The sequence below is a fragment of the Mercurialis annua genome, linkage group LG6 (genome assembly GCF_937616625.2).
Source record: "Mercurialis annua linkage group LG6, ddMerAnnu1.2, whole genome shotgun sequence".
NCBI classification, from domain to species: Eukaryota; Viridiplantae; Streptophyta; class Magnoliopsida; order Malpighiales; family Euphorbiaceae; genus Mercurialis; species Mercurialis annua.
Window position 1 is genome coordinate 10,521,233 of NC_065575.1, and position 72,089 is coordinate 10,593,321.

General features: G+C 33.7%; 3 protein-coding genes, 1 long non-coding RNA gene and 1 pseudogene across 4 annotated transcripts; 4 read left to right on the top strand and 1 right to left on the bottom strand.

Moving 5' to 3' along the window:
* Positions 1-4,661: 4,661 nt before the first annotated feature.
* Positions 4,662-11,750, top strand: LOC126687562 (protein STRICTOSIDINE SYNTHASE-LIKE 12-like). Its single transcript, XM_056106325.1, has 4 exons — positions 4,662-5,268; positions 10,299-10,696; positions 10,790-10,853; positions 11,020-11,750. The coding sequence occupies exons 1-4, from the start codon at positions 4,982-4,984 to the stop codon at positions 11,531-11,533; spliced, it is 1,263 nt and encodes a 420-aa protein (XP_055962300.1). The 5' UTR covers positions 4,662-4,981; the 3' UTR covers positions 11,534-11,750.
* A 5,219-nt stretch (positions 11,751-16,969) lies between these two features.
* On the top strand, positions 16,970-20,658 carry LOC126687564 (uncharacterized; annotated as a pseudogene).
* A 9,895-nt stretch (positions 20,659-30,553) lies between these two features.
* LOC126688228 (uncharacterized) lies at positions 30,554-32,238 on the top strand. The gene is made up of 3 exons (XR_007644208.2): positions 30,554-30,736; positions 30,820-30,896; positions 32,164-32,238. It is a non-coding gene; the product is annotated as an uncharacterized LOC126688228 (long non-coding RNA).
* Positions 32,239-36,488: 4,250 nt separating this feature from the next.
* On the bottom strand, positions 36,489-37,013 carry LOC126687565 (uncharacterized). Its single transcript, XM_050382123.1, has one exon. It carries the CDS (start codon positions 37,011-37,013, stop codon positions 36,489-36,491), a length of 525 nt encoding a protein of 174 aa, XP_050238080.1.
* A 19,783-nt stretch (positions 37,014-56,796) lies between these two features.
* LOC130014667 (protein STRICTOSIDINE SYNTHASE-LIKE 11-like) lies at positions 56,797-59,595 on the top strand. The gene is made up of 3 exons (XM_050382854.2): positions 56,797-57,071; positions 58,117-58,386; positions 58,947-59,595. Exons 1-3 carry the CDS (start codon positions 56,839-56,841, stop codon positions 59,428-59,430), a joined length of 987 nt encoding a protein of 328 aa, XP_050238811.2. The 5' UTR covers positions 56,797-56,838; the 3' UTR covers positions 59,431-59,595.
* Positions 59,596-72,089: the final 12,494 nt, after the last annotated feature.

A 72,089-nucleotide genomic window follows, 5' to 3' on the forward strand; every position in this document is an offset into this window, starting at 1 on the left:
AGCAATTTAATAACAATTATTACATTTAAAATAATTCAATTTGATAGATGAATTTTTTTATTTGTTGCATAATATTAATTTATTGATAATTATAATAAAAGATCTAATTATTTAAATATATTTATTTTTTATTTTTATTCAATTTTTAATTATTTATTAAAATATTTAAAATATACGAGATTTAATTTATGATGTAGGTAATCATGAGCAATTGAAAAAAAGACATATATATTATTATGAAAGAAATAAAGTGATAAAAGGACATAAGAGCAATACACTTACTTATGAGACAGATAATATAACTCAGCTATAAATATAGTGGAGTGCATATACTAATGTTGGAGTGTGAAAATCCTTGTTCATGTGTTTCTTCTTTCTCTTTTTGATCAATTACACTTCCACGTGGTGCCTAAGGAAGAAAGCGTATGATATGTAATAAATTAGTCAACTTAGCTATTAGTTGTAATTGTAAAATTAGCATTGGTGTAAAGATTAGGTAAGGTTAGCATTATTGAAAAGATCACCCGTGTTTAGATTTTTTTTGTAATTTTCTCTTTAATATTAGATATATTCATCTAAAAATAAGAAACATTTGTGATTTGTGTTAGTTATAGTTAAACTTTTTTAACACATCAGATTTAGCCATTTTGGACAATAACTGTTTTCTATGGATTTATGAACCGAACCGAATTTATTATGGGGAGTGGATCAACTCAAGTCCAAAATTTCTTCCATCTCAAATCCACTTAGATTTTTGACACCTGAGCAAAATGATAAAAATGGAGGGAATTAAATATCATTTTTTTTAGGTGTCAAAAATCTAAGTGAACTCGAGGAAAATGGAGAGATTTGAATTTAAGAGGAGTCATTCCCTTTGTTATGTTGTCCATTTCTAACTTAACAAATTAGCTGATATGTAAACATCCCTTTACTAACTTAATCAAATCAAATGATCCACATATGATAATCTAAGCAAAACAAAATCCATCTAAATCAAATCAAATCAAAAAAATATAATTAATTGATTATATTACTAAACTCATACATATCCAAAAAAAGTAATATTTCTAAATAATTCTAATTAACAATATATTAAAACTAATTTAAATCTTAACTAATTTAATCAAATCATATTTAATCGAAACTTAATAAATTTATTTCATTTAATAATTTGATAGATATATAATTAATTTTAATTTTTTACAAAATAAATTTAATAAATCAACGCGAAAAAAGCCGTTTATAAAAAACGACATCGGTTTCACGAAACAAATACAAAAATATATCACCGGGGTTGACGAACTCAGCTGGTTGGGTTTTGATATTTCCAACCATCTTCGACGAACACAGTTCGTCTTCTCAGGTGAGAAGACGAACTGTGTTACAGAGATGTTGACATGTCAGTTAATTTGCGGAGTTGAAAGTGACATGGACGATACGGTGACAATAAATCCGGTTTGATTAAAAAATAGCTATAGAAAAAACGGAATATGCCTAAAACTGGCTAAATATGGTGATTTAAAAAGTTTGACTACAATTGATACAAGTTGTAAATGTTTGATATATTTTTAGATGAATAGGCCTTATAGCTATATATATATATTTTTTGTTGCTGGAATCTAAAATAAATCGGCACAGAAAATTGAGAGCGTCCTCACTATTAATAAATCACCACCATTATCACATTTTTTAAATGCAAATAAAATGAATTTTCATATAAATAATCTACTTTTGTAATTTCTTTACGATCATCATAAAAAAATATTCAAAATAAACTTAGCTATCCACAATTATAAATTTTTGGCTTAAATCCTTAAAAAAAATTCACCTTGTATTTTTTTTTGTTTATACCCTAACCTTGTAAAAACACCATTTGTACCCAATTTTGAGTTTTTATGTTTCATCTCTACCTAAAAGTATTAAATTATACTCTTTTCATTTGAAAAAGAGTTTAAAACAATCCTTTATTTTTAACTTATATATTAATGTTATTAATAGTACAAAAATACCATCTTCTTCAAAAAATTAAAAATAATAATAAATTTTTTCAATTTTTTTAAAAAATATTTCCGAATTTTTTTTAATTTTTTAATTTTTTTAAACAAAAAAATTATAAATAATAATAATTTTTTTAATTTTTTTATTATTTTATAAAATTAAAAAAAATTAATTAATTATTTGAATTTATTTGATTATTTTTTAAGTTTAAGGATTTATTTGTATTTTTAAAAATAGAAAAAAGTATGTTTTAAACTCATTTTCAAATGAAAAAAGTACAATTTAATGCTTTTGGGTAGGGATGAAACATAAAAACCCAAAATTGGGTACAAATGGTGTTTTTACAAGATCAGGGTATAAACGAAAAAAAAGTGCAAGGTGGGGATTTTATAAGGAATTAAGCCTAATTTTTTTTGTCAAATACATTTTAATTTTTAAATTTTGTCAATTTTCTCTGTCATTTATGCGATCGTGGTCAAATATAACCAGAACTCATTTAGATTTTGCCAATATACCCAAACATACCAAAGTCTTGGGTATATTTGACAAAAATTGAATAAATGTCGGACCAAATTGACAAAATTTAAAAATCATAGTATATTTATCAAAAATATTATATTTGTGGGTACATATGTTCATTTTGTCAATTAAATCCACAACTATAGCGTTTTTTTTTACCAAATATAGCATGATCTTTGAACTTTGCCAGTTTGGTCCATTATTTATGCGTGCGTTGCCAAATATCCAAGGCTCATTTAGTTTTTGCTAAATATATCTAAATATACCAACGCATTTGGTATATTGAGATTGAATAAATGACGGACCAAAAATTGACAAAATTTGAAGATCATGATATATTTGACAAAAGAAATATGGTATTGAATAATAAAGGCAAAATAAATTAACCTACCCAATACTATAGCCTATTTTCCATATATGTCATGATCTTCAAATTTTATCAATTTGACCCAATGTCTTTGCGTTTGTTGCCATATATATATTCATGTCTAATTTGAAGCTAATGTGGCAGAATGTTATATATGCCTAGCATAATTTTTGTATACATTACTATATAATATTATGTCATGTTAGCTTTAAAAGTAGCTATGAGAATATATGATACAGATTAAAAAATGGATTTAGATGACAATGTTTAATATTGTGGTATTTTTGGAAAACGAACTTTAATTATGTGTATATTTAATAAATGTTAAAAAATAATGAATCAACCTGATAAAATTTAACAATTATGGTATGTTCTAGCGAACGAGTTATAGTTATGAGTAGATAAACTCATTATGCCAATAACTAATCAAGATGTTTCAACGAAAAAGATGAATTTTTTTGATTAGATTTGTAGTTAATTTCTCTTTTAGAGTTTTAATTTATATAATGATGCTTTGAGAGTTTCTCTTTCTTCACGTAAGGTACACGTGTCTCCGTATAGTGATCGAATGAAATATTTTTCCGTCCATATGCCAATCACAACAATTTCAATAACATAATTGATAAAACTTAAAGGAGAAATGCTTGAAAATATGATTTATATGTAAATTTTAAACGCGTATGAATTTATTAATTTATCACAAATTGTATCCTAAGGTCATTATTAATAAAAAAACTCTTATATATATATATATATATGTTGACTTTATCATTCGTAAATATTAACTTTAACTTAATTAGCCAGCACTCTATACTAACTCCCCTCATGCAAATTGAGAGTGGCCTCACTAGCAATTAATTAAAGTATTGGTTGGCTGTGTATATATAAACTGGCAGCAAGCAACAACATATACACATCAATTTAGGATTATCTTTTACGTTTTATAAGAATAACTAGCTAAATGGCACTCATGGTTTTTAATATATTTTTCATTTTGTTCTCTCTTCTTCCTTACTTTTCCTTTTCTTACACATTCGGCCGTCTCAATTTGCCATCACCAGCCATGGATCCCGACTCTACTGCTTTTGATGCCCATGGTCAAGGACCCTACACTGGTTTTTAAGACTATGCTTTTGATACGCCTAACAGGTTTATATATATTTGCTTACATAACATTCTATGTACTTGTCCGTAAAGAAAAATTTATTGCACGTAGCCGATATATCTATCATATAGTCACATGTATAAATATGTTGTCTTGTTTTAAACATGTGTTAATTGTTTAATTAAAACAGTGAAAGTTATTAACACATGAGAAATGTGTTGTAAAAGGACGTGACATATAATTAAGTGGGATAATTACTCCTCCTTAATACATCTTGCCTAATATCAGACAAGGAAAAAAAACAATAATGATCCCAAATCTTATTAAGAAATTAGCGAGAGCAAGCAAAGTTTATTTTAGAAAAAATATTCTTATCTACCTACAATTTTTGATTGTTTGTTAATTATTACCATGTTTTTAAAGATCGTGACATATATTTACCATCATCTTTGTGCATTTGCCAAATATATACACAATAGTTTGGATAATGATGTGTCGATGCTATACGTCTATGTGTATAGAATTAATCTTAAATGAAGTATATTATATTGTGCCACATCACCTCCAAATCGATTAAGAATATATTTGGCAAAAGTCATGTTAAAATTGTGGATAAATATGAAAATTTTGTTTTTATTTTATATATTATTAAATTAAGTATATGATTAACTTAGTGTATATCACATACAAATATAATAATTGCAAACTCTTTAATCAAACAATCAATTATTTTTAATAATAGAAGATATTTCTAAAAAAACCTATAATATTCTTATGCAATCAGGGCTTTATTGAAAACAACTCACATGTCTCTTAACGTTGCAAAGCATGAAGCAATTTACATGTAGCTAGAGCATTTATGTATCATTACAAACATTCGAGTCAAATTAAAAAATAAAAATACTTTATACCATATTTTCTAACTTTTTGGTTTCAGTTTTAATTTTTTTTTTCCTTCACCTGTTTCTCGATGATCCATTACTACATATACCATGCAATACCAATACGATAGATTGCTAAAAATTTGTGAAGTTTCTTTAATATTCATGGCATCCATGAGCCTCATTTTTATATTTTTGCTGCATGTTCACATTGCGATGGCTCATCCTAGAGCATCATTTGAAAGGCTCTACTTGCCGACACCCCTTGTCGGACCGGAGTCACTTGCCTTTGACTGGAATGGTGGCGGTCCATACACCGGCGCTTCTGATGGTAGAATTCTCAAATATCAAGGACCCAATCTTAACTTTACAGAGTTTGCTTACACTACACAAAACAGGTAAATTTTTTTAAGCAAGCAAGACGTAAATATATCGAAGAATTTTACTAAAAAAAAACAGTAAAATTATGATGAATATTTGTGAGAAAAAAATTCATCATAAATTTACAACCAAATTTTGAAGAATGTATAACGAGTATTTGAATTTATGAAAAGATTATGATGGTTAATGCGGTCTCTAATTCGTCATATATACTATATTATGACAAAAAATGCTATAAAAAATCTATCATAATTTCATTACAAAACTAAATCCATCACAAATTTATCAAAGGAAATACCGGCATAAGATTTATTAGAAATTTATGATGGAACTAAATATATATATCTATCTATCTATAATCTATCTATAACTATCTTATATGTGGGAGGGGGGGGGGGGCAGACAAAATTACGATAATAGGTTTCATTAAGGGTATACTTGATACTAAAAAATATAAAACTAATAAAAGTTTATTTTAAATACAAAATAAAAATATTATAGGTTAATAAAGATACATATATTTAAGGAAGAGTTTATTTTAAACAGGAGTATCTAATTGTTAGGCGAATTTCAGTAAAGAATATCACCAAGAGTAATCAACTAAGAATTTAACTTTAATAAGGGAATACTTTTAATGAGACGAGAAATAATTAAGTGTAATTCTATTTATTTATAAATTATAGAAGCCTTTTTAATATGTACATGTAATGGTCTCTTAATATCGTGGCCACATAATATTCAGTTCTAACAATTGTGATAAATAAAGGCTTAGAAACATTTTTCTCTTCCCATGCATGCATAACTTAGTAAAACAGAAAAAATTTATAAAAGAAACAAATTCTATAATTTAATATAAAATAAAATAAATAAATTGACTCGGAACCGCCGATAACCAGAAACCGCCGATTCACGGTTCAAAATATTTGGAACCGGCCCGAAACTGGTCTTTCCACTGTTCGGGGCTGGTTTTAGTCCGATTTCGGGCCGGATTTGACCTGGCCAGTGCCGGGCCGATTTACGGGCTGACCCGGCCAATGGCCAGCTCTATACATATGTAATGAGACATACAAATATCACTTGTATGCTATAATTTTAATTTTAATAAAAATATTTATATAATAATTTATTTATAGCTTAAATATTATATTTAATAATTAAACAATAAATTATATAAGTATCACTCACGTGCGCAGCACAAACTAATAAAAAAATAATTCACAACAATTTATTAAAATCACACTTTCATTTAATATTTTAACTATTCTTAAATATATAGAAGTAATTTATTAGGTAAAATGTTTATTAAATAATAAAATGTTATAAGAAATTTACTTTTAATAAGAGTAATCTATAATAATTATGTATTAGTGGTGTAGACATTGGATTATATTTTTTAAGTTTAAATTAGAACTGGTAAGATTTTTACGCCATTGACAACGGGTCATATTAATCAAGTTCTTATTAAAAGTAATAGTTTATATGCGTCTTTTATTTCTAATTTGCAAGTATGTTAATATTATATTTAATAATTTAATTAGTATTTAACTTAAATAACGGGTTATATAATTATCATTTATATGTGGAGTACGTACAAATAAAAAATTACCCATAACAATTAATTAACAACTAAACTATTTTACTTTATATTTTACTTATTATTAAATATATGACGGGTTAAATCAAACAACGAGTCATATAATTATCATTTACATGTGTAGCACATATAAATAAAAAATTATTCATAAAAATTAACAACTAAACTATTTCATTTTATATTTTATTTATTATTAAATATATAACGGGTCATGTAAATGTCGCTCACGTGCGTAGCACGTGGCGAAACGCTAGTACTATATATAAAAGCACGGATGGGGGGGGGACAGGCAAATTTACCGAATAACCCTTTCTAATATATTACTAAATAACGGTTTTATAGTCATTAATTAATTATGTATTTAATTTGTTGCTAAAGGGATAATATAATTATAATTCTAAATATAATAGAATTAGAGTCCTAATTAGAATAGAGTTATATTATATGTAATTGATTTATTTAATTCTTGAGTTTAACTAATTTGTAGAAGCAACACACCAAAGATGGGCATGTTGACTGTTTACGAAACACTCATATTCCATAATGTGGCATGATGTTGGATTATTAGACTGAAGAGTTGAACTGCGTTGCGATCATGAGTCTAATAGTCATAGCTGAACAAATTTTTTATTAGTAATAAGCCACTAATAACAATAGCTGAGTTGAATAAGCCATTAAACTCTAGAGTAATTAATTTATATAATTAATTATTTTTATCTAACTCTTAAAAATACTTTGTAATCCGATGAAAGTTCTAAATAATTTAATATTAACCATATATAAATACATAAGTTGGTACAATTATATATAATAAATTAAATTATATCATAAATTATAAATAAACGTTAATTAATATATCAATAAATATTTGACGAGTCACACTACGAGCCACGTGTGAAACACGTAAAGCGACACTAGTATGTTATAAATGGGAAGATTAGGATAATACTCTATTTTTTAAAATAATTTGATTTCATATTTCAATAAGTAAAAGATAGAGAAAATACCTCATCATTTTAATGCTTTTAATTTTTTTACTCTAAAACATACTTGTATTATAATTATACTTACCTTTCTTTAATTTTTTACTCTAATTATATTTTATTACTCTTATCATATTACAGCTGTCATATTTTTATATGTCTCTCTCTTTCTCTCTCTCTCCTCTTTTTCTTTTTCTTTTTCTTTGTTTCTTTTTTTTTCGTCAATTTTCTTCTTCTTCTTTATTTCTTTATTTCTTCTCCATTTTCTTTCTTTCTTCTTCGTTCCCTCATCGCTCCGCCGAGGTTTCTCCATCGCTCCACCGTCGCAGCATTGTTCTTTCATATTTTATTTTAGCAAACTTTTCTTTAATTCATTTAGATTATTGTGATTTTTATAACATTCAGATCTAAATAAATTACTCTTGAATATTTTTTCAATTTTAGATCTAAAAATCCGCATGAAAAACGATGTTATGATGAAAAAAAAACGATTTTCTGCAAAAAAACAGCATCTGATTATCATATGATTATCATAACACTGTAGAAAAAAATGATTTTTTATAAAAAAAAAACAGTCTCTGATTATCATATGAGTATCACTGTATTATCATGTTGTTATCTTAACAGTGTATAAAGAAAGATTTTCTACAAAAAAATTGATTATCATGTTGTTATCACTGTATTATCATCTCGTTATCATAATATAATCATATGATACCGAGATGATAATGTATTATTGTACCTAAATGATAATGTTATGACAATGACATAATAATAAAATTATGATAACAGTATGACAATATGATACCTATATGAAAAAAATTACATAAAAATTATGATAACGAGATGATAATGTGAAGAAAATTGTATGATAATAAAGTATTATAAGGTCATATTATCATACTATTATCTTCACCTTATCATCTTATTATTATAATTTTTTTGCAATTTTTTTTTCATACATGTATCATATTATCATACTATTATCTTCACATTATCATCTCGTTATCATAATTTTTTTGTAATTATTTTTTTTCATACAGGTACATATTACCTTTATATTATCATCTCATTATCATAATTGTTTTGTAATATTTTTACATATAGGTATCATATTATCATACTATTATCATAATTTTATTATTTTATTATCATCTGATTATCATACTGGTGTCATGAATATTTTTGTAATTCTAATTTACGTACGTTATCATCCAGTTATCATAACCTTATTATAATTCATTATCATCTAATTATCATACTTCAGTGTTATGATAATGACATGATAATCAGACACTATTTTATCATACATTATCATATATATTATCATATATGTACCATAAATATTATCATTTCTTTATCATATGGTAAAACATTATCATATGACACTATTTCTGTAAAAAAATTTCCATATAAGTATCATATTATCATACTGCATAAGTTTATCATTATATTATCATAAAAACACTATCATACTATTATCATTATCGTACATTTGCATAATCATAACCTTATCATAATCATATAATTAATGTTATGATAACGACATGATAATAACATGATAATCAGATGCTGTTTTTTAATAAAAAAAATTGATTTTTTCTGCAGTGTGATGATACTTGCATGATAATACAGTGATGATACTCATATGATAATCAGAAGCAGTTTTTTTTCAGAAAATCATTTTTTGTGTATAAAAACGTTTTTAATACAAATTTTTAGATCTAAAATTGAGAAAATTCAAGAGTAATTTATTTAGATCTGAAAGTTAAACAAATCGTATTAATCACCACGAACCGAGGAAAAAATGTTAAAATTGAATATGAAAAACTGCTGAGCAGCGGCGGAATGATGGCGGAGCGACGGCGGAATGATGAATTAACGATGAAGAAGAATAGAATAAAAATGAAGAAGAAATAAAGAAGAAGAAGAAAATGAAGAAAAAGAATGGCGAAAAAAAAGAACAGAGAAGGAGAAGAAAAGGAATGGAGAAGAAAGAGAAAAGGAGAGAGAAAAAAAGAAAATAAGTGACAGTTGTCACTTAAGAGTAGAAAAATATGGTTAGAGTAAAATAATAATAAAAGGCAGGTATAATTATAATATAAATATGTGTTAGAGTAAAAAAAATAAAAACATTAAAATAGTGAGGTATTTTCTCTATCTTTTCCTTATTGAGATAGAAAATCATATTATTTTCAAAAAGAGAGTATTTTTCCTAATTTTCTCGTTATAAATTTGTGATGGATTAGTAACTTAATTGATTCAGTTTCATCAATTGAAATGCGGGCCTAGCTCTAGTCGGTTAAGGCGTCTCAAAGTACATTTGGAGGTTGTGAGCTCAAACCCTACTTCCATAACTAACATCTAACAAATGAAACTCCATTATTCGGATGTTATCTATTTTTCTAAAAAAAAAGCCTATTTGATTTTTACAATATTACTGCAACTCATCCTATTGATATCGAAACAGGAACAGATCACAGTGCGATGGAGCTACAGACCCAAGCCTTCAATCCGTATGTGGAAGGCCGCTAGGAATAGCATTTTATTACAGGACAGGAGAGCTTTACATTGCGGATGCTAATAATGGACTCTTTGTTGTCGGACCTAACGGAGGCCAAGCTACTCCTCTTCTAAATTCTGTTCAAGGCGTTCCTTTGAAGTTTCTTGCAGGCTTGGACGTCGATCAAACTACCGGAAACTCTGGGTTTGAATATTTTTGTGATTATCTAATTATACTATTTTTACTGAACAATTACGGACATTCAATTTGTTATATTTTGATAGTCCGACATTCATTTTTCAACAAAAAAAAGGAGGTTAATATAGACAAAATTTTACCTATGTGCTCGGCAGATTGCAACATAGGTAAGGTTTCGCCTGAACTGATATGATAACCTTCTGTCGTTTGAAAATTTATGTTTCGTTATCAAAATATAACAGATTGAATGTTTGTAAAAGACATTAAGTTGGTAAATATAAAAATATCTACACATTCAAGTCGCGAAAAGAGTTCTAATTGCAGGTCTCATTTTTCTAATTGAGGTCATAATATTTGGACTATTGGATTGAGCTCGTCGAGTCTAAAAAACGAATTTCAAATTGCTATTTTAGCTAAATTTTGGTTGATTATGTTTGACATGTCTCGGGTGCTATGTTCCTAGTTAGTATCAAATCAATTCTTAATTAAGTTACACTTCTATTCGATCGTGCAGAGACATTGTAGGACTGGTTCAAAGCAGAGACAACACAGGAAGCTTGTTCATGTACGATCCACGTACCAAACAAGCTACAGTATTACTGAGAAACCTATCAGCAGCAGCAGGCACAGCAGTCAGTAGAGACGGATCATTCGTCCTCGTAAACGAGTTCTTAGCCAATAGAATCCAAAAATATTGGCTTAGAGGACCAAGAGCTAATACAGCACAAATTCTACGGTCGTTCCCAGGAAAGCCAGACAACATTAAAAAAAATGCTAACGGGCATTTTTGGGTGGCGGTCAGCGTTCTACGAGACCCGCCGCCGCCAAAACCACGGATGCTACCACTTGGATACAGATTTAATGAGAATGGTTTGGTGCTGCAAGTAGTGAGCTTTAGAGGTCCATATGAAACTGAAGCAATTAGTGAAGTTCAAGAGATGAATGGGACGTTATATGCAGGCTCCTTGCATGTGAATTTTGCTGCTACTATGTTTAGACGTTAAGATACTCAGCTGTTACATTAATAGCTTTATCTATGAAAAATAAAAAGGTATAATAAGCATATAAAAAGTTGTTACATAAAGTAATTGCTTTTTACTATGTAATAGTACTGTTTACTATGTGAATGAAAGGCAAGCTTATCAGCATTCGTTTTATTCAAACAAATTGATCTATGTAAGCCATTATTAACATAAAATCATGTGACCAACGAGCTATAGCTCAAATGGTATAAGCGTTAAGTAGCAAACTACTAGGCCGTGAGTTTGATTCCTCCCACAAGCGCTCCTCTCTCCAATTATTAAAAAAAAAACATAAAATCCTGTGAATATCAAGGAGAAAACATCTTTTTTTTTCTTGAGAATAAAAACTTTGGGGCTATTAGCCAAAATGGTAACAATTTTTGTACTTTATATCAGAATGGTACCCAACCTTTAATTTGTATGGTTTTGGTACCATAACTTCTATTATTTGTTTCAGATCGTTCTTTTTTTATAAAATTCGGCCACTTTGAATGACATGGCAATCAGAGCAAGAGTTTTATTTTACTATCTTACACATCATATAAACTAACAAGTACAAATCAAATAATAGAAGATATGGAATCTGATGTGCCAGTTTGATGTGGAAAAAAATAAAAAAAATATACTCTGGTTGTCACGTCATTAGTGACCGGATTTTATAAAAAAAAAACCTGATGTGAAACAAATAGTAGAAGTCGTCATACTAAAAAAATACAAATTAAAGGTTAGATATCATTTCGATACAAGGTACAAAGGTTGGGTATCATTTTAACTAATAAACCAAACTTTTGCATCATGAAACACAAACTCGATACAAAAGCAACATAACAATGGAAAAAGCAAAATAACTCAAAACTTTGCCTATGCAGCTAACACATGGGCTGACATATTCATTGATCTCTTAAAAAGAGCAACATAACAAGGAAAAAGGGTCATTTATACCCTTAAGGTTCGACTCGAGGATCCAGTGAGCCCTTAACGTCCAAAAAGGTTTAAATATGCCCATAATGTCTTAAAAAGTGAACAATTAGGCCCCCCAATTTTGACAACCAGGCCCCTAACGTCTTATTTATAAGTCAAAAATGGGACATGATTGTTCATTTTTTAAGACGTTAGGCGCATATTGAACTTTTCCGGACTTTAGGGGATCACTTGATCCGATAGGCAAACTTTAGGGGCATAAATAACCTTTTTCCCACATAACATTTGAAAAAATTGAGCAAATAAGTTCCTACAATCCTAAAAAATGCCATCAACATAAGAGTGATCTTTCGGAATGACCATGAAACCTTCAACCAAAAGGAGAGAATCACTTTGAAAGATAATGATATGATCTTTGTGCTTCTTGATCGAGGCAAAAGCTTGTTCGAAGCTTATTGCATCTGCCAATAGAGGTTCCGTGTAAGTCAAATTGCATCTACTCACACAAGCTTTGAGAAAACACTGTTAAAAAAACAGATGGTGGGCTGTTTCTTTTTCTGAGAGGAAAAATTGATATTCTGCAGGTTGATAAGAGTGGCACGACGTCTTAGACAATTTCTAATAAGGCATTATTTGGGAAATTAAACTCTCTGGGTCACTATAGTTATCACAAATTACAAAAAAGTCATTAAACTCGATTTTGTTATAAAAGCGTCATTAAACTTACCATTTTGTTACAATGGGATGCCACCCGTATGAAACTCACTATTTTTAATGACATGTCTTGCCAGATTTGTCCACATCATCCAAGTCTCAATTGCCACGTTAGACGAGATTTATTTAGTACAAACTCAAAAATTATATTAATTCATAAATCAAAATACAGGGACCTAACGTTATCTTTTACAGGGTTCTTAAATATAATTAACCATTAAATCTAATTTACTCTAAATTTATCGCATCTTCTTCATTTTTTCTTCTCCGACGCTTCTTCCTCTCCATTCACCATCATCGCCTGCCATCACCTCCATATGCAGCAGCTCCGTTCTTCTTCATTTATTCACCTATTTGATATTATATACAACTTTTGATGAGGCTCAGTGATAACGGGCTGAGTTTTCTGTAGATCAAAGAACGGCCAATTGCCTGCTGCCTGCAAACCCCCGCTTGCCGCCTTGAGATCAACGAACGACGAGCAAAATTTTGGGTTTAATGGTTGCTGCTAAAAGCGACAATATGTCGCGAACCGCCTTCGTTTTGGCCTCTTTAGCTTAATTAGTACATTAGTGTTCATATTTATTTTGTTGTTGCACTCTCACTACTAGAAAACAGGTGTTTAGCGACGGATTTTTCCGTCGCTAAACACCTGAAATCCGTCGCTAATTACAATTAGCGACGGATTACCGACGGACTCGGTCCGTCGGTAAATTTTGGGTCGCTAATTGTAATAGCGACCCAAAAGACTGTCTGTCGCCAACTTACCGACGGAATATTCCGTCGGTAAGTTGGAGGCAGGAGGTCGGGAAATTGGTCGGCCAACCGACCAATTTCCCGACGGAATTGGCGACGGAATTTCCGTCGCTAACTTAGCGACGGAAATTCCGTCGCCAATTCCGTCGCTGTTTCTTTCAATTGGCGACGGAAAATTCCGTCGCCAACTGCAAGAAACAGTCGTGTCATGTTTAATTAGCGACGGAAAATCCGTCGCTAAAGTTAAACCAGGTAGTCGCTAAATTACCTATTGTTGGCAAAATTTTATTTTTTTACGGCTTATTTTCATATTTTTTCTGTTATTCGTTAGACCTGTTAAATATACCATTCACATACATAAGAAACAATAAATATATATAACCAAATCCGTAATATATATATATATAAACGTCAAAAAGCATACAAAAAACACTAATATTAAAGTATACGAACAAAAAACATAAATATGTCCAAGTGTATCAGAAGCCTACTCTAAACTGGTGGTGTCATCAGCAGGAGGGGGTGGGGGTGGTGGGAACTGCGGGCGTAACTCGGGTGGGAGTGTAGTCATCAGCCGCGCAAGCTCAGTACGGATCCGCTCGTCGAAACCCGCCTCCACAGTACGGATCCGCTGCTCGACCCGCTCTTCGAAACCCGCCTCCACAGTACGAATCCGCTGCTCGAGCCGCTCCTCAACCTCCCTAGCAATACGCTGCTCTATGTCCTCAGTACTAACGTTCCCCTGCTGGGATGATCCGCCGCGGCGCAATCGGCTAGCGCTGCTCTGGCCGATGTAGGATGCTGAAGCCGATCCAATACCGTAGACTCGCTGCTTCTTGACTGCCTCGAGAGACAAAAACAGCTCGTTCTCGTCGATCGGCTCTGGAGTCGACGAACTCCCTTCTCCAGCTGCCTGAGACTGTGTTGCTGCAGCAAGCTCTGCCTGAAAACGGTCCTGAGATTTAAAAAATACAAATTTTTAAATTAGTTAAACCTACATTTCTAACTAAAATTGGGCAGCATTTTGTCTATAATTTGATCATCACCCATTTTTCAGGGACATCCTGCAAAAACTACAGACACTCTGTTCAACTATAAGTAACAGCAATCACAACACCCACAACAAACACGTAAACATCCTATAAACAACGTCTATATAATTAAAGTTATATATAAGTCATATTAAACAGTCACTTAAGGTTAAATAAACTTACATTTTTATCCTTTGATCTCTTGTCAACAAAGACAGTCCGATCTGCTTTGGTCAGGTGCAACCGAACATGCAACTCAGCCAAAGTGGGCTCTCGACCAAGCTCCTCAGTCTATTATATGAAATGAACAAATTAATTAATAGATAAACAAAATATTTAACACGATTATTAATATTAAAAACATACCATAACTGTCTTATGCCTCGTAGCCGATCGCGATCCTGCGGTATGTCGAACATGCCTCGTATACATCCAGCTGCGGTCTGGATTCATTTCTGGAGGACGTACAATTAGGTACTGGTTCATAAGCTCAGTAGCAAAGTCAATGTAATTGACTGCTAAAAGGGTAGGGTCCTATCCCATTCGCAAAACTGGCGCCCCATAATTCGATCACGATATATGCATGAATACGGAAAAAATATTCGGCAGCCTTCCGGCGTCGTTCCCCAGGTGCATTACATAATATAGGGTGTGTAACGCTAATTATATATTCCGTAAGGAATAAGCGTTACACAGCCTATATTAAATAGCCACCCGGAGAACATACGCCAGAAAACTACCGAATATTTTTATACCATATCCATACATATATGTTTTTTCGTGATCAAATTACGCAGACGACAGCAGTTTTACGAACTGTACACACGTACAATCCCGTGTCGTTCAATCTCTTGAACACACGGGACGGGTTTCTACGGCTAGGTAAGATTTTATTCGGTGTGAATAAAATCTTTGTTAATTAAATTGCACAGTTATTCAATTTACTCTAACTAATTAAAATGAAATACAAAAATGCAGTAATACTTACTTGTTGAAGAGCAGAACCGCAATAAATAGGAGATAAGCTATGTAAACAAACAACAATGGCTATGATCAGCGGCTATCAGCAATTGTCAGAAACAAACCTACATTAATAGTTTTGGATCAGATTATCATAACAATACAAATTAATACTTTATCAAGATACGTTTTTTTAAATTTTCTAAGAGATATAATATCTTTAACGAAAATCCGGCAGCATTTCCCCTAAAAATGAGCATCACCCATTTTTCAGGGAAATCCTGCAAGCAAACAATACATATTCGATTCCAACATAAACAACAAATCATTTTATTTTAATTATTTCAAATTAAGTATATTAGCTAATAATAAATTACGCTAATTTTATTTAATTAACATAATTAATTAACCTAAATTAAAATTATAGGTTCCTTAGTTTTATAAACTAACTTAATTTTATAACAAATTAATTAATCTAATAAAATATTTAACCTAAATAATAATTTATTCAACCCACCATTCAACAATTTAATTAGCCTAATAATATATAATCATTTAAAAAAATTAACCTTCTTTACTAAAACTAACCTAATTTTCACAAACCTAACTTAATATTTTTTAAACAAAATTAAATATTAATAATTTCAATTAATCTCTTTTAATTATAATAAACACATAATTTAATCTCTACTTTAATTAACTACTCTAAATAAACTAGTGTAATTTAATTTAAAACAATTAGAATAACCTAATTTAATTATAACACTAATTTCTAATCTAATTAAACTTAATAATAATCAAAATTGAAAATTGAAGTTAAAAAAACTAACCTAGGTGATCGGAGGTTGGCAGCGGACAGCAGAGGTGATCGGAGGTTGGCAGCGGCGGACAAAACCGGTGGCCGGAGGTCAGCAGCGGCGGAGGGCGGCAGGCAGCGGTTTCTATTTAAAAAAAATACAACTTTATTATATAATTAAACAAATAACAAAACAATTAAAATATATAAACTAACTCACCGGAAAGAGGAGGGAGAGAAATGGCGCCGGAATGCTTTCGCCGGAGAGGAGCAGTGGTGGCGGAGAAAAAAGAGAGGGAGGAGAGGAGGCGGTCGGTGAAGAAAAAAGAGAGGGAAGGAGAGGGAGAGGGATTTCGCCGGAAAAGAGAGGGCAGAGGGCGGAGAGGGAGAGTGATTTCGCCGGAAAAGGAGAGAAGGAGAGGGAGAGCGGCGGAAAAAAAAAAGAGAGAGAGAGAGTCTGAGAGTGAGAAAAAAGGAAGTGGGTAAGTTAGGTTAAGGTTTTACCGACGGAACTAGTCCGTCGGTAATTCCGTCGGTAAAAACATAACCCTTAATGAAACGCATCGTTTCATTAAGGGATGATTTACCGACGGAACTCTATATCCGTCGGTAATTTACAAAATTAGCGACGGACGTAAATAATCCGTCGCTAATGTACCAAAGCAAATTGGCGCCTCCGTTCCCGCCATGTTCCCTCCAAAAGTAGCGACCGAATTGAATTAATCGGTCGCTAAACATGGTGGATTTAGCGACGGACATAGTCCGTCGCTAAATCCGTCGCTAAACAGCTGATTAGCGACGGAATTGGCATCCGTCGCCAAATTCCGTCGCTAATCAGCTGTTTTCTAGTAGTGTCTACCTATTTCTGAAAATGATTTTAACAGTTGGTATACAATGTCGAAATGTCTGAAAGACAAAAGCTTTTGGATTAAAGCTTGGTAGGTGGATTGAGATGAGTGGAATTACGTAGGTTTGAAGCCTATGTGAAATTTTGGAGAGCTTTCTGTGCTGAGTTTTGGTCTAAAATAAGATGGGCAATGTGCTCATGAGATGGAACAGAGAGGGATGATGATGAGTATTGTCTGAAATGAAGGATGTCAAGTAATTTATGACAAATTGTTTTGAGTTTTGAAAAAAAAAATGGATTCAGGCATTGATTAAAGCAGCAACTTACTGTCTTTTTTCTTGGTTTGCTTGCTTTTATTTCAAAATTTTCAGTAATTTCCTATTTTAAAGATTGTGATATGGCCTATACAAATTAACTGATGAACTTAGATACGATTGTGATATGGCCTATGCAGATTGATTCGTCTCGGAAGAAACGTATTTTTGGCGGTATGACGAGTAAAGAATAAGGTGAAAGGTATATGGCGTGTTAAGAAGATGGTGAAGGATGCGGCGGGAAAGAAAGTAGAAGTGGCTGCCGACAGCTAGAATTGTTTTTTAGGATTTTGGTCACTTTGTTTAGGTGTAGAGGAAGAAGATGAAAAATGTAAAGGGTCCAAAATGATCCCTAGATTTTTATTAAACTAATATTTATTTAGAGACTTATTTATTGATGTGGAAAATGAAACCTAGATAATTTGGACAAATCCGGCAAGACATGTCATCAAAAACGGTGAGTTTCATGAGGGTGACACCCCGTTGTAACAAAATGGTTAGTTTAATGACACTTTTATAACAAAATTGAGTTTGGTGACCTTTCTGTAATTTGCGATAACCATAGTAATCTAGGGAGTTTAATACCCCATTATTTGTAATAATTAATCAAATATTCATTGCCTTATACCAAAAATAACTTAAAAATCTCCTCCAATCACAAATTGAAAAATTTAATAACCATTTTTATAAGTTAAAGTTCAGTTACCATTTTATAATTTTAGAAAGATTTAGTAATTCCAATAATCAATTACCCAAAAATAATCATAAAAAATATTTAATCTCAAACTAATCCTAAATCAACCCAACCCAAACCCGTCCTAAACTCTAAACTCTAAATTCCGACCATCACTTCCACCACATGCGGCCATCCTCACCACCGAGCACCTTTGGCCAGCCGCCTCTGACTAGTAGCACTTCTGGTTAGCCATCACTGTCGGCCCCCACCGACCAGCGCCAACCCCCTCCCTTTACTGCACAGACCGCATCTTTAATATAGAAAGGCTCAACATATAAAAGAAGAACCTACATAACCAGCATGTTAGCAATCAAAATAAAGAAAAATGGGATCGAAGCGTCCAATGATGTGTAGACACCTATTTTTCGGACATGTAAAAAGTGATAAAGGACTGAAGCGTCCAATGATGATTTTCAGAGAAAATTTTCCGAGTGACGAGCTATCGATTCGGTTTTTTGAATTCAAGCAGGCGTGATCAGTGCATAACTGCAAACTTGAGGTGTTAAAACTTAATTATCCGTAAATAGCCTATTAAAATCCAAATAAATTATAGTCTAAGTTTAATTGCAATATTTTAGAAATTTATGGGCCAATTTGCAAGTTTGATGGACCAAAATTAACCATATCCAAATCCATGGGGTCCTAGAAGCGTTTTTAGTACTTTCGAGAACCAAAAATGACTTTTAACCATATTTTACTTAGCCTTTAAGAAATAATCCAAATTTAATTTAATAAATAGAAGTTTTAACTAATCTTAACACCTAAAAACTTATCACTTAATACTCTTTCACACTCCTAACTCTACCCTTCCACACTCTTTCAAAAACCTGATATAACTAAATCTCTTAGAAACCCTAGGTCACCAGCAACCTCTATAAATCTATATATTATATAATTGAGAGGACCAATGGAGCCCTCTCATTCATTCTCACCAAATAGAGCTTTTTGGTGAGTTCCCACTTTTTTAAAAACATCTATTTAAATTTAATTTTTAAATGACTATTTAACTTATACTAAACTTCTTAATCTATATCAACACCTATCAATTACGATGTTCCTGGCTTTCCGTCATTACGCTGCAACCTTCTACATCTTTCATCAAGATTGGCCAACCTTCCTGGAAAAAAAAGAAGGAACTTGAAGTTCCAAAGAGTAGGTACAATTTTGGATGGAGTCATGGAAACCTGATGTTTTTAAAGGATCTTACTATGCAAATCCAATATTTGATATGCCAGCTACTGATGCTTATTTGATACAACGACATCCTCATTATTGCGGACCTAATATATGGCCTGATAACATTTTGCCAGAACTGTAAGTTGCTTTCAAAAGGCTTGGAAAGCTGATTGTTGATGTTGGATCGATGCTAGCTTATCATTGTGATAAATATGTATCCAAGGGGATGAATACAAATAAAAATGAAGGCCTATAACAGATACTTCTCCGCTCGCGGTGTCACAAGGGCAGGTTGCTTTAATATTTCCCAGCAAAACAGAGTGAGTCTATCCAAGATGGTCCTTCTGTATCATCTTGGTGTGGATGGACCACGGTTCGCTAACAGGTCTGACTTGTGCATTTTTTAAGAGAGACATCATGGTGTAGATATACCTTGCCCTGATAGTGCTGCTGGTCTTTACATTAGAACACGAACTGATCAAATAGTAAAGGTTGTCTATGGAGAAGATGAGATAGCATTCCAAGTTGGTGAAACCACTTAAATACTATCAAACGGTTATCTATGTGCAACACCTCACTGTTTCCGGGCACCTAAAAGAGTGGAGGCTTCTGGTGTTGATCGATCAACATTTGCATTATTCATGCAATCTGATTGGGATGAAAAACTCAACTTTCCCAAGGATATGCATATTCACAAAGAGCTGAAGTTGGCAAACTGTTCTAAAAAGTTTGGAAAATATTCTGAAAAGCTGTTGGACAAGTATTACCACTTGAAAACATAAACTTCAGGTTTTCTATTCTTATAAATATTATGAATAAATTCGATGTTTGATCTTGTGCTCTATGCTAGGAATTGAATAATTTTATACTCATTCATCAAATGTAAGACATTTTCTTTTGTATTATTACAAATTAAATATGAAGGACTTTTATTTGTGAAAAAAAAAATGTCCGCCTTTTATTGTAGTTTCATAAAACAGATCTTTTATTAGTTCTCATAAATGAAGATCAAAGAGTCTAAACTAATTAATACTCCATCACTTTTGTTATATTATTTACAGAGGTAAACTTTTTCTTTCAAGGTTTCATCTTTTTATTTAAATCAAATTTGTATACTATAATTGTATTGAGTTTTTATTAATTTCTTTATTAACACATCATTTATTTTTTTTAACTTCTTCTGTTGTTTCTTTTTTCCATTGTTTTTGTATGAATTTTTCCATTGTTTTTTAATGGGCATTGATTTAAAAATTTGTCTAATTTGTTTCCAATTAAATGAATGTATTAACTATATTTTATATTCTTGAGATTTGAGAATTATTTTATAGGGATAGCCTTATAATTTTGGTACATCGATATTTTTTTATATGTGCATTTTTTGAATTATTTGATGAGTTTCGTTAATCTTCATGTCAAGAAGAAAATGAATTATGAAAAAAATTAGAAGTCTCATTGATTCTCACCATATAAAGCATTCTCAGTTTCTAATTTTTTTAAATATTTTTTTAATTAATTTAATCGTTTAAATGGTTTTTGTGTATTTTTTTAGTAATATATTTGGTATAAGGGAATTGGATCTCAAGTCAATCTCATATATTATAAATTGTATACCATTAGAACTCTTCTTTTCAGATTTTCTATGACATGGGGTAAATAGTTAAAGTTAGACAAAATAAGCTTTTAATTGAAGTTAGACAAAATAATCTTTTAATTAAGATTGTTATCTGCCAATTAATTAATAAAGGGAAAATATAGTTTTTTAGGAATACCATATTGAAATATTTTTATTGGCTTGTAATTTTTCCTTATTGACCACTAATGTCGAAAACGATACTTTGTGTAGCTATCCATTGATTGTGCTGCAAAGTTTCATTATTAGAAATATGAGAGTAAATAGGTATTTTATTCAGATTGGTTAGAGAATAAATTGGTGTTCTATTAATGACAATATTACTCGGTTCAACTTTATTTATAACATTTTTTCATATATGGGACTCTCTAATATCCATTAGTAAAAATATTATAATAAAATAAGTGTTTTATTTAAAATTGTAATATCCCGTAAAATTTTAAATTTATTTTGTTAATTTCCGACGTGGTTCCGGATGTGTTTTGAGGGGTATTTGAAGTTTCGTAGATTTTCGTGGTTCGATTCGTTTTGGTTCGGTTTAAAAAAAAAAGGGATTTCTTCTTGGTTTGTGGTTCAACCGTAGTGGTTGAACCACTTCTGGTTAACTCAGGTCTCAATCGAGACCTGAGAAATTATTTGTGATTCTCGTTCGAGAATCCAAGGATTCTCGAACGAGAATCCATTTGCAGGCCTGGTCTCGTTCGAGACCATGCCCTTTCTCGAACGGGATCAGGCCAAAAATGGCCATTCCCGTTCGAGAACAGTTTGTCCTTTTGGACCCCTTCGCCCAGCCCACTTCCGACCTATTTTCGACCTACTTCATCTCGTTATATCAGCTCGACTTCTAAACAGAAAATCTTCACCACTCATCACTGAAACCCTAGCCGTTTTCCTCTTGTTGTTTCGCTGTTTATCGAAGCTGTTATCACCTTCCAAAGAGCGCTGTTCAGTAAGTATTCTTGATCCTTTGAATTTCAGTTTACTTGTTTTAAACACCTTTCGGTTTTCTGATCCGTGTGTGTTCGTTTCTAGATCGAAACTGAAACCGTTTGATCTCAGACGTTCTAGACTCATGTACCTTCGATTCCCTATCTCAGTTTTGTTAAACGGTACGTAATCGATCTCGTTTCAATCGCCGTACGGTTTACGTTTTAAAGCTTTATAATTTCTGTTTTAGTTTTTTTGTTTCTGCCGTATGCCTTCTTCTTCTTGTGGCTTGATTTTGCTAAGATCATGATTGTGAATCATGGAATGCTAGTTAGTTGTATTTAGCTTTCGGTTGTGGATTGAATCCATAGTTTCGTAACCGTCATGTTCACAATTCTCGGTTTCGTTTATTATAAGTTACTGTGTTGCTTTGTTTAATTCTAAGTTCATAGGATCCATGGCTTTATTGCCATCCTTGGTGATTATAGTGATCCCTTATGATTGCTTATGTATTTTGGGTTGAGTTTGGTGTTGAAACATAGAAGGTTGGTAAGGTTCGGCAATGGCAGCATAGGTTTAGGCAAGGGTGGGAATTCCTTTTCTTTTGAAATGGAGAAGATGGCTTAATAGCCATTTTGATTACTTGAGTTATTTTGACCAAATCAACTAAACCCTTAAAGTTAGAATTTAGCAATTGTCTAATATTAACTTTTGAATTTAGATTTGATTTATAGTTATTAAATTGAAAACGATTGCTATTTATAAATTTAGCTAATATAATTACTCGGGTAATTATAATTAAATTCAAATTTCAAATTGGTTTAAATTGGCTAAATTACAATTTGGTCCCTAAACGTTTTAAAACTTATTTAACTTAAGTTTTTAATTAGTAATTTTATGTTTTGTTTTAATTATAAACAAAAGCAATTAAATTGATTTCGGATATCAAATTGACTAAAGTACAATTTAGTCCCTAATTGGCAAAAGTACGATTTAGTCCGTAAACTTTTATTAACTTAATATGATTGAGTTTTTGGGGTTGTAACTTGGGTTACTTGAAATTGAAGTTATTGAGTTCCGCTTTTAAAATGGATTATTATTTTGTTAATTTATTTTATAAATATAAACTTGGGTTTATATTGATAATTGTTTTGAGTCGGGTTAGACTTGGGTCACCCGACCAGTGAGGTTAGCTTGGTAATTATTGGTAACTCGGCTAACCCACTATTTGGAAATTATTTATTATTTAAAGTTATTAAATAATATCTATGAATTGGATTTTAAGCGGGAACTCAATAGACTTGTTTTAATTGGGCTTTATTACCTATTGGTTATATTTGTGTGTGCTTTGGATTGTTTATTCCGACATGTTATATGTGCTAGTCCTATGTGGTGTCTAGTACTCTTTAGAGTTAGGGTCTGATTTTAATAATTATTTTATTTGTCTAGACTCGTCTACTGTTCGTGCTTCAGAGGCGAACCAGAGTTAGTTGCTTGCCGGTATTTCACGTGGATTAGCAAGCAGTGAGTTTATATTTACTATTTACCGCTTTATTAAGTAAATTGTTATTTTAATATTAAATATATATACTGTACGTATATTTCGAACTGTTTTTATATTATGGCTCTTAGTTGGAACATGCTACCTAATGGGCATCATTAGGACTGCGTGCGCACCGGTATTGATCTGGGTAAGGTATATATGGAAATGTGGTAACTCGGTGTGAGCATAGCTCTCGGGACCAGGTAGAGTAACTCGGTGTTGCTCAGCTCTCGGGACTCTGGTATAAGTGTGGTCAGTGGTAACTCGGTGTAGCTCAGCTCTCGGGACCAGACCTATTGGATTATGATTATTATTTAGAATTGTGGATTAGGGTTCCAACTATTATCTGTAATATCGTTATTAAATGTTTTAAACGTTTTTAAAGGTTTCCACTTAATAAATGTAAATAGTGGTATGAACTCATCTCAGTATATCTGACCCCGTTGTTTTCCAAATCTTTCCCAGGGTTATGATCTGAGAGAGTCTGGTGATCTCCGCATTTACTTTTCTCGGAGGTTCCTTTTATTTTTAATAAACTGTAAAACTGTTTTATTCTTAGACCGCAGTAGTAACTAGACGTCTTTATTATTATTAGACAATTTGTCGGATTGGTTCGACTGGCTATATTGCTTTGGCATGTTATTTTATTTACATTGGTTTATGATAAATCTATTTTAGATTCGGAATTGGATAAGCATGTTATATTAAGTGTTGAATATTATAACTGCTAGATTTAGGCTGAAGTCTCGGTTGCCCCCCGAGCATTGGTTTTCTGCAGGTTTATGTGTTTATTTTGTTAATTGAAAGGCTAGCTACGGGTTTCGGTACTTCTTTACCCATACCCTAGCGCCGGTCGCGATTCATGAAAATGGGTCGTGACAAACTTGGTATCAGAGCTTTGGTTTCAAACCAAGGCCATTGCTTGCTATGTGTTTACTCTGTTAAGTATTGTTGTGTCTTAGGAACTACTGCGGATATAGGATTCTGTCATGTCTTTAAAACCGTCATCTTTTGATTTTAAAACATTCTGCCTACACCAATAGGATTGCGTCGAGTCAGTCATTGTATGTTGATTTGATGTTGTTAAATGTTAATTTTATTTCACTTGGGTGAACATTTTATTGCTGTTGATTTCTTGGGAAATCCTATATGTTGCTTGTTTTGTTCATACTTGGGTATGAAATATTTGTTATTTAAATTGTTGTTGTTCAATCTTAGGATATGGACAACGTTGTTCGTACTCGTGCTCGTGCTGCGGCAGAGCAAAAAGCTGTGGCTGATGATGCGATTTCCATGGAAGTCGATCAGAACGTACCACCTGTTCAGGCTAATGCTGGACGTGGTCGAGGTGGAGGTGCTGGCAGAGGTAGAGGTGCTGGTAGAGGCAGAGGAGCTGGTGCTGGTAGAGGTGGAGCTAGAGTACGCGGTGCAGCAGGTGTTCAGGCACCGAATGTGCAGCAGGCACCAGAGGTGCAACAAGTACCAAATATGCAAGCGTTCGACTTCACTACTTTCTTGGCTGGCGTTGTCGAGATGCAGAACAATCAGGCTCTACTGCAGAATCAGTGTAATATACTGGGTCAGTTAGCGCAGCAACAGCAACCTCAGGTTGGTGCTGTAGCTGGTATTGGTGGACTTGCTGGTGTCGGTCATATTCCAACAGACAGAGAGTTGGTGATGACCTACCTGAAGTTGAATCCGACTTCTTTTGATAGTACTGGGGATGCTCTTGACTTTTTGGAAGAATTTGAGTACAACAGTCAGAGGATTCAAGCTTCTGATCGTCAATCAGTGATGCTTGTGGAGATGTCGCTGAAGGGTCCAGCTAAGGACTGGTATCGTGATAACATCAGGCCAGTTATGGATACTTTGTCTTGGGCTGATTTTGTGATCAGGTTCAGAGGTTACTATCTACCCTTCTCTGTTACTGAGAGTTTCAGAGAAAAGCTGCTAAATTTGAAGAAGGGGGATAGATCAGTGACAGACTACACTACTGAGTTTGTACGTTTGGGGCGGTTTGCTACAGATCTACAGGGTGATCAAGAGCGAGTGAACGACCGTTATATTAGGGGTTTAGGCTCGGAGTTTCTCCCTTTGCTGATAGGGACAAACATGGAGTTTGCCCGGTTAGTGGATAGTGCGCGGCGGATGGAGAATTCGATGGTTCAGTTTGGGACGATCTCTGACCCTTTCCAGAATCAGAAGGGAAAGAGTGACGTTCCTAGTGGGGGGCAGCAGGCCCCAGTGCAGCATAGTAGTGGGAATTACTACAGTGGCTCTTCTCAGGCCAACAGGGGGAGTCGACGGACTCACAACAAAGGAAGGCATAGTGCCAGGAGTGTTCCGTACAGTTCCAGTAGTAGTGGGAGCAACCGTGGTTCAGGACGCGGGTACAGTGGTGGATCGAACATTCCATTCTGCCAGAATTGCAGACGTAGGCATTATGGTCAGTGCCAGTTAGCTCCTGGAGGTTGTTTCACTTGTGGCCAGCCGGGTCATTTTTCTAGGGAGTGTCCGACATCTGGGCAGCAGGTGTCTAACTCCAGTGTGGCGCAGTCATCTTATCAGCAGCAGAGACCTGCGTTTACACAGTCTGTAGGGTACTCTCAACCTGCAGCATCTTTTGGTGGCCAGCGGGGCCGTGGTTCTGGTGGTAGAGGTTTTGGTGGCCGTGGTAACGGAGGTAGAGGTTCCAACGGTTATGGTACTGGACAGAGTTCACAGCAGCAGCCGCAGGGTCAGGCCAGAGTGTTCGCACTCACTCCTCAAGATGCGCGTGCATCAAACGCTGTGGTGCAAGGTACCATCCCGATTTCTTTTACTGATGCTTTGGTATTATTTGATGCGGGTGCGACCCATTCGTTTGTTTCTACTTGTTTTGCTGGGAAATTGGGTAGAGCACCATCTGTTTTGAGTGAACCTCTAGCTGTGTCTACACCTATGTCTGAAGGTGTAGTAGTGGACGTCGTCTATCCTTCTTGTCATGTGGTTATTCAGGGTAGAGAATTATGTGCTGATTTGATTATACTTGACGTTCTTTCTTTTGATGTTATCTTGGGGATGGACTGGTTGTCACGCCATTATGCTTCTATTGACTGTCGAGGGAAGTCAGTCGAGTTCAGGATTCCAGGTGATCTACCTTTTTCCTTTCAGGGAGAAAAGGCAGAGACACCTAAGAATCTGATTTCCGCCATCAAGGCGAAGCGGATGTTAGGCAAGGGTTGCCAGGGTTTTCTTGCTGTGGTGCGTGATTTGGAGGTTGATAGTGGTGATATGCATAGTGTTCCGATAGTGAATGAGTTCACTGATGTGTTTCCAGAGGAATTGCCTGGATTACCACCTGATCGTGACATTGAGTTTTGCATTGATGTTGTTTCTGGTACAGCTCCGATTTCGATACCGCCGTATCGGATGGCTCCTGCAGAGCTGAAGGAGTTGAAGGACCAGTTACAAGAGTTGTTGGATAGCGGGTTCATCAGACCGAGTACTTCTCCGTGGGGTGCTCCAGTTCTGTTTGTAAAGAAGAAAGACGGTTCCTTTCGGCTGTGTATCGACTACAGACAGTTGAATAAGGCTACTGTCAAGAACAGATATCCTCTTCCTCGCATCGATGATCTGTTTGACCAGTTGCAGGGTGCGAAGTGTTTTTCCAAGATTGATTTGAGGTCTGGGTATCATCAGCTACGAATCCGTGATGTAGATGTGCCTAAGACTGCTTTTCGGACTCGTTATGGACACTTTGAGTTTCTGGTTATGTCCTTTGGTCTGACGAACGCACCAGCAGCGTTTATGGATATGATGAACAGAGTGTTCAAGCCGTTTTTGGATCAGTTTGTTATCGTATTCATTGATGACATTTTGATCTATTCTCGGAGTGAGGAGGAGCATGCTTATCATTTGAGGACTATACTACAGACGTTGCGTGAGCATCAGTTGTACGCTAAGTTCTCAAAATGTGAGTTCTGGTTGGATCAGGTTACCTTTCTAGGACACGTGGTGTCGAAAGATGGGATCAAGGTTGATCCGAAGAAGATTGAGGCGGTTATGGATTGGCAGAGGCCAAGGTCAGTTACCGAGATCAGAAGTTTTCTGGGTTTAGCTGGCTACTATCGTCGGTTCGTGCAAGATTTCTCCAGAATATCTGCACCTTTGACTAAACTGACACAGAAGGGTGTCAAGTTTGAGTGGACTGACAAGTGCGAGGCGAGCTTTGAGAAGCTCAAGGAGATTTTGACTACAGCTCCGGTTTTGGCATTGCCTTCTGGCATTGACGGTTTCACAGTGTATTGTGATGCGTCTCGGATTGGTTTGGGTTGCGTTCTGATGCAACATGGACAGGTGATTGCCTATGCTTCCAGACAGTTGAAGAAGCATGAGGTGAATTACCCTACTCATGATTTAGAGTTGGCAGCTGTGGTTTTTGCGCTGAAAATCTGGAGACATTATTTGTATGGTGCTACTTGTGAGATTTTCACTGATCATAAGAGTCTGAAATATATCTTTGATCAGAGAGAGTTGAACTTGAGACAGAGGAGGTGGCTAGAGTTGCTGAAAGACTACGACTGTACTATTCAGTACCATCCTGGTAAGGCTAATGTGGTAGCCGATGCGTTGAGTCGCAAGTCTTCGGGCAGTTTGGCTCATATTTCGGAGATTGGGCGTAGACCCATGGTGAGAGAGTGGCACAGGTTGATAACTTCGGGCTATGGTTTGCAGATTTCTCAGGCTGGATGTTTGTTAGCACAGCTTCAAGTGCAACCTGTTTTGATTGATCGGATCAAAGCTTTACAAGCCGAGGATCCACAGTTGAAACGGATTATTGAGGAGGTTCAGCAGGATGGAAATTCTGAGTTTACTTTTGTGGATGGTGTTCTGAGACATGGTTCGAGATTGTGTGTTCCGGATTCAGATGGTTTGAGGGACCAGATCTTGGAGGAAGCGCACAAGTCTTCTTATAGTGTTCATCCGGGTTCTACTAAGATGTACCATGATCTAAAGGGTACCTACTGGTGGAGCGGGATGAAGAAGGATGTCGCTGAGTATGTTTCTAAGTGTCTGACTTGCCAGCAGGTGAAGCTGGAGCACCAGAGACCATTTGGCTCTTTGCAACCACTACCTATTCCAGAGTGGAAGTGGGAGCGGATTGCTATGGATTTTGTGGTTGGTTTACCACGTACTCGACAGGGATACGATTCCATTTGGGTGATAGTTGACCGTATGACCAAGTCAGCTCATTTCCTTCCGATTAAGGTTTCGTATACTGCTTCGAGGTTGGCTCAGTTGTACATCGACAGGATTGTCAGTTTGCATGGTGTACCGGTTTCTATTGTTTCAGACAGAGGTTCTGTGTTTACTTCGAGGTTTTGGAAGGCGTTACAGGAATCCTTGGGTTCTCGGTTGGATTTCAGCACAGCTTTTCATCCTCAGACTGACGGTCAGTCTGAGAGGACTATTCAGACGTTGGAGGATATGCTCAGGATGTGTGTTCTCGATTTTCAGGGTAGCTGGGATACTCATTTGCCGTTGATTGAGTTTTCTTATAACAACAGTTACCACGCGAGTATCGAGATGGCGCCGTATGAGGCTTTGTACGGGCGCAAGTGTAGATCTCCTATCTGTTGGGAAGAGGTCGGAGAGCGTAAACTCTCGGGAGCGAAGATTATTCAGATTACCTCAGAGAAGGTACCGTTGATTAAGCGGAGGTTAGAGACTGATTTTAGTCGGCATAAGAGTTATGCTGATCCGAAGAGGAAAGACATTGAGTTCCAGGTTGGTGATTTCGTATTTCTTCGGGTTTCGCCTATGAAAGGCGTGGTTCGTTTTGGCGTCAAGGGAAAGTTGGCACCGAGATATATTGGTCCTTATGAGATTTCGGAGAGGATTGGAGCTGTGGCTTATCGTCTGGTTCTACCGCAAGACATGTCGTTAGTACATCCTGTGTTTCACGTTTCTATGTTGAGAAAGTTCATTTCTGATCCTTCGCACGTGATTGTGCCTCAGAGTGTTGAGATTGACCAGGTGCTGTCCTATGAGGAACAGCCAGTTGAGATTGTTGATACGCAGGTGCGTAAATTGCGGAACAAGGAGATTCCGATGGTCAAGGTTCTCTGGCGCAATCATTCTGTAGAGGAGTGTACTTGGGAGACCGAGTTGGATATGCGGAATCGCTATCCTTTTCTATTTCCGTGAGGTACAATATCTTGATTTCTGTGACTTTTATGATTTTACTTGTGTTATGTGTTGTTCTACTGTGAATTGCCTATCGTGTTAAATTCGAGGACGAATTTTTAATTAGTTGGGGAGAATGTAATATCCCGTAAAATTTTAAATTTATTTTGTTAATTTCCGACGTGGTTCCGGATGTGTTTTGAGGGGTATTTGAAGTTTCGTAGATTTTCGTGGTTCGATTCGTTTTGGTTCGGTTTAAAAAAAAAAGGGATTTCTTCTTGGTTTGTGGTTCAACCGTAGTGGTTGAACCACTTCTGGTTAACTCAGGTCTCAATCGAGACCTGAGAAATTATTTGTGATTCTCGTTCGAGAATCCAAGGATTCTCGAACGAGAATCCATTTGCAGGCCTGGTCTCGTTCGAGACCATGCCCTTTCTCGAACGGGATCAGGCCAAAAATGGCCATTCCCGTTCGAGAACAGTTTGTCCTTTTGGACCCCTTCGCCCAGCCCACTTCCGACCTATTTTCGACCTACTTCCTCTCGTTATATCAGCTCGACTTCTAAACAGAAAATCTTCACCACTCATCACTGAAACCCTAGCCGTTTTCCTCTTGTTGTTTCGCTGTTTATCGAAGCTGTTATCACCTTCCAAAGATCGCTGTTCAGTAAGTATTCTTGATCCTTTGAATTTCAGTTTACTTGTTTTAAACACCTTTCGGTTTTCTGATCCGTGTGTGTTCGTTTCTAGATCGAAACTGAAACCGTTTGATCTCAGACGTTCTAGACTCATGTACCTTCGATTCCCTATCTCGGTTTTGTTAAACGGTACGTAATCGATCTCGTTTCAATCGCCGTACGGTTTACGTTTTAAAGCTTTATAATTTCTGTTTTAGTTTTTTTGTTTCTGCCGTATGCCTTCTTCTTCTTGTGGCTTGATTTTGCTAAGATCATGATTGTGAATCATGGAATGCCAGTTAGTTGTATTTAGCTTTCGGTTGTGGATTGAATCCATAGTTTCGTAACCGTCATGTTCACAATTCTCGGTTTCGTTTATTATAAGTTACTGTGTTGCTTTGTTTAATTCTAAGTTCATAGGATCCATGGCTTTATTGCCATCCTTGGTGATTATAGTGATCCCTTATGATTGCTTATGTATTTTGGGTTGAGTTTGGTGTTGAAACATAGAAGGTTGGTAAGGTTCGGCAATGGCAGCATAGGTTTAGGCAAGGGTGGGAATTCCTTTTCTTTTGAAATGGAGAAGATGGCTTAATAGCCATTTTGATTACTTGAGTTATTTTGACCAAATCAACTAAACCCTTAAAGTTAGAATTTAGCAATTGTCTAATATTAACTTTTGAATTTAGATTTGATTTATAGTTATTAAATTGAAAACGATTGCTATTTATAAATTTAGCTAATATAATTACTCGGGTAATTATAATTAAATTCAAATTTCAAATTGGTTTAAATTGGCTAAATTACAATTTGGTCCCTAAACGTTTTAAAACTTATTTAACTTAAGTTTTTAATTAGTAATTTTATGTTTTGTTTTAATTATAAACAAAAGCAATTAAATTGATTTCGGATATCAAATTGACTAAAGTACAATTTAGTCCCTAATTGGCAAAAGTACGATTTAGTCCGTAAACTTTTATTAACTTAATATGATTGAGTTTTTGGGGTTGTAACTTGGGTTACTTGAAATTGAAGTTATTGAGTTCCGCTTTTAAAATGGATTATTATTTTGTTAATTTATTTTATAAATATAAACTTGGGTTTATATTGATAATTGTTTTGAGTCGGGTTAGACTTGGGTCACCCGACCAGTGAGGTTAGCTTGGTAATTATTGGTAACTCGGCTAACCCACTATTTGGAAATTATTTATTATTTAAAGTTATTAAATAATATCTATGAATTGGATTTTAAGCGGGAACTCAATAGACTTGTTTTAATTGGGCTTTATTACCTATTGGTTATATTTGTGTGTGCTTTGGATTGTTTATTCCGACATGTTATATGTGCTAGTCCTATGTGGTGTCTAGTACTCTTTAGAGTTAGGGTCTGATTTTAATAATTATTTTATTTGTCTAGACTCGTCTACTGTTCGTGCTTCAGAGGCGAACCAGAGTTAGTTGCTTGCCGGTATTTCACGTGGATTAGCAAGCAGTGAGTTTATATTTACTATTTACCGCTTTATTAAGTAAATTGTTATTTTAATATTAAATATATATACTGTACGTATATTTCGAACTGTTTTTATATTATGGCTCTTAGTTGGAACATGCTACCTAATGGGCATCATTAGGACTGCGTGCGCACCGGTATTGATCTGGGTAAGGTATATATGGAAATGTGGTAACTCGGTGTGAGCATAGCTCTCGGGACCAGGTAGAGTAACTCGGTGTTGCTCAGCTCTCGGGACTCTGGTATAAGTGTGGTCAGTGGTAACTCGGTGTAGCTCAGCTCTCGGGACCAGACCTATTGGATTATGATTATTATTTAGAATTGTGGATTAGGGTTCCAACTATTATCTGTAATATCGTTATTAAATGTTTTAAACGTTTTTAAAGGTTTTCCACTTAATAAATGTAAATAGTGGTATGAACTCATCTCAGTATATCTGACCCCGTTGTTTTCCAAATCTTTCCCAGGGTTATGATCTGAGAGAGTCTGGTGATCTCCGCATTTACTTTTCTCGGAGGTTCCTTTTATTTTTAATAAACTGTAAAACTGTTTTATTCTTAGACCGCAGTAGTAACTAGACGTCTTTATTATTATTAGACAATTTGTCGGATTGGTTCGACTGGTTATATTGCTTTGGCATGTTATTTTATTTACATTGGTTTATGATAAATCTATTTTAGATTCGGAATTGGATAAGCATGTTATATTAAGTGTTGAATATTATAACTGCTAGATTTAGGCTGAAGTCTCGGTTGCCCCCGAGCATTGGTTTTCTGCAGGTTTATGTGTTTATTTTGTTAATTGAAAGGCTAGCTACGGGTTTCGGTATTTCTTTACCCATACCCTAGCGCCGGTCGCGATTCATGAAAATGGGTCGTGACAAAAATGGATTTTTTAAATTTTTTTTTAAGATAAATTATTCATTCTTACTTCAGCTGCAAACGTCCATATTATAGCAATTAAATCTATTTGACCTAAAATTTATATCAAATAGAGTGTGTAATAATTGGAGTGAATAAACTTTTTTGAACAGATTTTTGCATAATTAGTGCAAGTACTTTATAATCCAAAAAAGTCTTATAAAAGAAAGAATAAATTTGCAACCCTTTATTATTAGGCCTAATCACTCAAAAACCCCTCACCTTTAATTTTTTTTTCAGTTCCACCCCGACGTTGAAAATTTGTCAATTTTACCCACTTTTTAATTTTCCGTTTTCAATTGTACCCCAATATTTTAATTTTTGTTAATTTTTTTACTTAAATGATGAAATCATTCAATTAATTAAGTCTAAACATGAAATTAAATTCTTTTTTATTCAAAAAAGTACAAATAAGTCCTTTATTTTTAAAAACTAACTAAAAACCATAATCAAATTAACACTAATTTAAATTCTTAATTAATTTAACTAAATTTAAATAAATTTTAAAAATATACAATTAATATATGCGAGACATGGAGAATGTTTTAAACAAATTTCCAAACGCAAAAGACGTTAATTTAATTTTTCAGGGTACAATTGAAACACAAAAATGCAAAATAGGGTAAAATTGACAAATTTTCAACGTCAGGGTATGATTGAAAACGGACTAAAAGGTCGGGATTTTTTTAAGACATTAGGCCTTATTACTAAGCACATATTTTGTATTATATTTTATAATATAAAATGAATATAAATTTATAAAGTAGAAAAAATGTATCATATATCTAATAAAAAAAATCATTGCTGGAATATTATAGTATGTATTTATTCATTTATTTATTTTATTAGTTTGCAAATTATAATTTTTCACATATTCTATATATTTTTTAAATAAATTAATATTTAAATTGAATATTAATTTAAATCCGCGCAAATGCGCGGGTTTACGACTAGTAGAATATTAATACAGCCTAGCGCCAGGGGGCAATAGACAATAATTAAACTCTAGAAATACGTAGAAACTCTAGAAAAATACATGTGTGGCCGACTTATGGTGCACACATACACAAAATTAATCGGTTCCAGTCCTGAAAAACAAGTTAGATGCTTTAATTACTCAATAAAAAGCTACTACGCGTTGATATGAAACTAGATATCACATCCGGATCGTCAAAAAATGAGCTAAGGACTCAGAACGGTACTTTTAAGGACCCAATCATATCTTTATCACTTATTATGCCATACTGTTCATAATTGCTATATAATTGTATTTAGGATGCATGTTTACTCTGTTTTAGGCCAAACGCATATTTAGGTCCTTACACTATAACTTTTTTCCAGAATGAGTCTCTATAGTAAAAAAGTGTAAAATCTATCCCTACACTATCAGGAACATATATTTTCTGTCCTTCTCTTAACATCCGTTAGAATGTGAACTACACACCATTATCTACGAGATTGGTCCTTTTTAATATCGATTGAATTGTTAATTGCATGCCACCTCAACATCACTTACTGCTATATTTGAAAATAATTTGAAGGACTTTTTTCTACTTTTTTTCATTTATCTGGTCATTCCATCTTCTTCCTCCCAATTCTACTTTCACTCCTCTCTGTAATTTATTGTCGTACCTTACTTTCTCCACTCTAAGCCACCCGCTTTTCCTTCCATCAACATTATAACTAAAAAACCAACCTTTATTCGACCTCTCTCTCAATTTCTTAGGGGTCAATTTCGATCTAAGAAAATGCAACCAGTTGTCGTCATTGTAGGCAGTAGTACTGCTGCTTTATGGTAGACTTGGTGTTTGGTTTATTCAAGCGTACGCAGGAATAGTTGTGGTGTGATGTGGTGGGATATTTTCATTGGGATTTTTTATGATGGGTCCTAAAAATATGAGGGTTCATCTGAGTTCGTTCGTTTATGTTACCTCATGGGTTGAAGAGTTATGTTGCCACAACGAGCTGCATAACAAGTATAGCTAGACGTCCTCTCTTCCCATAAGTGCGTTTTCAATATACTTGTTTTAATTCCAAGAATTTTCTTTAACAAACTCAGTTAGAATTCTCGCTTTTTAGATTGAAATAAATACTATAAGGCAGCCAATAATGGAAGAAAACGATGCACATCAAGTATTCGATGAAATGCTTGAACAAGGAATACACCCACTTTAGAAATAAATCATTTCATCATGAGTCTGGTTAGTGGGTTCTTAAAGTTTTGACATTTTTTAATGTTGTTTTTTAGTACTTGTGCTGAATTTGTTAATTGACTGCTAGTTACTGTGCGTATTTTTGCTATTTTTAAGTTAATTTTAGGTTATTGATCGTTTGTAGGCATCATCAAAATTATAATTGATGTTATCCAAAGACCATTTCATCTTGGAGCTAGGCCTGTAAGGTAAATTTTTCCAGGGCTTCAATTTAGATGGGGACGTTGAGGGTAATTGATTCTAGGGGTCACTGTACTTTTCAAAAATTGCAAAATGGTGACCGAACTTCAAAACGTAACAAATTGGTTACTAAACTTTCAAATATGTGATTTTGGAAGGTTTTTTAGTGTTTTACGGTCAAATTATACATACGTAGTAATCAAATTTTGATTATTTATAACAAATAATATCTTATATTTCATATATACACACAATCAACAAAAAATCGACTTGAAATAATTTTCTTCGGTAACCAAAAATCCTTCTATCTTAACATAACCAAATAGTATAGTAACTAAAATGTTACGTTTTGAAGTTCGGTCACCATTTTGAAACTTTTTAAAAGTACAGTGACCTCCAAAATCAATTACCCGGAGGTTGAAGATGAAAAAGAAGAAGAAGAGAAGGAGAAAGCTGACCACATGTTCTCTCTTTTTTTAAAGTCAAATTTTGGTCATTAAGGGCATCTCCAACCCAAAACCTATTTTTAAGTTTCATTTTACCCACTTTTAGGTTTGCTACAATGTTTTTACTCCAACCCATTACCCCATTTTTCACACCAAAAGAATATTCTCTATATATTCTCTTTTATATTTAATACTACTACATTTAACCATTTACCATTTCACATCTATATTTATATTTTAAACACATACATCCTCATCTATTCATTTATTTAATAATGTTTAAATAATATTAAATTAAATATTAATTTTTTTAATATTATTTAATGTCCAATTATAAAAAATAAAATAAATAATAATTAAAATTGAAACAATAAAATTATAATTATAATAACACATTATATTAAAATATTAATAATAAAATAACACATTACATTCAAATATTAATAATAAAACTACAATTGAAACAATCTTCTTCATGCCTCCGTATTAGTATATTTTTCCCGTAAATGATCAATCAAGTCATTACGAAGTGCAAGGTGTGCATTTTTGTTCTTGATTTGTCTGTGGCGAGCAAAAAATTCTTCAAATCGAGCATCATCATTTAATACCATTTCAACTTGCGGTATTTCTCCTTCCATTGAATTTGTTATTGTTGCATTTAAATCGCGTTCATCCTCGATTATCATATTGTGCATTATTATGCAAGATGTCATTATATCATGCAATACATCTTTTTTCCAAAAACGGGCCGGTCCTACAATAATTGCAAATCGTGCTTGTAGAACTCCAAATGCTCGCTCAACATCTTTTCTACACGCTTCTTGCTTTATGGCAAAATATTTATTTTTCGGAGTACGTGGTTCATGAATAGTTTGTACAATAGTAGACCATTTTGGGTATATAGAATCAGCTAGGTAATAACCCATATTATATTCTTTTCCACTAATAACATAATTAGCTGGAGGAGAAATACCTTGTGTTAAATCTATATTTTTCATTTTAATGACGTGTGAAATGTATTTCGGTTGATATTTAACGCTGTTTTCATTCCGTTAACTTGCTGTGATTGAGGGACTTACATTAAAGGTTTCTCATAGTGTAGGGAAGGAGTTTACACTTTTTCTAATATAGGGACTCATTTTGAAAAAAAAAGTTATAGTGTAGGGACCTAAATATGCGTTTGGCCATTTGTTTTACCAATAGTTTCCGTAATTAAAATTTTGATATTCTTGCTATAATTGCCATGAAAACTCATTAGGAGCATGTTTATGGCTGTTTTGTTGTATTTTATGCCATAAATTCAAAATCTATTCAATTCTGGTGCCTAGGGAGCATGCTAGAGATAAACAACCATATTATGAGTTCTTGGTGTTTTTATCTTAACTTCAAAATCAGTCTAGAAAAGCATGATTTAGGATGATTAATGCATGTTTGATCAGTATATATAAATCCAATACGTATTAGGATGTGTTTTGTACGTTTTGATGCATTTTCGAGTCATTTTTGCATGTTCCTGAAACCCAAAAAGAAGTCCATACACCTGCCCAGTACTGGCACCGCCGCCGCTACTCACAGTGGCGGTGAGTTCTTCCTCCGCTCTTGCCCCAAAATTGATCCCAGATGTTTCTAGACCCGATCCGACCTTGTTTTCGTGTTTCAGAGCTCGTTTGAGCTCGGAATTGGGTCCTGTTTGAGCCCACATGTACTGTTTTAGTTGTAGATTGATAGTATGTGCTATAAAGGGTCTATCCCGATTTAATTCGGGTCTGGAAGCCCAAATTTGTAACCCGCTAAGCAAATCGGGCCCTGAAGCCCACAATCAACAAAATCAGCAACTTCCACGAGTGATTTCGGATTTTTTTGAACTCGGAATCGACCATGTTTTGAACCATTGGAACTGTATCAACGAGACAAAAAAATTATATCTTCTGCTGAAAACCCAATACTGACAACACCGACGGTCAAACCACATCGAGTTCCAAACACTCCGGTCGATGAGATTAAAAAGTATTCCTAACCTTTCATGTTGACCACCTGCCCATGGGTATGTCGATATTGTTTAAGTCTCTTTCTGAAAACATGTCAAATTCAAATATTAACAAGATAAAGGACTAAGCACGATAATTTATCAATCAAATCACTCAAATCTAGCAAATCACTTACACATCTTAGGACTGTCACGTAAAAATTAATTGATGGTTGTATAGGTTTTCAAGAATGATTTAAAACTAAAATCAATCTCACTTAAGCATCCAATTTTAGGCTTTATGCATGTAAATTAATCCAGACCAGCCATTTATTCGACTTCTTGATAGAAACCGCCAGGTTTAGATGTATGCTTAGAGATAGTTGCTTCAAATGTCAGTCCAGATCGAGTCATATGTGAGTCTACTTGTTTATCGCATTTCCAGACTTGTTTACTTCCAGCATCATATCCTATGGATTGCTATTGTTTGTTGAGATGAGAATAACCAAATATGTCTACTAAATAACTAGTAATTGATAAGCCAAACAAACGAGTCTCGTGGAGGTCCACAAACCCGATCTTTTGATCCGGCGTACGATAATCTTACCCATAAGCGAGTAAGGTTATCCATTCGGTATAAAAGGCATTTCCTAGTTGAACTAGGTGGTGACTCCATTATTTCAAACCTTTCCAGATCCGAAGTTAGCCATAAGACTAGGCGAGCAGCCCCCAAACCCCGCTCCGCTCACAGTGGCGACTCCACTGGAGATGATAAAATCAATTGTTTTTAAAACTAAACATAAAGACGTTTTTATAATTGTTTTCAAAAATAGTTGTCATGAACCTAAATAGCACAACTTGCGCCTTATCAATCACTGATTTATTTACTAGACATATTTGCACCTATTGCATTGCATTATACACAATATTTCTTATGAAATTGTATTTTTCGGTTTGGTTTTGTTATTCTGTTTGGTTTGAATTTCACACTCCTATAAACTATGCTCTATGTTGTTTTAAATAGGGTTGATTAGTAGAAAAGTATTAGCCTCTACATGTGACTCATGCTTTGTTAGTTAACATGAAATTTAAATAACTGTAGAGAACTAATACAAAGATCCATATATAGATTTAAAAAAGAGCAAATTACTCTAAGGTACCTCACATTTGTCATAATTCACAGTTTGATACCCCTTGTTTGAAAATCAAACGATTTGGTACCTCAGTTTTGATTTTGTAAACTATAAGGCCCTTCTGTTAAATATAGGTACTCAATCGTTAACGGAATGAATTGTGAGGTACCAAATAGTTTACAAATGAGGTACCTAATCATTTACATAATTGAAACTGAGGTACCAAATCGTTTAAATAATTAAAACTGAGGTACCAAATCGTTTGAAAATAAATTTCAAATTATTAACGGAACTAACAGAAGGGCCTTATAGTTTACAAAATCAAAACTGAGGTACCAAATCGTTTAATTTTCAAACAAGAGGTACCAAACTGTGAATTATGACAAATGTGAGGTACCTTAGAGTAATTTGCTCTTTAAAAAAAAAACTGCAAAGAATATTACAGGACTCAGATCGTGAGAATGCTCTATTTTTTTTAATTTACTGGTGAATGAGAGATTCTTTCTATCTTTAGTTGTCCGATAGATTGTCAGCTGGAAAATAGTTTCAACTTGCAACTATGACTAAACTGAAATTAATCCATCATTGAAAGAATTAAAAAATGGAAAAATCAAAAAAACTAACGATGTCTTCCCCCCCACCAAAAAACCCTAACCCTAACCCTAGCCAAATTTACCATTCTTCATCTCTAAACCATGCTAGCAAGCTACAAAACCTAACCGGATACGTGAAAACCACAGCTTCAGAGACTCCACGCGTTTTTTACTTTGAAAATTTCACAGATTCATGGAAATTCAGTGACCTACAACGTGCGTTTTCCAAGTTTGGAGTGATTGGAAGAGTTACAATTGCAAGGAAAAGGAATAGGGCGAATAGACGTTTCGGTTTTCTGAGGATTGATGAGAAGATCGATGATAGAGACACTCTTTTACAATTGAATAAAATATGGATTGGTACCTTCAAAATTAGGGCATTCCATGCAAAATATCCAATGCAACAGCCTGTAGTGCAGATAGGGCAAGTTCAGACTCGACCACCTATCATTGTTCAAGCCAAGAAGCAGATTTTGAATCCTTCTTTTAGAGACTCTCGATCTTTTGCTCAGGTGGTGTCACAGAAGCCAATTGTAACCGTTCAATCAGCTAAATCAGACGGATTTTTCAGGAATTCACTGTTGGTGGCAGTAAAGAGACTTCCTAATCTTTTGTTGGCATGCAATTTTCTTAAGGAACGATGTGTTTCCTTCAAGTCTATATCCTTCCTTGGAGGTAAGCATTTGATGATACACTTTGAAAACACTGTTGACAGATTGGTGTTTTTGGATTTGGACTTTTCAGACTTCTTTGAGTCGGTTTCAATTTGGTCATCTAATTTTAGCACCAAAGAAAGATATGTTTGGGTTAAGATACTAGGCACTCCAATTGCGGTTTGGGATGAGGCTTTCTTCATAGAAGTTGGGAATCGTTTGGGACGATTTATTTCTGTTCATCCAGATGTTAAGTCACTTGTGAGGTTAGATGCGGCGTATGTTTTGATCTCAGCGGGTTTTGATAAATTAGACTCTTCTATTCCTATCATGTTTGGAGACAAGATAATTGATATTCTTGTGTATGAAACTGACTCTCCAGCACTGTTAGAGGACCTCCAAGATGACAGCTCTTTTACGGCCACGGTTTCCTCGGATTCAGCAGATTCTAGCTCAAATTTCAGCAAGTCTTCAGATGATACTTGCGTTTCTCCAGTTGTTGTAGGAGAATTACAAGACTCATTGGCTCCAGAATTGCATTCAAGCAAGGAGAAACAATCTTTTGGTTTAGGAAGCCCTATTTTAGTTTCAGCGCAGGAAACACCTGGTAACATGAACCTAATCTCTGGTCGGAAGAGGACTATGAAGTCTATTGGCATTAATGGGGATTTGATCACACCGGTTGAGTCCCTATCTAATGCTACTTCTTCTTTAGATCAATCCAACATCATCAACAGAAACATAATTATTTTGGAGGAGGTGCAGCATATAGAAAATAATTCTGTCTCTGAGTTGGATCTTACATGGCTCACAGGTATGGAGTTAGGGCTGTTTGCTGCAGATAAAAAGGATGAGATCATTGCGCTGCTTCATCAGCGATTTTTCAAGGACTCAGAGATTATTTCTTGAGTCTCAAGGCTGCTTTCCAGGTTTATAATTTTTTTATGTCGGTATCATTTAATTGTATTTCATGGAATTGTCGAGGTGGTCTTTCCTATTCTAGAAAACAACGTATTGTCCGTTCTTTGGTTAACAAGAATTCGATTTCCTTGCTTTGTTTAATTGAGACTAAGAAGGAAGCTTTTGATGATTTCTTAGTTCGGAGACTTTGGCCGAATCTTGACTTTGCTTATTGTTTCTCGCCTTCTCATGGGGCCTCTGGTGGCATTATTTGTATTTGGAATTCTAGCCTCATTTCTAATGCTAGTATTTCAAAGGGTGACAGATGGATTGTGATGGATTTTGATTGGATGTCTACTTCTATCAGGCTTATTTGTGTGTATGCAAGTAACTGTAGCAGGGATCGTGCCACTTTTTGGGAGTTTATTTCCGGAAATCTTGTTTCTGATAGGATGTGTGTTTTAATTGGCGACTTCAATGAGGTTCTATCTCCTTTAGAAAGGCTGAACTGTGATGCTTTCACAACCTCTATGCAGGTGTTTTCAGATTTTATTAATGGGTCCAATTTGATTGAGTGTCCACTTCAGGGCCGGATGTTTACTTGGCACAACACAACCTCAAGGTCCCGTATTGATAGATGTTTTGTGTCAGCGGATGTTTTGGTTGCTTGGCCGAATTGTTTTCTTTCTGCTTTGCATCGTAATTACTCGGATCATACTCCAATTCTTTTTCGTTCAGAGGTTGTAATTGATTGGGGTCCAAAACCTTTCCGGTCTATTAATGCTTGGTGGGAGCATAAGGAGTTTAAACATTTTGTTGCGGCTTCCTGGAATTTAATTTCAATTTCTAACTCTGACGGCATTGTTAGTAAACTGCGGGCTCTCAGAGGTAAAATCAAATTGTGGAACAAAGACGTTTTTGGTAATTTAAATAATAGCTTGGAGTTGATTCAGAGTTCTATCCATTCTTTAGAGTCTTTGGCTGATCTCTCTAATTTGTGTGATGGTGACAAGGCGACATTATCTTCTTTATACTCGGATAGCTTTCGTGTGTTGAAGCAAATTGAGTCCCTCTGGCAGCAGAAGTCCAGAGTCAATTGGAATCTAAAAGGAGACAGAAATACTAAATACTATCATACTTTGGCGTCTGCTCATTCCAGGAGTAATTTGATTACTGAGATTTGTGTGGATAGTATTCGGTTTGTCGCTCCTAATGATGTTAAGGAGCAGATTTTCTTATTCTACAAGAGGTTATACAGGAAGCAGGATGTAGTTCCGTTTTCCCTAGATGGGATTTCGGTAAGTTGTCTTTCAGACTTGCAGGCTTCGGTTTTGTCAGCTTCTTTTTCAGAAGAGGAGATTTTTAATACTTTATTGGGTTGTGAGGAAAATAAAGCGCCGGGACCTGATGGGTTTAATTATTTCTTCTATAAGAGAGCTTGGAGCATTATTAAGCCTGATATTCTTGATCTCTTTTCTACTTTTCACAGCTCAGGAGTTTTTCCTTCAGGTATTAATACTGCTTTCCTAGTTCTTATTCCGAAAGTTAAGGGGGCTACTAACATTTCGGATTTTAGACCTATAAGTCTTATTAATGGCATCTTTAAGTTGATCTCCAAGGTGCTAGCTAATAGACTCTCTCCTTTTCTGCCATTGATTGTCTCGGAGAACCAGTTTGGTTTTATCAGAGGTAGAAGTATTCATAGTTGTCACATGATTGCTTCTGAAATTCTTCATATTGCTTCAATGAAGAAGGATCCTATTTTTGTTTTGAAATTGGATTTTAAAAAAGCGTTTGATAGCATCTCTTGGGATTTTATTCTGAAAATGTTGGCTAAAATGAATTTTGATCCTACTTGGCTTGGTTGGATTTCAGCCATTTTTGATTCTTCTCAGCTTTCTATTCTGATCAATGGCAGTCCAACAAACAACTTTTACATGGGGAAAGGGGTGAGGCAAGGTGATCCTCTTTCGCCTATGTTGTTTGTTCTAGCAGTAGAAGGTTTAAAGGCTTTGATCTCTAAAGCAATTCAGAGGAACTTATTTGATGGTGTTCACATTGAGGGTTATTTTGATCCAGTCTCAATCTTGCAATTTGCGGATGATACTTTAATTTTTATTCCGAAGGATTTTGATATGCTGAGAAATTTATTGAGGGTCCTGCGTTGCTTTGAATTGGTTTCTGGCTTGTCTATTAATTATCACAAGAGTTCAATTTTGGGAGTTAATGTGGATGAAGCCGCTTTGAATGAAGCTTCAAATATTCTTAATTGTTCAGTGGATCATTTTCCTATCACCTACTTGGGTCTTCCTTTATCGATTAAACCGGTGAAAGCAACTCTGTGGAGACCGGTTGTAGCGAAATTTTCGGATCATTTAGCTCAGTGGAAAGGGAATCTTCTATCTCCGGCGGGTAGATTGGTTTTGATAAAGTCGGTCTTGCATAGCCTTCCGGTGTATTACATGGGATCGTACTATATTCCTCAATCGGTTATTTCTTCTCTTGACCGTTATATGAGGAATTTTTTGTGGTGTGGAAACCCGGAGGGTAAATGTTTTAGTAAAGTGGCTTGGGATTCGGTTTGTCTCCCTCAAGACAAAGGAGGGCTGAATTTAGTTCCTTTGAGATTGAAAAATCAAAGTCTTCTTTGCAAATGGTTGTGGAAACTTCGAACAGAAAGTAACTCTCTTTGGTTTTTTGTGGTGATGAATAGTTGTTCTCTTGCTTCTTGGCGTGATTTAAAATATTGCAATGTTAATCTCCTCTCCCATTTATGGAAACATATTCATAAGGCTTGTGTTGCTAATTGTGAGCTTTGGGATTTTTTTAATGAGCAGATAGTGGTTAATATTGGGCATGGTCATGGGATTAGTTTCTGGTTGGATGCTTGGTCAGGTATGGGGCCATTGGCTATTCGGTTTCAAAGTCTATACAATCTTTCAAGGACCAAGGATATTGAAGTTAGCTCTCAACTGCGTGGAGGAACAGTAACAGACCCGCCTTTCTCGTGGAATCGTCGGCTGCGCATTTCTGAACAGGAGCAGTTCGCAGCTCTTGTGGCAGAAATTGCCGAGTTTTCTTGCTCTGCTGATAGTCGGAATGTGGTGATTTGGAGAAGCCGGGCTGACGAATTCAGGTGTAGGGATATCATAACACATTTTCAATCTTCAATTGCAGTGAATGGAAGCTTTTTGCAAGGTAACATCTTATTTCCAGATTTCTGGAAATGGCATTATCCTCCTAGGATTAAATTCTTCACTTGGCTTATTATTAGAGATAGAATCTCTTCAAATGCTTCATTAGTCTCTAGAGGTATTTTGGACCCCGGATTGATTGATTGTTTGATTTGCAAGTGTGAGGAAACGAGTATTCATATCGTTTGTCATTGCCGGTTTGCTTGGAGATTTTGGTCGTTACTTCTGTCAAAATGTGGAATTTTGTGGGTTTCTCCTCCTAATATTTTTCAGTTTTTTGGCCTTTGGTCTTCCTTCACCCGGGCTCGTTTCAAAGAATTATGGCGGCTAATTTGGCTTTTTGGAATTTGGGAGCTCTGGAAGTTGCGAAATAACAGAGTTTTCAATAATGTGGAGAGTTCTCCTGATAACTTGGCGTATTTGTGTGTTTGCAAAGCGGTCCAATTCTATAGCTCTCTCCATCCTCAATTTTCATATTGTGGAAATGATGTTTTTAGATGTTTGGATAATTTTGTAACTCAACTTTGATTTTCCCGGTTTTGGGTTTTTTGCCTTCCACTTCTTGTGGTAGTGCCTAATAAATTATCATTTATCCAAAAAAAACTATGACTAAACTGCCACAACTGAAAATTCTCAAATTTAATTTAATTTATTTTTTGAATTTCTTGATACAGAAAAAATTCACAATTTTTGTAAATCAACACGAAATCCTCAATTAATTCAATATATCGTTTGGTTAATTGTTGACTTTTTTAATTCTAAAATTTAACTTCATTAGCCAACACCCTATCCTAAGTCCTAACCCCCTCAAACTGAGAGTGTCCTCGCTACTAATACATTAACATTACTAATTAAAGCAGTGGTTGGTATATCTAAACTTCTGAAAATGGATACTTATAGAAATAATTTCCTTTTGCAATTTCATTATTATCATCACCGTAAATTGTAGGAAAATATTAATCAATGAATATTAATTCTCTTCACCATAAATATTAAAGATTTGTTTCATTATCTGTTCACCATTAATATGCAAGTCTTCAAACTTATTGAGACTTGAACATGTCTTTAATCCGAATTGATGGTATGAAAATTACAAGAAGCTGTCACGAAGAATGAGAGAACCTTTTGGAAATGCAGGAATGAGAGAACCTTTTCAGAAGCTGTCACGAAGAATGAGGCGGTTATTTTTAATTGTTTCAATAAGGCGGTTTTTCTCTTTAAAGTTTGTAATAGGAGCTTTTGTTATTCGGGATTAGATTTTTTTAGAAATCCCCGTAGTATTCTCTTTCCGAATTGGTAAGTGTTTCTGCCATCACTCTATTTTGTAGCCTTTAGTGTGCCTTTTTGAGAGTGCCACTTCTTGTGCGAAGATTTAGAGTCGTTGGTTTTTTGCCACTTCTTGTGGCCTTTTATATACATATTATTCATAAAAAAAAAAATTTACAAGGAATTGAAATCTTATTTAATCTAAGAATTTTCCAATATAGTAACATTTAATCTAAAAATATGTCTACTCTACAAATGTTGCGTGAAATAAGTAAAACAACTCTCTAGAAAAAGTTTTTATTACTACTAATTCAGAAGCTGTCCATAATAAATAATTAAAATCCTAATTATAGGTTTACGGAATTATTTACAAAACATTCTATTTTTAATACTTATTTACACCATTTTGGCCATTTTTTCCTTATTTTCATCGCAACTATTTTACTAACTTATTTATAAAAATACCCATTATATATAGAAGTCTTATCTCATATTAGTTTAAATTTTTACATAGTCACTTTTTTTTCTTTTTTCTCTCTCTCATAAAGTTTTCATTTCTTTTTTTTTCTTTTTCGTTTGATTTTCAGTTTATCTCTTCCGATTGCTTTCCGTTCATTTTTCCGTTCGTTTTTTCGTTCGCGCTTCCATTCGTCTACTTCCGATGGATTTATCGTCGTTTCCGGTCATTTTTCTGTTCGTCTATTCCGTTCGCGCTAGTCCGTTCGTCTTCGTGCTATGGATTTCTCGACACCGTTTCTAGATTTGTGTAATTTTTTAGATTTTTTGTGATAATTTAAATATTTTATAAATAAATTATTATAGATTTATAATTTTTTTAATAAAATTACAACAAATTGAAATCTTATTTACTCAAAGAATTTTCCAGTATAAGATTTAATCTAAAAATATGTCTACTCTACAAATGTTTCATAAAATAAGTAAAACAACTCTCTGGAAAAAGTTTTTACTACTAATTCATAAGCTGTCCATAATAAATAATTAAAATCTTAATTATAGATTTAAGGGATTATTTATAAAATACCCTATTTTTAAATTTTATTTACACCATTTTTTGTCATCTTTTTTTTATTTCTATCGCTATCTATTTTACTAAATTATTTATAAAAGTACCCACTATATGTAGAAGTCTTATCTCATTTTAGGTTAAGTTTTACATAATAACTCATTTTTCTCTCACTTCTCTCTCAAAGATCTCTTTTTTTTCTTCTATTTTTTCGTTTGATTTTCAGTTTGTCTCTTCCGATTGCTTTCCGTTCGTCTTTTCCGTTCGCTTTTCCAATCACGCTTCCGTTCGTCTACTTCCAATAGATTTCTCGTCGTTTCTGGTCGTTTTTCCGTTGGTCTCTTCCGTTCGCGTTATGGATTTTTCAACATCGTTTTTAGATTTGTGTAATTTTTTAGGTTTTTATGATGATTTAAACATTTTGTAAATAAATTATTTGTAGATCCATAATTTTTTTGTTTATAAAAGTGTTCTATTATTCATATAGTAATTATTTTGTATTTCTCTTATTTATAGATTTGTTTATTACTACTGATTTTGTAAAGAACAAATTGATTTATGGTTCATTTTTAGTGATTTTATAATATATTTACGTTATAGTATATTTTTGGTGTATTTATAGTGTATTTTCTTGTGTTTTTCGGGATATCTATATTTTTTGGTGTATTTCTGCCGTTTTTTTAGTATATATATGGTGCATTTGCAGTGTTTATGGTGCATTTGCAGTGTTTTTATGGTATACACCATAAAACCACTACAAAATGTCATAAATACACTATATATACACTATTCTTACACTATAAAAACATCATAAATACACGCTAAAAAAATAAAAAAAAATTACAGGAAAAAAATCTATAAAAAAAGAGAATAAATTATTAAAAATTGAAAAAGGTATTTGTGAAATTTAAAAAAAAGATATTTTTCGTAAATAAAAAAGTCGAAAAAGAAAAATAAAAAACTGACAGGTAAAAGTGTAAATAAGTTAGCGAATAGTGTATTCTAGAAATTCCCACTATATTTAATTCTTAATTTAATTAGAAAATAAAATTAAAATTTAAACATTCTTAATACGTTATTCTCCTTATCATATATTTAAAATATTGTTTATATTCTTTAAATGAAGAGTATTTAGAATAGGAGGTTACAAATAACTCACACTATTCACCAGAAATAACTAGATTTAATATTAGACATATTAATCTAAAAATTACCGATCTTTTGTTATTTGTGTCAGTTAAACTTATTTAACTCACAGGCCATTTTGTGCATATTCTATTTCTTCTATGGTCATTTTTGAATCGAACCGGATTTATGCCATTATATCTTTCATGTCACTTCCGACCGAATAAATTAGTTGACATGGAAACACCCCTTTATTCAATTTAACCAAACCAAATGATAAATCATATAATAATCCAAGCAAAACAAATCCAACTAATTATTATATTACTAAAACTCATACATATTAAAAAACTAATATTCTCTAATTAATTCAAATTAACATTAATTAAAACTAAAATTTATAATCCTAATTAATTTAATCAAACCAAATGTAATCGAAACTTTATAAATTTATTTCATTTAATAATTTGATAGATGTATACTTAATTTTAATTTTTATTATTAAATAAATTAAATAATCAAAACCGTAAAATACGTACGAAAAAACCGTTTACAAAAAACGACATCGTTTAACAAAAAAAATACAAAAATATTTCACTGGAGTTGACGAACTCAGTTGGTTGGGCTTCGATTTTTTCACCGAACCCGGTTGTGATGTCAGCTAATTTGCTAAGCTGGAAGTGACATGTACGACATGTTGGCAATAAATCCAGTTCGATTCAAAACCGGCTACAGAAAAAACGGAATATATCCAAAATGGCTAAATTTGGTGAGTTAAAAAGGTTTGGGTGTCAATGTGGGCCTACCTTGGATGGCTATGGCACCTCTAAATGCATCAAGAGGTTTCGAGTTCGAATAACGCCTCCGTAACTAACAACAAACAGTTGAGACTCAAAAAAATTGATTATCATTTTTGACAAAAAAAAAGGTTTTGCTATATCTGATACAAGTAGCAAACGTTTAATATTTCTAGGTGAATAGGTCTTAATATTAAATAGCACCATTATAGCTATATTTATACTTTTTGCTGCTTGAATTTAAAATAAATCAGCACAGAAAATTGAGAGTGTTTCACTATTAATAAAACAACACCATTATCACACTTTGAAAATGCAGATAAAATGAATTTTCATATAAATAATTTACTTTTGCAATTTCTTTACAATTATTATAAATAATATTCAAAATGAACTTATCTACCCACAATTATAATTTTTTCTGTCAAATGTACTATAATTATTAAACTTTGTCAATTTTATCCGTCATTTATGCGATCATTGTCAAATATACCAAAAACTCATTTAGATTTTGCCAAATATACCCAAACATACTAAACCCTTGACTATATTTGGCATAGATTTAATAGATAACAGACCAAATTAATAAAATTTAAAGAATATAGTATATTTAACAAAAAACTAAATTTGTGGATATATAAGTTCATTTTGTCAACTATACCTACAACTATAGCCTTTTTGTCAAATATGACATGATCTTTGAATTTTGCCAATTTGATGCGTCATTTATGTTACTATTGCCAAATATACCCAAGGCTCATTTAGATTTTGCTAAATATACCCAAATATATGACGGATAAAATTGACAAAATTCAAATATCATGGTATATTTGATAAAAAAAACTATGGTATTGAATAATAAAGATGTTATACCCCAAGTTTTTTCGGCAGTTTTGCCGAGGTTTCGAAATAGTTTTGGTTTAGTTTCCGATTTGTATAAGTGCTGTAATAATCCACGTGTTTGATTTTGTTTGGGTAATTTTTTGTTTGATGATGTGATTTGGTGAGTGTGTTGGTTAGGACTTGATCAATAAGATTTTAATCCTTTTATCGGAGTTAATCAAAATGTTGTTCATGTGTTTTCAGAATTTGGCATGGTACAGTAAAATATAGATTTTTCCAATTAAACCGTTGGATTGGGCTCATCTTGAAATATGTTGTTCTTAAGAGGTTTTTATAACTTTTGACTGTTGGGATTATATTTTTATGGTGTGTGACTATCGTCACTGCGTGCTGTATATGAAAACGTGATTTTTGTTCTAAAACTCATTTTCACTTGAAAATTCAAACATAAACGCTATTCATTGTCTCTCCCAAACTGATCTCTCTCACCCTAAGCCTAACCTAGATGGTTTTAAGATTAAAGAACATTTTTGAATACTCTTTTCAAATATTTACAAGAATTCAGCACATGCATTAAAGAATTTGGAGATTTTTGAACTTGAGTTTTCTTGGGCTTTGGGATTTCGTTTTTTCAAGTTGATTTTCAGATTTTTAGACTTCAAGAGGGTAGTATTTTATCATTTTGATTTACTCTTTCAAGTTGCATGTTGAATTGGAAATTTCATGTTGGATTTCTTATCACTTTTGACTTGGAGCTCTTATATGATCTTATGTTTTAAACCACGATTGTTTGGAGTTGAGACTTTTGACATGCATAGAGTTTTGGGATATTAAAGTGGCTGGGGTTGAACATGCATGTTAGGATAATGTGATATGGAGTTGAAATACATGGTTTTATATGCTAATTAAGTAGTAATATAGTTTATGCATGCTTAAATGAAGTTTAAAATGTATTACCACAACATGCAAGGTGATTAGGTGATGATTTCAATTCTGCAAATTTCATGATTTGGGACTTGTTTGGCAATGCTTAAATGTTGGAATTATTGATTTGGTATATTTTGGCATGTATAGTTGATTTATGGGCTTCATTGCCATTTTTGGTAAAGTTTAGGTACCAATTAGTAATTATGCCAAATCAGTGAATTATGTACCATAGAGGCTGTTTTATACTTTTAAATTGTATGACTTGGTATTTGTTTGGTTTGGATTAATTTTGTGTGATTCGGTCGATTTTAAAAGTGTAGGCACTTATGTGCAGTTTTTACAAAATTAAATGCTATTTTTGTAAATTAACCATTTATGGAAAATATTTGCCCAAAGGGCTGGATTATTTAAAATATTTTAATAGAAATATTTTATTATGAAATTGGATTCATTTCGGATAGTTTTGCTTTGAAAAGCATTTTCAACGATTTTCGATAAATCGGGATGCTCATTATTGTCATTTGTGAATTTTGGAGTTATAAGGGCTGACTTGAAAAGATTTTTATGATGAAAAGTATTTAAAAGCTTTTGGATTTAGTCCTAGAGTCTAAACACGCTCCGAAATTATATTTTTATTCAATTTCACAAAAAATGAGGATTTTGTATTTTAATCCGAATCGAATTCAAATTTGGAACTCGTTATACCCCATAAGTTTAAGTGTTAGGTAGTGCAACGTGTCCTGCAGAGAGGGACCAGATTTGTAAATATAAGACTTTGGATATTAAAGAAAAGGATAATAGCAAGTAGGACGTCCATATTTAAGGATTTGTATAAGAAAATTTGGATATCAGCATTGGTTAATGTAAGAAATGATATTAAAGGAAATGAACGAGAAACTAAGGAGAAGTGAAATTTAAGTCTCGGATTGAAATTTTAAGTATTTTAGCTGAGAATAAATTAAAAGAATTTGTCGGAACAGAAATTAATTGGATTTCGAAGTAGTATTATTTATTTGGGTATAAATAATACGTAAGTGTTTGAGTTAAAGCGAATAATTGACAGTTTGGTTAAAAGAAAAGTTTTAAGGAAAGATTGTAAAGAATAAAGAAATGACGGATTAGACAAGAAAATTGACCAAAACACATATAAGTCATTACCAATTGAAGGAATAAGAAACAGAGAAACAAACTTATCAGAGAAGGGCAATTGGCGATCAAACTTGCGATTGATACGGTTTCTTCGTTTCTTGACGGAATCAAGTGATTCTTGCGCTGTTGGATCAAGAATTATATCTTCTATCTTCCTAAAGCATCGAATCATGGTAAGGATTGAGTTTTTAGTTAGGGTTTTGAAGTTTTCTGGCTTTTTTGAATCTATATGTTGCGGTTAGATCGAACATGTCGAAATCATATTATTTTTGACGTTTTTGAAAGTTTTGAGTTGGGTTTTGTGTTAAAATAATGTGAAAGCATAACAGAATGGATTTGAGTGTTTTCCGGATGTCGGAATCACGTCAAAACAGACTTTTGGTCTGTTTTGGGGTTCTTCACGACGTGAGGAAAATCCTCACGACGTGAGGAAGCCCCTTACACTGTTAGGAAGGCAGCAAATTTGAACTCGGGTACAACTTGCGGAGGCCCGACACGACGTACCCCGACTCGATATATATCCTCGGACTCCGAAATCACGAATTAGGGTTTCATATTGAATGTAATACGTAGTTGGAAATCGATAAGAGGAATATAACGAGGATATCGGCTGAGTATAAAATACGATTAAAAGTTTATCGAGGTTAAGAATCTTATTAGGAATAAGATCTTATCGGTTTAAGTTTGAAACCTAGGGTTTATTTATAAAGTTTGTACTTGGATGTCGAGCGCATGTTGACGATGTATTCTTATAATAGATCCAACAAGCTATCAAACCGACGAGGTTACGTATTTGAAGATCGATCGATCAACGCGTATTGTCTTTGAATCTTCGTATAGTTGAGCTACCGGATGAGGACACTAGGACTTTTGATGGATCAACTTATTTGTAGCTTACGTAAAGGGATATGGAAATAGCGGTCACTGTGAGTTACACTTTACTTTTGTGTATTATTACACGATAGCTAGTTTTGATATTATAAGTATGAATATCGAACTACATCGCATGCTATATTATTTTATCGCTATAAATGAATTTGTGTATCGTATTATCGAATATTAGAATAGTGAAAAGTAGTATATAATCTGGGGAAACGAACTACCTATTGGGCGTCAATAGACTGTGTGATCACCAGTGTCCGGGTAAGTCATAGAATTAGTCTCGATAGCTTTGTAGAGTACTTTCCTTGTTTGTTTAGATACAAGGTCAGCTCGGTGGAAGTATCCCGCGACCTGTATCTAATGAGTCACCTTGGTGGAACTATCCCGGGACTCATATCGATCGATCATTTGGATATAAGGAATGGTACTAGTCAACTAGGTCGAACTATCTCGGGACTGTACCACTTGGGAAAGGTTAAACTCGATTGATCTATCCCGACACCTTACCAAAAGGATTTAAGAAATCGTATTTGCTCGTTATGATTCGGAATTCCACACTAGTCGAGGCAGATTTTGGGATTAGGGTTTGGATCGGATCAAATGCTTGAATTATAGTATATGTTCATATATATACATTTTATTTTTAAATGCGATGTTATCTTGAGTAGTACCATTAATAATGTATACTCAGTCAAGCATTGTCTGACCCCGTTGATGTTTTTCCCTTTCAGGTGGCGAGTGTCGGATCAGACAATCAATCTCCTTTGTGCCGGAAGTCCTTGACTTGCACAAAGTACGAGTTCTCTTAGCGTTGCAGTAGTATATGAATGATGAATCGTGGCCTAGCATAGTAAGGTCTTGTGTGTGGGGGTGTACATGTCTAGTCAGGCTACGTTGTGTGACTGTTGGATGATGTTTATGTTAACGGCTTTTGAATAGATCGATAGATGGGCTAGTACGTACAAGTTACGGAAGTGAAATGCCCATATGAATCATATCGATTGAAGAGTAAAAATATACACATACATTGATAGGTTTGTTTCCGTTTGTATGTAATAATAATATGTTTGATTATTTGCTAAAAATTTGTAATGATTTCTAGGATTGTTGCGGGTTTCGAAGCTACCACTCCCATTTCCTAACGCCAGTCTCGGATCAATAATTTGGGTCGTGACACTCGTTCTCGAAATGGAAGTGAGGGTAGTACATTTATGGAGAAGTCGAGTTTTATTTATGTTTTGAGATATTTTACCGTGTTGACGGGGTTTTGGGTTTCATGCATAGAAACAAAGTTTCGGCCGAAATGAATGTTTCGACGCTCTAGGAGTTAATGAAAAAGGTTTTGGAAACATGTTTTGACTTTTAAAGTGTTTTAACTTTTTTGGAAAGATGATTTTGAGTCAGAACGTAGTCGGGATTCAAAAATCCTTCAAGTTTGACATTTTGTGACTTTCTCGTTTTATGCGTTTTGACGTGTTTAGAGTTATCGAATGTTTGTCTTGCTTGTGTGTTGTTATGATATGACTGTCGCGTGTTAGAATTTTAGAGTTAGGTGTGGCGGTTTTCATATCATTTATTAACTTAATCGATTTGTGTTAGACCCGCCTATATCAAGGTGTCAGAGATAGTGTAATCTCGAGGAGCGATCAAGTGACAGATATTATCCGCGATTACGCAGTTTCTATAAGTTTTTTTTGTTATATTTATTTTATTAAGCAAATTTTATTTTGAATTTCGCAAAGTATTTTATTATCGCTTTTCAAAATGCATTTCGAACGATCGTATGGAAAACATGGAACATGCTACCTAATGGGCGTCGTTAGGACTGCGTGCGCACCTGTGATAATCGAGCTTAGGAAGTGTGATTATACACGTGTATTGAGGATGATAGATGTGCTCGATGGATTCGATTCTCGAGCCTTATGTTTAACGATAATATTTGGTGGATTAAGTTCTCTAGCTATGCGTTAGTGATGTACTTGGTAGATTAAATTCTTGGACTTCACGACTCCTTGGATAATGGATTAGAATGTGGTTTAAGTATTTAATCGGCGGAGCGTCTCAGTGGATTAATTTCCCGGGAGTCGCGATCTTTTGGATTTTCATTGGTATTATGGAATATCACGAAATTGAGGTTTAGGGTTCTATTGATTTCCGTATTGATTTATATATATGTATTACTGTTTTGGGTTTTCGTACTTAATAATTTGATATAACTTATATAACTCACTCAGTTTCGACTGACCCCCGTTGTTATTCCCATTTTCAGGTTTTATCGAGTAAGCTTGTGGACTTCCATTTTCACTTCGGAGCTTTGATTTTCAAAAGAAGTTGAGTCATTTTAATTCTAGCCCGCAGTAGTTGTTAGACGTTGAGTCTGTCTTTTGTGTTGTATTTATGTTTCTCTACACTCTATTGTAAAATATTTTTATTTATGAAATGATTTTATATTTTTTCTATCTCGTGTTAGTTGTTTATAATTGCGGTGAGATGAGAGTTGGAGTCTCGGTTGCTCCCGAATATGTGGTTGTATGTTATGATTGTTTATGTTTTGGTCGTTTTCTAAGGCTGGCTACGGGTTACGGAGCAATCACTCCCGTTTTCTAGCGCCAGTCGCGATACCGTGAAATTGGATCGTGACAAAAGACAAAATGAATTAATCTATCCAATACTATTGCCTATCATGATCTTCAAATTTTGTCAATTTGACCCAACACCTTCGCGTTTGTTGCCATATATATCCATGGCTAGTTTGAAGCTGATGTGGCAGAATGTCATATATGTCAAGTATGATAAATTTTATATATATTAACATATAATATTACGTCACGCCAGCTCTAAAAGTAGTTGTGGGTATATTTGATAAACATTAAAAAAATGGATTAAGATGACAATATATTGTGGTATCTTTGAAAAACGAACTTTAGTTGTGGGTAAATTTAATAAATATTAAAAAATAATGGATCAAACTGATAAAATTCAAAAATCCTAGTATGTTTTAGCAAACGAGCTATAGTTATAGGTAGATATACTCATTTTGCCAATAACTAATCAAGATGTTTCAACAATGAAGATGAATGTTTTTAATTAGATTTGTATTTAATTTATGTATTAGAGTTTTAATTTATATGGTGGGTGTTTGGTTCATATTTTTGGTGGAGTTTTTAACTTTTGTTTTTCAAAAAACTCACACTAAAGCGTTTGGTGAGAATTTTTTAAAAATTGTTTTTTGGAGCCTTTTGAACCTCCAACAGCTGCTTTTGGAAAAACTCCATTTTGGAACTTTTTGCCAACAATTGATAGTCGTTTCAATATTTTTATTTATTTACACAAAATTACTCCTATTAGAATATATTACTTATTTAATATATAAAATTATTTCAATTATTTTTAAAAACTCTAATCAATTATAAATAATATAAAATTATTTTTATTATATTAAAGCAGCTGTAATTTAAATATTTTTTAAAATAAATTATAATTTTATCAAAAATATCCAAATAAGTTTAAACTAGATGTTGCTTCTTATAAATAAATAATTTTTTATATTTTTATTGAATATTATATAATATAATATATTTATAATTTAATAAACAAAAATAAAAATTATACCCTTTACGGTCATTTTATTAATAAACAGCAACAACTAATCAAACTAAACACGTATGGTCTATTAGCTATCAGCTACCAGCCAACAACTAATAACTATCAGCTACCAGCCAACAAGTAATAACTATCAGCAACAGTTAGTTACAAGAAACAGCTGAAACAAACAGGTCTCATAATGATGCTTTGAGAGTTTTCTCTTTTTTATGTAAGCGTACCAGTGTCTCAGTATAGTGGTCGAATGATTTTTTTTTGTTTGGAAATGCCAATCACAACTATTTTAATAACATAATTGATAAAACTTAAAGGATTTTGATAATATGATTTATATGTAATTTTTGAACGTGTATGAAATTTATTAATTTATCACAAATTGTATCCTATGGTTATTATTAATAGTAAGCTCTTATATTTATTTTTCAAAAAGTATATTTTCAATAATTTTTTTTTTATAATTAGAGAAAGAGATGCTTGTGGGAGAATTTGAACCCACAATTTTGGCAATTCGTTGTCTAGCGCTTATACATTTGAGCTGCAGTTTGTTGGTTATATTTCAATAAATTGTTTGGTGAATTGTTGACTTTATCATTCCTAAAGATTAACTTTAACTTAATTAGCCAGCCCTCTATACTAACTCCCCTCATGCAAATTGAGAGTGGCCTCACTGGTCATTAATTAAAGTATTGGTTGGCTATGTATTATATAAACTGGCAGCAAGCAACAACATACACATCAATTTACCGTTTTACAAGAATAACTAGCTAAATGGCACTCACGGTTTTTAATATATTTTTCATTTTGTTCTCTCTTCTTCCTTACTTTTCCTTTTCTTACACATTCAGTCGTCTCAATTTGCCATCACCAGCCATGGGTCCAGACTCTACTGCTTTTGATGCTCATGGTCAAGGACCCTACACTGGTGTTGCGGATGGTAGAATTCTCAAATATCAGGCTCCCAATGTCGGTTTCCAAGACTATGCTTTTGATACGCCTAACAGGTTTATAAATATTTACTTACATAACATTCTACATAGTTGTCTGTAAAGGAAAAGATTATCGCACGTAGCCGATGGGCCACATCATTTTACGACATATCTCTCACACAGTCACATGTATAAACATGTGGCCAGTTTTAAGCATAAAAACAGTAAAATTTATCAACACATGAGAAATGTGTTGTAAAATGACGTGACATATAATTAAGTAGGATTATTACTCCTCCTTAAAACATCTTGCCTAATTTATCAAACTATGAAAAGAAAATAGCCATCACAAATATTATTCAGAAATTAACAAGAGTAAAGTTTATATTAAAGAAAATGTTATTATCTACCAACAATGTTAGATTGTTTGTAAATTATTACCACATTTTTAAAAATCGTGCTATATTAACCATCATCTTTGTGCCTTTGCCAAATATACTCACAATTAGTTTAGATTTAATGTGGTGATGCTATACATTTATGTGTATAAAATTAATTTTAAATGACGTACATAATATCGTGCCACATCAGCTCCAAATCGATTAAGAATATATTTAGCAAAAGTCATGCTAAAATTGTGGATAAATATGAAAATCTTGCTTTTATGTTACATATTTAGCTCCTCAAGCTTTGCATTGTTCAGAAATTTGATTTTTATTTGCTTATTACATATTCCTCACATCATAAATTACTTGTCTGAAAAATTTATGCTTACTGAAGTTATAAAATAGATCGAGACTGTTCAGCTTGTTTTCGACCCAACAATGGATTTACCCAAAAAAGCAAAAGACATCTATAGTATGTTGACTTGATGCAGGGATGAAGCTAAAAATTACTATTAAGGGGTCAAATTTTATAGTTTAGTATAAAATAAAAGATTAAAGGGGGTCAATTTAATAAGTATAATTATATGATTTGGACTATCCAATTAGTGTGGTTTGTTTTGCAAAAGATGGTTAATTGACCACCTAGTGCTCCATGTGGCTTCGCCACTGACTTGATGGATCTGAATTTATCAAAAAGTTTCTCGTTAATTGCTTTCCAAATTATGACGGTACAGGTCAAAGGCAGTGTGCGATGGAAATTCAAACCCAATTCTCGGAAATGTGTGTGGAAGACCTCTAGGTTTAGGGTTCTTGCGTTCGACAGGGCAGCTCTTCATCGCCGACGCTTACCTTGGGCTCCTTGTTGTCGGAACTAATGGCAGGCTTGCAAGATCAATAGCTACTGGAGCAGAAGGAGTGCCTTTTCGCTTCACTGATGCTTTGGATATTGACCAACTATCATCCACGGTCTTTTTCACCGATGCTAGTGCTATATACAACCTTGGGTATTTTTCTAATACTTATCTAAAAAGCACGGAACTTCAATATAGGAAGCGTTTTTGTGATTGAAATTTTTCAAAAATTGAAATTTTATAGATATTCTAAACATATTTTAAGAACTTAAAAGATTCCTATATATTTTTTCATGTTTAGAAATTCAACGAAACTTTCTGTTTAGGTTTTAGAAATTAAATAATATTAGAATAATCAAAATACTATAATTTCTAACTTAAGCATTTATATTTGTGTATTTATTTTCTGTTTATGCATACATACTATTATTAGTATCATTGTGTTGTTCTCGTAGCTTTAATAGCACACCATATCTTTTACTCCAAAATGGTATTTGCTGGTGATGCATTGTAGCTAGTAACGCCATTTTGTTTTTAGGTGTGATTTTAAACAATTTAAATAAAGTATTTTATTTGATGTTAAAATTTGAATCGCACATTGGAATAAATTTAGTATATTTACAACATCAAATAGCGTATTATTTACTTTAAAATGGAGTTTTATATTGAAGACGCCCTTATCGGATAACGAGGTTCAAATTTAATACATGCAGTGAAATTACACTAGCCGTGGCTACCAATGACTCAACTGGAAGGTTATTAAAATATGATCCAAAAACCCAAAACGTTACAGTTTTATTAAGAAATCTTTCAGGTCCCGTTGGTGTTGCAGTTAGTGTTGGTGGAAAATATCTCCTTTTCACAGAGTTTATAGGGAAAAGAATTCAAAAATATTGGCTAAAAGGTCCTAAAGCCAACACATCAGAAGTTCTATTAACATTGCCGGGGAATCCTGACAACATTAAGAGGACACCATCAGGAGATACTTTTTGGGTTGCATTAAATGTTCAACAATCTGCGCAAATTAATGTTCCTACAGCAGTAAAAATTGACGGGCTTGGTAGAATTTTGCGCAATATTTCTCTTAGTCAGGACTATAACTCTACTTTGATAAGTGAGGTTCATGAGCCTGTTGTTGGGAAATTGTACATCGGTTCTTTGTTCACTAATTTTCTTGGTGTGGTTAAGAATATTTGAGAGTTTGTTAATGTCCTAACGTAGCAACTTTTCAAAAATAAAAGCTTTGATGTATGGCTCCCTTAATAATGTTGCAACGAAATTGTATGCGTTATGTATGATTAAAATCAATAAAACTATAATATGCGAAAAGTAAAATGAAAATTAAATATCTATAAATTTAAATTTCGATCTTCAGAAAGTCATATTTTTTTTCAATTCGATATATATGCTGATGAGTCATTCTTTATTGGTGTAATTTTGTTGAGGTGGAAGTCACTTGTAAGAGGCACACATTTGCATATTATGACCTCGTATATTGAATTGAGAAAAATATAATTTTCTGCATACTATTGGCACATTTTAAATTTCGTAATTAAATTGGAAAAATAAGTACAGTTTATGAATTTATTTAATATTATCTTTATTATTAAAGGTCAATCATTTAATTGTTTTTACCTTTTTAATTGTTTTTATTTATATTCGAACCTTTCAAAAATTTTAATTTTAGTCCATTTTGCTCAATTAAATTTTAATGGTGGCCATTGTCCAAATGAAATGGAAGAGTAGTGACGTGGCTTTACCTTGACACATTTCACATTCTAAATTTGTTTATTTTTTATTTATTGTATGCATGCTTATAGTACTCTAATAATTCAACCGAACAGTTGAATCAAACCAAAACAAACTCGAACACAAAACATGCAAATAAAATAACCAAGTCAATGAAACTTATTTATGCAAAATGGGCTATACTAGGGGCAGGGGGGTGGTAGTTTAAAGGGCTTTTTACACAAACAACCTACATTTGCTAATTATTTACTTTTATACATGACATACTTTCTACTTACTAAACTACCACACACGGAGCTAATTATAACTTTTATACGGATTTTATATATTCAGCCCTAATATCACAATTTCATTTGTTTTCTCTCTCCTCATCATTCATTCTCTCTTCTTCTCAGCTCATATTTCTCTCTCTTCCTCTCACCTCATTTTCCTCTCTCTTCTCTACCGTTCTTTATTTTTCTGTTCCGTCGTCTTCCGCTTCGTTGTCCTTCGCTCCTCCGTCATCGTTCTCATCATCATCTTCGTTGTCATCTTCGCCAACGCCATCATCTCCTCTACTTGTCGTCGTCATTTATTTGATTTCAGATCTATAATCTATTCATTCTTCTTTTTCTTTTTTATTTTCAGATCTATACTTTTTTTACTATTTTTCACCATTAAACATGTATAGAGATTATATTTCAAGAATATAATGTTAATTTCATGTTATGTAATATCAATTAATGGTTATATGGAATAATTTTATATTATTTCTGCATTTTTTTGTGTTTGGTTGTATTTCTGTGTTTTTTTATTCTGCAGCTCGATTTGTTGATGATGGTTGATTGCTGAAATATTATAATATTACAGTGATGTTGATTTTATGTTGATTTTGTGTTGATAATCAGTTGGTATTTCCTTAATTTTAACATTGAAAAAATTTATTCTAAAAAATACATTAGCAAATTAGATAATTTTGTGCGTGAAATAAACTAAAAAAACAAAATTTAAATGAGATTAGATAAGAATATGTTAGCATTATCATGTTGACAAGTTGTTGATTTCTTGTTGATATTTTATCGATTGTCACAGTTTTTCAAAAAAATATGTTTTATTTTATTCCTTATGTTGATTCGTTGTTGATTTATTGTTGATATTATGTTGATATGTATTTCAACTTTTTTTGATTTTCTATTTTATGTTGACATGTTGTTGATAACATGTTGATTTTTCAATCATTGAAAGAAAAATAAAGTTAGTCTTAAATTGATGTATTAATGAACTATTGATATGTTTTTGATAATATGTTGATTGTTTTTGACTTAAATCAATCAATGTTTTTATTTTACAAACATCTTGACTAAATTAGCATTAATTGTTGATTCGTTGTTGATTTATTGTTGATATTATGTTGATAAGTATTTTAACTTTTTTTGATTTTCAATTTTATGTTGACATGTTGTTGATATACTGTTGATAACATGTTGATTTTTCAATCATTAAAAGAAAAGTAAAGTTAGTCTTAAATTGTTGTATTGATGAGTTGTTAACATGTTTTTGATAATATGGTGATTGTTTTTGGCTTAAATCAATCGATGCTCTCATTTTACAAACATCTTAACTAAATTAGCATTAATTGTTGATATCATGTTGACATTATGTTGATAACTTGTTAATATGATAGTATTAATTCTACTAAAGAACAATAAAGGTACAAAATGTTTAAAATAAATGAATCAGATAAAGATGTTAGCAGAGTAAGTAATCAAAACAATATGAAAAAACAACAACAATAATTCAAATGAAAAAATAAAATTATTCTTACATATAAAAATAAAAATATATTAAATATACACCAACACAGCAATTCACAAATTAAACAAATCTATTTCAAAATATATTTTTTTCCTCAATTCTCTTTGCAGCTGCACAGTTTCTTCAAAATCACTTGTATAATTGTTTTGCGTTTCACCTCTCATACCTAACTAAATTTCGACAAAGACGGCTATGATACAGTTTCATTTCATCCAACGAAAGTTTATTTCACAGACAATATTATCTTATTTGTCAATGTTAAAATAAAAAGAATCAGTAGATATCAACATAATATCAACATAAAGTCAACATAAAATCAACAACACTGTAACATTATAATAATTCAGCAATCAATCATCATCAACAAATCGTTCTGCAGAATAAAAAAAAACGCAGAAATACAACAAAGTACAAAAAAATGCAGAAATAACAGAATTTTATTATATAAAATCACAAAATTATTATATATAATATGAAATAAGTATTAGATTCTTTAAAGATACTCTTTATACATGTTTAATGGTGAATCAACAGTAAAAGATAAACAAATTACAGATCTGAAAATAAAGAAAAAAACAAAAAATTTCAGATCTAAAATTAAAAAGATAAAAGAAGATGGCGCGACGAAACAAAGGCGGAACGATGGAGGCGAAACGGCAGAGGCGCAACAGCGGAGGCGGAACGGCGGAAGCGAAGGAGTAGAAATCGTGAATTTTTTTTCACAACTCAAAAGAATTTACTGTTATATAAGTAAGAACGGTTGAGATAATGATGAAATAGAAATAAAAATGAGAGAAGCAAGAGGAGTAGTGCAGTAATGGAGATAACGCACAACAAAATCGTGGAGAAGAGAAGCGAAAATGGCGGAGAAGAATGAAGAAACCGCTAATTGAGAAGGAAAATAAGAAAACGGTAAAAAAGAAAGAAATAAAAAAAAAAGGTTAGGTTTCATAAAATTGATGGTGTGAAAAGTAAAGATATGCATTGGGCTGTATAAAAGTAAAGTCTAACCCAAATCCTGTATTTTATATAAAAAGCCCTAGTTTAAAAGATTACGCTATACACAAAAAAAATGTCAAAACGATGAGTGCATACATCTATTTTTTGGATAACAAAAACACGATTAACATCGAAAGCATCTAACGATAATTTTTTGATAAACAAAATTGGATGACATGTTGATCCGCTTGTGTAATTATAAAGACTAAACCGGTATGTAACGATAAGATTGGAGATTTCAACCATAATTATCGTAAATAACCAATAATTATTCAATATGATTACTGATTTAAGTCCGAGAAAATGAGTTATGAGTTAGTTTGGTCGATTGTAGAAATTAAACGACTTACTGCGTGAAAATTAAAACATTAAAGCGCAATTAAACTATCACAGCATATAATGCTTCAGCAGTTTGTATTCTTTTTTTTTTGATAATTGGGGAGGGGGAGCGCTTGTGGGAGGATTTGAACCCACGACCTTGGCATTTACTGCCCAGCGCTTATACCATTTGAGCTACAGCTCGTTGGTAGCAGTTTGTATTCTTGCTGAGTTCCCGATAAGCTTTCAAGCTTATATGCAGCTTTCTTAGTCAGCAAGTTATGCATTTGTTCATTCTCTTATCCAGCTGTAAGGTTCTTTAGCCAGCTGTATCATGAGCTAAGTGTGTGTGATTAGCCATAGAGGAGCTGACAGGTGTAGCTTTCTTGGTTGTCATTTAGCAAAGTTGTTAGAAGCGGTTATCATTGTGTCTATAAAATGATAACAGCTTCTTCTTCTAGGTAGTAATCAAGATTTTGGTGATTAATAAAATTTTCCTTCTCTCTCAAATTATATCATGGTATCAGAGCTTTGAAGCTCTTCTTTTCTAGTTCTTAGCTCGATAAAAGTATAACAATGGAGAATCAGTTTATTAGACCTGAAGAATCTTTCAACAGTCCTTTCTTTGCTCATCCGGGAGAAAATCCCTCCCTAGATCTGGTGAAAAATCTGCTTGAAGAGAATAACTATCATTCATGGTACAAGAATATGAGAATGGCTCTAATTTCCAAGAACAAATACAAATTTATGGATGGATCAATTCCAGTTCCAGGTATTGATAATCCTAACTTTGCAATATGGGAGAGATGTAATACTTTAGTAATGTCATGGTTGTATAGAGCAGTTAGTCAAACTATTGCTGAAAGTGTTTCATGCTTAGACAGTGCATTAGAAATCTGGATTGATTTGAAAGATAGATTTTCACAGGGAGATTCATATAGAATAACTGATTTACAAGAGGAGATTTACACTTTCAAGCAGAATAACTTGTCTATTACTGAATATTTCACACAACTTAAGATTCTTTGGGATGGAATGGTGAGTTTGAGGCCTTTACCTACCTGCATATGCAATCCTAGATGTGGTTGTGGAGCAGTAGCTGCTATTAAGACTAATTCATCAAATGATCATGTGATTAGATTCCTTAAGGGACTCAATGAGAATTTTGCAACAGTAAGAACTCAGATTTTGATGACACAGCCATTACCTGTTATTAACAAGGTGTTTTCAATGACAATTCAACATGAAAGACAATTGTCTTCTGGAATGAGTATGAAATCAGATTCAAATGTCTTTATGGCAAAAGGTGTTCATGATGGAGAGTATGATTCTGGATATGAGTCCAGTGTTTACTATGCAAGAGGTAGAGGGAATAGCAATTACAAAAACACAAGTTTTAAAGGAAGAGGAACCTTTGTTCCAAATCCATATCAAAAACAGAAACTTTGCTCCTACTGTGGTTATTCTGGACATACAGTGGAGATTTGCTACAGAAAACATGGTTATCCACCAGGTTTTCAGTCTAAATTCAAGGGAGAAAGTAGGTATGCTAATCAGGCTAGCTACACAGAAAGTGATTACCAGGATGAACAAGAAGAAAAAAGAGATGCACCTAAGTCTGAAATGACTTATTCCAAACCTGAGAGCTCCAATTCTTACTATGGAAAAAGTCTTCCTTTTACTCCCGATCAATGTCAGAAGTTGATGGCCTTAATACAACATGAAAGTATGAATGAATCTAGAAATACTGCTCACATCAATTCTTTATCAGCAACCTTTAAGCATAATCCAGCAGAACCAGGTATCATTCATTCATGTTATTTTACTTCCAAAGCATATAAAAACACATGGATCTTGGATACTGGTGCAACAGACCATATTATATGCAGAAGTGAATTCTTTAAACATTCAGAAATTGTTGAGAATGTACATGTGAAGCTACCTACAGGACAGTTGATACCAGTCACACAAATAGGATCAGTTCAAATGACCCCTGACTTGATTTTACACAATGTGCTATATGTCCCTAGCTTCATCTTCAATTTGGTGTCTGCAAGCAAATTGACTGATGATAAGAAACTTTGCTTATTTCTTTATCATGATACATGTTTTATTCAGGAGATGAATACCTGGAGAATGATTGGAACAGCTGAAAAAAGAGGAGGCTTGTATCACTTAACACCAATGCAGTCTGTTGGTGCTAGCTGCAACTCAGCAGTTTCTAATTCTAAGTCTAATGCCTCAGTTGATCTATGGCATTATAGATTAGGACATTTGTCTAATGGTAGGATTAAGATCTTGCAAAACTTGATTCTACTATTCAACTACCTTTAAATAATGCTTGTGACATTTGTCATTTTGCAAAGCAGAGAAAATTATCTTTTCCTGCTAGTAGTTCTAGTACAGCTAATATCTTTGATCTTGTTTCATGTTGACATTTGGGGTCCTGTTTCTACAACTTCTCTTAATGGATATAAATACTTTTTCACTATTGTTGATGATCATTCTAGATATACTTGGGTGTTCTTGATGAAATCTAAGGCTGAAAGTAGAGGTATTTTGCAGAATTTTGTGTTCTATGCACAAACTCAGTTTCACAAGGCAATCAAAGTCATTAGGTCTGATAATGGACCTGAGTTTGCTTGTTTGGATTTTTATAAGCAACAAGGAATAATACACCAAACTAGCTGTATCTATACTCCAGAGCAAAACAACATTGTGGAAAGGAAACACCAACACATCCTAAATGTGGCTAGAGCAATAAAATTTCAGGCTTCCTTACCTATGAAATTTTAGGCATACTGCATAATCCATGCTGTTTACTTAATAAATAGGATAACTTCACCCATTATTCATGATCGTACTCCCTTTGAGCTGCTGTATGGTAAGTCTCCTATTTTGCATCATCTTAAGGTGTTTGGTTGTCTATGTTTTGCTGGAACTATACCTGAGCTGAGAACCAAATTTGATCCAAGAGCTGTTAAATGTGCTTTTCTAGGATATTCCTCTACTACCAAAGGGTATATTCTTTACAATCTTGAGGCCAGTAAGATCATAGTCTCCAGGAATGTAGTCTTTTATGAGTCAACCTTTCCTTTTTCACCAAAAACTGTTTCTACTGCAGAACCAGATTTCTCTTCTTTCATTGACTTGGATTGTGTACCTTCTTCTATTCAAAATTCCTTTCTTTCTTCTGAAAATACACAATCCATTCCTTTGCCACCTATCATTCCATCTCCATCACCTCCCATACCTTCTGTGCCAAATTTATCCAACATTGCAGAATTCCCTCCATTGAGAAGAAGTACTAGAACTTCTCAACCTCCATCTCACTTAAAAGACTACCATTGCCAACTTACCACACCACATGCTCTTTCCACTGTTGTATCCTATGATAAACTATCTCCAGCTCATAAACAATTTGTTATGAGTATTTCTACTACAATTGAGCCTAAAACCTACAATGCTGCTGCTAAACTTGCTTGCTGGCAAGAAGCTATGAAAGCTGAACTTCATGCTCCTGAATTGAATAACACATGAATTATTACAGATTTACCAGTTGGTAAGACTCGTATTGGTTGCAAATGGGTTTACAAGGTTAAATATCATTCCAATGGTCATATTGATAGATACAAGGCAAGGCTTGTAGAAAAAGGATACACACAACATGAAGGTCTTGATTATTTAGACACTTTCTCTCCAGTTGTAAAAATGAGTACTGTCAGAACTCTTGTTGCCTTAGCTGCAAAATCAAACTGGCATCTTCATCAACTTGATATAAACAATGCATTTCTTCATAGTGACCTTAATGAAGAAGTTTACATGCAGATTCCACAAGGTTTTGAATGCTCTTCTCCATGTAAGGTGTGCAAACTTCAAAAATCTCTCTATGGTTTGAAGCAGGCTAGTAGACAGTGGAATGCTAAGTTGACAGGGGCTTTGTTATCTCAAGGTTTTCAAGCAGCTCATTCAGATCCTTCTCTTTTCATCAAAAGAACAGGTTCTAGTTTCATTGCTTTACTGATCGAAGTTGATGATGTGATATTGGACGGTAATTCAATTGATTCAATTAAGGATGTTAAGAGATATCTTCATGAGCAATTCAGTATCAAGGACTTAGGTACTTTAAAGTACTTTTTAGGTCTAGAAATTGCTAGGTCCACTGCAGGTATCAATATTTCTTAAAGGAAATATACACTGGATTTAATAGACACTTATGGTTATACACACTGTAAACCTACTCCTACCCCTATGTTGAACTCAAAGAAGTTGTTCAAAGATGATATAGATCTTCTACCTAACAACACTGTATACAGAACCTTAGTTGGAAAGCTGCTTTATCTATGTACTTCCAGGCCTGATATCTCTTATTCAATTCAGCAATTGTCTCAATTCCTAGTTTTTCCTACCACCACACATTTGTTGGCTGCAAATAGAGTTCTTCGATACTTAAAAGGTGCTCCTGGAAAGGGATTGTTTTATCGTGCAGACACTAACTTCAAGCTCAATGCCTTCACAGATTCTGACTGGGCTACTTGTCCAGACACTAGAAGGTCCATTTCAGGCAATTGCATTTTTATTGGCAATTCTCTTGTCTCCTGGAGATCTACGAAACAGACAACAGTTTCTAGATCCAGTTCTGAGGCAGAGTATAGAGCTTTGGCAGCTCTTGTTTGTGAAATCCAGTGGTTGAGCTTTTTACTGACAGATTTGCATTCACATGTTGTTTTTCCTGCTTCAGTCTATTGTGATAGCAACTCTGCTATACAATTGGCTCACAACCCAATGTTTCATGAAAGATCAAAGCATATTGAAATAGACTGCCATGTTGTTAGAGAAAAAATGACTTCTGGTCTTATTCATTTGTTGTCTATTGCATCCTCTGGACAGCTTGCATATTGTCTTACTAAACCCTTAGCTCCTGCTTCCTTCCATGCTGCCATTTCAAAGCTGGGTTTAGCTTATATATACTCTCCAGCTTGGAAGGGGGGGGGGGTTATCACAGCATATACTGCTTAAGCAGTTTGCATTCTTGCTGAGTTCCTGATAAGCTTTCAAGCTTATATGCAGCTTGCTTAGTCAGCAAGTTATGCATTGGTTCATTCTCTTATCCACCTGTAAGATTCTTTAGCCAGCTGTATCATGAGCTAAGTTTGTGTGTGTGATTAGCCATAGAGGAGCTGACAGGTGTAGCTTTCTCAGTTGTCAATTAGCAAAGTTGTTAGGAGCGGTTATCATTGTGTCTATAAAATGATAACAACTTCTTCTAGGTTGTAATCAAGATTTTGGTGATTAATAAACTTTTCCTTTTCTCTTAAATTATATCATACACCCCTTTTAAAATTTTCAGCACAACACTTAGTTAATTTAAGGCCTAATTACTCAAAAACCCTCCACGTTGTACTTTTTTTTCGTTTATACCCCCACGTAGGAAAATTTTCGTTTGTACCCTATTCGGTGTTTTCCGTTTTCAACCCTACCCAAAACAAATGGCACGCTTTTTAGTACACGGTGTCGTCCATCTCAGCAAAGTTCATTAAATCATACCGTTTCATTTGCTGACGGGGATTTTAATTGACCAAACCATAGTTATCATGTGGAGCAGGGCAAAAACGCACCGTTTCAGTTTTTCAATTCCTCTACCCCTTCTTCTTGCTCATTTCTTCGATTGTTACTGACCTAAATTTCACAAAACAAAAAAGAAAGAAAGTAGAGGTCTGTGGTCACCCTAACCATGTCTTCAATCTCTGAACCTTTCATGGCCTTTGAAAATGTGACACGCGAACTCTACAATCTTCCTCCAACGCACGAACGTGGTAACTGCAGGCATGGAAGGTTATATATCTACACTTCATGGACCAAAAATAATCCGGGATGACGATTCTGGCGATGTCGTAAGTCAAGGGTAAGTGTCAACATCTGTTGCTTAAAGTTATGTAAGGGAAATATGAATTTTGTTTCTAATTTTTTTGCTTAAGATTTTGGCGAAATTTGTGGTTGATTTGTTTTATTGTGGTGGTTTAGTAGATTTTTGTGAATTAATAAATGATGACAACCCCTAATTTTTAAAATCCTAATTTGTGAACCGTAATTTTGAAAATCTTAAGTATCACTCTACTTGTTAAGTTGAGCTGAACTTGCAAAGTGTTTATTGTTGGTTACAATTTTGCATACATTGTTGACATTGTTGCTGTTAAACTAAATTGTGAATTGGTTTTAAGATTGTTGATTTCCAAACTGTACACTGTTGCATACATATTGTTCCCTTACAACAGATTCAGTAATTTGTGATTGGCTTCATTTAGCATTAATGAATTCATTGTTAAATTGTGTATAATTTTTTGAATAGACGGTAGGAGATTGCGGAGCTTTTCACTGGTATGATGAGGAGGTCCCATTCGAGCAAATCATGAAGTTTGGTGTGCTTCTGGACAAAGTCAGGGGATTGACGGATCAACTTGCGAGTAGCAAAAAAGTAATCGAAGAATTGAATGAAACCTGTTAAGAAGCTAGAAGACAATAAAGAAAAAGCTATTGTTGCTTTTACAAACTTACTGGATGAAAGTGATCAATTGTTGAAGGGAAATGCAGAATTGAAATCGCAAGCGTGTGGCTTACAATCTTTTTCCAGGTTTTGCAAGAAAGTTTTGACGATGATGCTGTGTTTTTACGTTTTATTTTATTTTGTAATGCCGTCATCGAGCAGTAAAAATATGTTAATGTTGTTACCTTAATAAGAAAAATTTGGTATTTTTCTCTCTTCTTGTAGGTCTTGAACTTATGAGATGACGAGATGGGTGGTTTTTTGGAGCTGGTATAATAATGAACCAGTATGGCAGTGATTAGTTTGTAGGTCTTGTATGTGTAATGCTTTAGGTTGTAATGTAAAGTTGTATCGATAATTAGCTATGTCGACTATTGACGGTTATTTATGTAATATGGATGTTAGGGTATTTATAATTCTATCTATGTATCTACAATTAGCTATTTAGAATTCTATCTATGTAATATAGATGCTACGATTTTCTATTTATTTTCTTGTGGTTATCTAAAGCAAATATTTCATTGCTTCTTATTTTACCTCAACCAAAATTAAACTGATTTAAGACATTCATGGCATCCACCAAGGTTCCCTTAGAAAATTGAGTTCACTAACAACCTTAACTTTTACTATATGTGCAGTTAATGAGGTTGGATCTTTTGTGCATATATATTATATGGACATCTTTACTATATGCAGCAATTAATGTCCATTTTTGATCTAATTGAACAAAATAGTATTGTGCTTGTATAAGAAGAAACTCTTTCGCGACCCATTCTGATGTTGCTTGTCTGTTTTTTGAGGCTCTTTGACACGTGTGGTCGTTCTGCAGCCCACGTGATCTTAAAGGAAGTGCATGACTTTTTTCTGCTCGCATACAACCTCCATAGGCAACCAGGTGCGCATCTAGCTTCAACCTTCAACCGCTCACTCTTTTTCAATCGTACATCATGGCCATGGCAGGTAGCCCACTGCTGTACAACGTGTTTTACTTGTATCTTGTTCAGAAAAATCATGTGCATTTTAAATTATAAGTCTTCGTGCTTGCACTTTGGGTTATAGTGCAACCAAGTTCTTGTCTTCCTCTTTTTAGGGTGTAGGTTTCCCTCATAGCTGCTATAGGGTGTGACCAGCCCGTCGTCGGTGTCTACATAGTCACTTTCAGGTTCAGACTCTTTGCAACCTGCATGGGCATCTATGTCCCCAGCTGCCCCTCCTTCCCAATACTTCCCGTTTACACTAGCAATACCCCCCAGAGCATCAAGCATTGCGTCCAATCCCAACCCATTAATGGTATCAATTGCATTGCTTTTTAAATTTTTCTTTTCTTGCCTGGCGGTTGCATAATCATCATCAAAGTCAGTCCCACCATCACTCACGCTATCATCATCACTATCTTCTTTGCTGCCGTATACGTATGTGCTGTCGGACTCATCATCTACAAGATCAGTCTCTATTTCAGTGGCTGCATTGTCACTGGCTGCATTGTTTGCGGCTGTATTTTCAGTGGGGCCAGCTCCATCCTTCTCAACCTCATTGCTTAGTATAGCATCCCAAACAGTTTCTTCTCTATCAAAATTTTCAAACTCTTCAACTGGCCTCTTACACTCTATAAACATGTGGAAGTTTCCAAAATCTTGCGCCTGACTGAACATGCGTCGAATAGCTGTATCCTTCTTCAGCAGCGTCACTGTATGCCAATCCCCTCTAGGTTTGTAGTAACCAATACGACTAACTTCTCGGTACCCCAAATCCTTAACCATCTGCGCTATGTCGTTGAGTGTAAGATTCTCATCCGGATACCAATACCCTTTAATTGCTTTTCCACCGGTAACGGTTATAGGATATGTCCAAGACATCTCTACATCAATCCAAACCTTACATCCTAGCCTGCAGAGAAATAATGAGTACTGACATCAAAAAAACTACACATACAAACCTTATGCCAACTTATATTTTTACAAACTGCCACCACCAATCAATACAAATTGGACACAACAATGTCGTTGTAGTTGCAAATTGCATACCTAAACTCACGGATACAGATACAAACTTGCAATCAGTATAAAAAAGTGACCTTTCAACCATGGACTGGTCTTTAATAAATAATCATGCAACATTTATTAATTAGCAGCAATTAAACACCCAAACACTATACCAATTACTAACAATTTAACAAGCATCTAATTCCAGAACTAAATTATATAGAGCACTTAAATTCTCTTCTCTTTTCTCTCTAACAAACCCTAGCCGCCTAGAACTTTTTTCTTATTTTGTTTTTCGGCAGCCGTCAATATCTTAATTTTTCTATTAACGGTAGCCACCCCTTTTGTTTATGTTATTTTAATTTTATAGAATATAATAAATAACCAATTCTTTTTCATTTTTCTGACGGATTAAAATTTATCACGAAGCGCAATTCAATTATCATGAAACGACGATAGATTGAAGATCT

Coding starts and splice junctions, on each gene's coding strand:
- LOC126687562 (XM_056106325.1), top strand. CDS start 4,982: ATGCAATACCAATACGATAGATTGCTAAAAATTTGTGAAGTTTCTTTA. Junction 5,269..10,298: donor GCTTACACTACACAAAACAG/GTAAATTTTTTT, acceptor ATATCGAAACAG/GAACAGATCACAGTGCGATG. Junction 10,854..11,019: donor GAAAAGAGTTCTAATTGCAG/GTCTCATTTTTC, acceptor TTCTTAATTAAG/TTACACTTCTATTCGATCGT.
- LOC126687565 (XM_050382123.1), bottom strand. CDS start 37,013: ATGAAAAATATAGATTTAACACAAGGTATTTCTCCTCCAGCTAATTAT.
- LOC130014667 (XM_050382854.2), top strand. CDS start 56,839: ATGGCACTCACGGTTTTTAATATATTTTTCATTTTGTTCTCTCTTCTT. Junction 57,072..58,116: donor GCTTTTGATACGCCTAACAG/GTTTATAAATAT, acceptor ATGACGGTACAG/GTCAAAGGCAGTGTGCGATG. Junction 58,387..58,946: donor AGTGCTATATACAACCTTGG/GTATTTTTCTAA, acceptor TAATACATGCAG/TGAAATTACACTAGCCGTGG.